This window comes from Muscardinus avellanarius (assembly GCF_963383645.1).
Source record: "Muscardinus avellanarius genome assembly, chromosome: 8".
NCBI lineage: Eukaryota > Metazoa > Chordata > Mammalia > Rodentia > Gliridae > Muscardinus > Muscardinus avellanarius.
Window position 1 is genome coordinate 99,753,365 of NC_137794.1, and position 72,089 is coordinate 99,825,453.

At 41.7% G+C, this 72,089-nt stretch overlaps 1 protein-coding gene across 1 annotated transcript; it reads left to right on the forward strand.

Moving 5' to 3' along the window:
* Positions 1 to 4,752: 4,752 nt before the first annotated feature.
* On the forward strand, positions 4,753 to 51,793 carry SAMD5 (sterile alpha motif domain containing 5; the record flags this gene model as incomplete). Its single annotated transcript, XM_080699775.1, has 2 exons — positions 4,753 to 5,211; positions 51,731 to 51,793. 2 exons carry the CDS (start codon positions 4,753 to 4,755, stop codon positions 51,791 to 51,793), a joined length of 522 nt encoding a protein of 173 aa, XP_080555901.1.
* Between the last annotated feature and the right edge of the window lie 20,296 nt (positions 51,794 to 72,089).

Below are 72,089 nucleotides of genomic sequence, written 5' to 3' on the forward strand. Positions count from 1 at the left end.
CAACGCAGCATGCACAGAGAAATATCGCAGAAAATATAAATCAGACGCTTCTCTTAATCAGCAATAACTAGGAGGAAAAGGGCAACAGGAAGAGGTTGAGCTATAGAAAGGGCCCTATAGTGAAGCAACTAATGTGACCAATCAGAGGGTATGTAATACTGGAGGACGGAGCCTCTTTAAAACGCAGGAGGTACATAAACAAATGTATCAAAGTAAATCACCAAAGAAGCGTGGGATGGAGGGAGGGGGAGGGAATGGGATGGGGGCTGGAGGAGGGCTAATTGGATGATGTGTGCTTGTATATCCTCTCAAGTCTTGTACTCCAATGTGATTGATATATGACTACAATGCACCAATTTAAAAAATAAATTAATAAAAAAAACAAAAAAACAACAACAACAAAAAATAAGTTTCTGCATGTCAGATGTAGTTTAACTTCAAATTTTGGCTAATGTTATGATATCCAGAATTTATATAATAACAAAGTTAGAAGATAGCACCTTTGTTTTTTGTTTGTTTGTTTGTTTTTTGGTGGTACTGGGGTTCCTGGAAGCCCTTCTTCCTCTGGGCTACACTCCCAGACCTATTTTATATTTTTGAAACAGGGTCTCTTACGCCAGCGCGGCTGGCTTCGAACCTGCGCGATCCTCCTGTCTCCGCCTCCCAAGCGCGGGGATTACAAGCGTGCGCCACCACGCCCGGCAAGATAGCACCTTTGTACGTTCATAATCTTCACAATTCATGAAGTAACACGGAGAAAGTATCAGTTTATTCTCTATATGCTGAAAATGCCCAAATCTCTCCAGTTGCAATGAATGAAGAAAAACTCTTCTCTTTTTGCTCTAGTTTGCACTTAATGGACCTTTGATGAGTGACTGATGATTCCCACACAACCAGGAGCTCACAGCCGAAGCAAGGCCAAGGCCTAGCTTGCAGAGATCAGTGTGTACGGCGGCACAGTTCACCATAGCCCCATAGCCAGCTCACGGAACCCGCCTAGGTGTCCAGGTGCAGATGAATGGATCACACAGTTGTGGGATATCCACACAACGGCATCCTACTCAGCAATGCAGAAGGACAAAATGATGTTATTTGCAGGGAATTGGATGAAGCTGGTGAACATTGTTAACTGTTCATTGAGATTAACCAGTCACAGAAAGCGAAGGGTCATTTGTATTCTTTAATATGTAGAAGCAAGGGAGTAATGGGGCTACCAGAGGAACTCCAGGTAATGGAGGAGAAACTTCAGCGGAGCCAGGGAGGTGGTCTAGGGGAAAGGGAGGAGGAGGGGGAGGACCAATGAAGGAATCACTACCCTTGACATTATACACATGTGTGAGAAATACCAATGCCAATGGGGAAGGGGGATGCGGGAGGGAGCCAGGGGAAAGCCCACCAAGTGCTGGGTGCATGCACGTCACTACCTGTATGAACCACATTATCGTTTGCGATTACAATGCATCAGTAAAAGCATAAAAATAAAAAGAGCAATGTAGGAAGAGACCTGAATCCTTGTCTCAGTTCTGTCACGTATTGGGTGTGTGATTCTGAGCAAAGAAGTTGACCTTCCTGGGCCTCTACTTCCTCCACGTAAATCTGGATGCTGGAGACCAGACGGAATGACCTTCTCCCTCTAAAAGGCTGCAGCTCTAAATCTTAAAATTAGTCCGTCACTGTTCTTGCCAGTCTTACCGTGGGCCTTAGCCACGTGTCTGCAGAGGCAGCAGAGGTTCCTTAGGCTGGATAACTTCTGCATTTGTGACTACACATGGTGGCCGTTAGAACAAAATCGTTAAAAGTTCCCATATGTGAAGGCAAGTGGGAGAAAGCTAGTAGCCTGGAGGGTTTACTCACAAAAGCCGGGAGCAAGTGTTGGACCAGCGAAGGAGAGAAGTTGAAAGAAAACCTTGGGAAAAATAAAGCATCTCTGTAGCTCAGATTTAGCAAAGTCTCCACATAGCAAGTTTCCCCAAGAGGTCAAAAGTGAGTAGGTTTTATTTATGACTGATTAGCAAATGATTAATTTATAAAAGTCATCCCTTCCAGAGCGAGCACCGGGGCACTTTACTTTGTAATTGGATTGTGCTCTGCACATAAATAAAGGAGAATCACCGGCGCCTGTCAGGGAGACACTTCAACAAGACAGGCTCGTTCCTGTCTCCCTTCTGATTTACTGTATGACCTTGGGCAAGTCGTTCGTCTTCCTCCAAGCCGGTTTTCCTAATTATAAAATGGAAATAAAAATACTCCCTGCCTCTGCTGAAGATTCATGAGACAAGATGAATGTCCTTAATCACCCGGAGGGGAAAAGGCGAAGAAACCTCCTAAGTAGTACTGTTGGGGTTTTTCACACAACTGGGGGGGGGCAGAACAGTAAATCCCTCAAGCTTTAAGTTCCCCAGTTTTTTAAAAAGCACCAACTTTTCCCACCTGTTAGGCAGCCACGCTAGAAACCCCGGAGGCTAGCCATTCGAAGGCTGGGGAGGAGTGGATTCCCTTGTTCCAATGTGAATAGTGATATTTTGCACAAATTAGCGTTTTAGGGCTCAATTTCTTCATCTACAAGATACTGGATAATATTACTACTAATCCTGTATCTACAGATAGACGCCTGGCTTATACTAGTTTCCCAGATGCGTATGCCTCGTAGCAGTATAATTCAAACAACGGCAAATGTTTTCCTTTTAAAAATCAAAAGTCTGTACAGATGCGGGAAGCGTTGAGATACAATGTTAAACGTGACGTAAACATTCATACTTTAAAAAGGCTATGGCGAACTCCTAGGAAACCTTACAACCCAGATGCTTCTGCTGAAGAAAATGTGTTTTGGGAGCCTGGGACAACGCCTTGAAATTCACCCGCGTAGACGCGAGGGGGCACTGTGCACCCGCTTTGGCGAGGAAGAGGCGCGATCAGCGCAGGGCAGGGAGGGCCGCGCACCCCGCATCCCAGCGCCCAGGCGCTGAGCACTCCACGCGGGCCCCAGACTTTATTCATCTCGGAATCAGGAAACAGCGGCCCAGGTGACCCAAGGCTGGGGCCACACGCAGACCCACAACTGTCGTCCATCTTCTGAATATGTGGTCCTTTCTGGCAGCTGTTTTTGTTTTTTAATGTGAGACTTGTGAATCCCTGAACTTGGGAGCCAGGAACCCCCTGCAACTAGAGAACACTTTGTGTGCGCCTGCATTGGGTATTTTCCTGAGCATAAAGGAGAAAGCTGTCATCGGATTCTTTAAAGGAGCTTAAGCTCTTTCGATTTAGGGAAAGATTGAGGGTCCCCTCCCCCAAACACCCCAGGGCTCAGCGTGCCTGGAACAGTGAAGGACCCTGAAATAACTACTTGCCCACTTCTCAATGTCAGGGCGAGAGGCTGGAACACCCCAGGAGGATAACACCCAAAAAAAGGGCCCGGGTCACGTCCTGAAATAGCTCCTGTGTGAAGTTGAATTCCACTTACGCGGAAAGAGAGACGGTGTGCCTCCATCCAACGCTCATCCTTTCTCCGTCCCAAGAAGGACAGACGCGGGGAGTGTGGAAGAGGCACTGGGTCTGTTCCACCCGCCGCCCGGGTCTCCATCCCCAAAGGGTCGCTCAGGCTTTGGCCTGATGGGGAAACCCAGTTGATTTTGTTACTCTTTCCTCTCTTGGGAGGGAGAGAAAGTGCTGCGGGTGGAGATGACCGAGCGCCCCCTCCACTGTCAGGTGCAGGGCCGTGTTTGATTTCCAGGGGATGGGGGGCAGGAGAAGGGAGGATCTGCTCTGATTCCCCGGCTCCAGGACCAAACGCCTCCTGCCCCTCCAGGAGAGCCACCCAGGGCTCCCGGACCGAACACCCGGGAGCACGGGGCGGGCGAGGTTGAGGGGATCCGGGAGAACGCAGGGTAGGGGGGCAGGAGGGATGCAATAGGCGAAAGTACAGCCCGCCCCAAACTTTCGCAGCTCCGGGGGCTGAGGGGGAGGGGGGCGAGCGGGAGCGGCGGCGCGCCCAGCTCTAGCGAGGAGGGGCGGATCGCAGCGCCGCCAGGACCACCGCCAGCCCTAGCGCCGCGGCCCTGGGGCGGGGGGCGCGAGGCGGACGGCCGCGGAGGCGGCGGGATCGCACCGGGATCCGCAGGGAAAGAGGAGCCCGCACCTCGCAGCTCGCCAGCCCGTGGGGCGGCGCGGACGTGCCCTTGGGCGCAGGCTGGGGTCAGACCCGGAGAGAAGCGGGCGCAGAGACTTGCACGGGAGAGAGAAGTCGGATTAAAAGAGAAATGTGGCAGGGCAGCCCCGGGGGCCAGACGGCTTAAGAGACACCGGCTCCCCACCGCGAGGACCGCGGGGCTGGCGCTCCGGGGGCGAGGCGCGCGGCTGGCCAGGGGCTGGGGTGCGGGCGCCCGCGGGATGCGGCGCGCGGCGGCGGGACGGTGCGGGCCCCGGCCCCCGCCCCGGGGGCGCTGAGCGGCGGGTCCAGGGCGCGCCCGCCCCGCCCGCCCGCCTCCCGCCCCGCCCGGCGCACCGGGGGCGGCTCCAGCCCGCGCCGCTCCGCCCGAGCCTGCGAGCCGCGCTGCGCGCCGCTCTGGGGATTCGCTCGCTCTCTCGGGCTGCTTCGGATGGCTTGGGATCTCCGGACCTCTCCTTTCCTTTAACAAGAAAACTTTCCCGAGATTTCTCGTCCCCCTCGGAGGAGGAGAGGATTAAAAGTTCCAGGAACGGGTGCGGCCCCGGGGCGCAGGGAAGGTGTTCGCCGGCGGGGTTCCCGGTCCCACCATGTGCACCAACATAGTGTACGAGTGGCTGCGAGCGCTGCAGCTCCCGCAGTACGCCGAGTCCTTCGTGGACAACGGCTACGATGACCTGGAGGTGTGCAAGCAGATCGGGGACCCGGACCTGGACGCCATCGGGGTGCTGGCGCCCGCGCACCGCCGCCGCATCCTGGAGGCCGTGCGCCGGCTGCGGGAGCAGGACGCCGCGGCCGCCGGGCTCTACTTCACCCTGGAGCCGCAGCCTGCCTCCCCCGGGCCGCCCGCCGACGCCGCGCCCCCGGGCCGCCGCGGGGACCCGAGCGGCAGCTCCGGCCCCGGCCCCCGCGGGGACCCCCGCGGCCTCCTGGCCGCCCCCCGCAGCAGGGAGCTGGTGAGCTACCCCAAGCTGAAACTGAAGATCATGATCAGGGATAAGCTCGTCCGCGACGGCATCCACCTGAGCAAGCCCCCGTACTCCCGCAAGGTAAGGGGGCGCCCGGGCAGGCCCGGCTGCAGCCAGGGTTTGACAGCCCCCGGCAGGGGGCCGTGGGGAAGCCGGGCGCGCGCTTCAGGTGTCTGGAACGCTTCTATTTTCTGTTATCTCTTTATTCCTTTCCTCTTTCCTGTTGACTCCAGTGCTTGATAAGAGTCTGTACCCCAGACGTTAACTCGAAACTGGGACCAAGTCTCCGTGTCGTCTCTGCGGAGACACTATAGTCACCTGCTAGGGTGCTGCTAGCTGCTCCAGGCAACAAGAGCTTCTAATATCTCTGTCGTGGTGTTTGGTTCTGTAGGATTACAGGGGAAAAAAATGGCTAATATCTACATTACTTTCGACATTGCTTTTCTTGTTTATTTTTGAGTTTTGAGGCACTGAAAGATGAAACACAGGACTTTCTACTTGAGCTACTTAAGTACCCCGGGGCCACGAGGCACTGACGCCATCAGAGATAACAGGGCCAGGAGCGTGGCTGTTACTGATGCAGATGAGCCGCACTAGGTGCAGGTGTGACTTCTAAAAAGTCTGAGTGGGCCTGCGTTTGGGAAAAGTAGGACCAAGTGCCAGGAAGGGGCCTTTCAGTCCTAGGGAGGATGCTCCCGGAGGGAGACTGGAACTCCTCACAGCTTCTCCAGGCTGAGATGTGGGGCGGGCCTTGAATAGTTAAGTAGCAGAGAGTTCTTCTACCCACCAGAGCTCTGCTTCTATTTCCAAGCTGGTTTCTTGGTAGGTTTCTGCAGAGTCTCTGGTTTCTACCCAGAGTCCTGGCTTGGCAGAGGGGGCCCTGAGGGTTCCCTGGGGCTGAATGGGGAAATGGGCACCTCAGCTTGAAAACCAAGACTGGGAGAAAGAAACCCAAGGTGAAATGAGGGTGCGGGTGCTCAGGCAGGGTCAGTAAACACCTGAGGGTCACGCAGGTGAGTAAGCACCACGCGGCCCTTGACTTGCTTTATAGCCTGAAGTGGCAGCCAGAATACTTGGATTTAAGGAAGTTCAAATGAGAGCTTTTGTAAAAAGGAGATGAAGTAGATGGAAACGGGGCTTAATCGTATTCATCTGTTATAGGTAAGGTGGGCAATCCAGATAACCTGCTTGAGAATATAAATTGGTCTTATAAAAAGGATAGATCAAGATAGTTTGTGTTAAATTAAACCTATGCTCGTTACCTGCGCTGACTGTAGCGGTGGGTGGTGTGTGCTGGAAACAGAAAGACAGTTTTCCCAGGTGGTTAGCAGTGGAGCCTATCTAGTGTGGACCAAGGGACCTGGGTTGGCATTATATAAATTTAATCCTGGACCAAAGGAGGGCCAAGCTGGTCTCATGTTTGTTATTAACACCCAGGAAATAAGGTGGACTTGGGCTGCAAGAATGTGAGTACCTGGCTGTCAGGGATGTGGAAAGCAAGGTGTGTCCCGAGGGCTTGCTTAGGCCTCAGGAAGGCTGCTAGGATGCCACTGAGGGGTGGGAGCAGCAGAGGGCTGGGGCTGAGAGTCCTGGGCCTGAACTAACACACTGTGGTTCACATTCTTACAAGGCACAAGAGGCAGGCCTAAATATCAAACTTGTAAGTGAAAAAGGATTTTAAGGACACGTGGTATCTGAATGTAGGCTTTAGAACTGGCAGTTCCTGCTCAGGTCCACGAATGACAGGGTAGGCACCGTTTTGTAAGTCATACTTAGAAAAGGAAACTTCACCTTGCTCTGTAGTACTGTTTACCTTCCAGGTAAAGAAGTAACTCAGTTAACTTGGCTTTCAAATAAATGCTGTGATAACGATGTCTGCCAATAAAGACATGCACTGTTCATTTTCTGCACATATGTGTTTCTTTCTCTGAAACTAATAGAGGGATAAAATGGAAGCAGAAATGTTCATTACCTCCTTCTTAAGTGTTCCAGCTGAGGGGGGGGGGAGAGAAACAGTCTTAATTGTAAGAAAGAATACCATTGACGTAGGGATTAAAATTTGGTGTACGTGAAACAGCATACAGTATGTGGTTATGGAACATGTTCATTTGGAGTCTGTTGCTGTGATGTGCCATGCCTCTTGAGTTTGGGGTTTAAAATCATTTGGAAGTTTGTTTTCTGATGCAGCTGTGTTCTAAGAGCAGTGCTGGCACTTTTTCTTTAAAATATGATCCACGTTACAGTTTTTTCCAGATTCCTGGGCTCTGTCACAATCACGTGTGATGTTAATTGGGTACACTTGGAATTCTGCTCGGTAGCTCCACTTCAGTCTCCTCTACAGTCATTTGCATTGGTAATCCCTGTGATTTTGGATGTGGGTGAGAATATTAGATGGCTCGAAAGTGGGTTATAGCAAGGATGATCAAGGCAGAAAGAGTCTTCCAGTGGAGTGTAAGCTGGGACATTGCACTATACATTACCTGGGATGGTTGTAGAAGTGCTTCTGAAACTATTAAGGTTTCCTGGCCTTGAGATCAATGAGTTAAAATATAAGGAAAAAGTAAGTTTCTCGTTTTCTAAAGGTAGTCTACAGCTTTGGAAAACCAGAAGCTTGGAAAGAACATCAGTTTTGAAATCAAAAGACACTGGATAAGTCCTTCATCTGTTCTACGTTTAGCTTCTTTGCTGTGATTTCTGCCTTTGTGAAATGGGGATTCTCTCTCTCTCTCTCTCTCTCTCTCTAGACCAAGATTGTCTATGTTCTGTCTTCTCCTGGGCTCCAGATCACTGCGGTTGTTTAGCAGGATGTAGAAGCTCTGCCCTTAGCGATCTTAAGGTCTAGCATGCGAGACATAAAATAGAATGTACAATGATGACAGTGTGACGGTGGCTTTGATGGAAAGTGCATGGTGCCGTGAATGGGTGCATCCGACTTAGTTTGCAGGGAGCTGGGACCATGGGACTGTCAATCAGAGTTAGGAGGAAGGCAAGAAGTGGTGTCCTGGAGGTCACAAGGAGCCAGGCAGGGGTGGACCAAGAGACTAGGCGGTGGTCAGGAAGGGTAAGAATGAAAATGTATCTTTGGAAAGTAGCAACCATACCTTCAAGGACCACTGGACTGTTGTGACAGGAAGTATAGGTATGGGACAGTGAGGAGTGGAGATGGTGTGTGTGTGTGTGTGTGTGTGTGGTGCTGGGGATTGACACCCAGGACATTCTAGTGCCAAGCTACCCCTCATTCCTATTTTATTTTCTTTATGTGAACACAGAATCTTGCTAAATTGATCTGAGTCTTGCTCACTGAGTTGCTGAGGCTGGCCGCAAACCTGCAATCCTGTCTCCACCTCCCAAGCACCAGAACTACAGGCATGCACCACTGTGCCAGGAGCAGGCACTCTTTTTAATGGTGTTTGAGGAGACAGCGCGAAGGCTGCAGTTAGAGGAAGAAGGGTGACTACAGGTCAAGGGAGGGGTTTGTGGGTTTGCCGATGAGAACAACTGAGTGAGAACATGTCTGAGTGTTGATGACCAGAGAGAAGAGATGGTGGAGATATGGGAGAGAGGGAGCAACCCAAGACACTAAGAGCCTGGAAGGGGCAAGGAGGGCAGCCCAGGGCCCTGGAAGGGAAGATGGAATGACACTGGTGAGGTTTCTTTCTTTCTTTCTTTCTTTCTTTCTTTCTTTCTTTCTTTCTTTCTTTCTTTCTCTTATCTTCAAGCTACAGACCCAGCCCTATTTTTTATTCTTTCTTTTGAAACAGAGTCTCACTGAATTGCAAAGGGCCTCGCTAAGTAGCTGAGGCTGTCTGTGAACCGCGATCCTCCTGTCTCAGCCTCCCGAATGCTGGGATCACAAGCATGAGTCAAGCACACCTGACTGGCAAGGTACTTTGAAGGGCCTCCTTTCCCTGTCTAACCAAATGATCCAAGTAAGGGGAGATGGAAGGATTAGAGGTTTCAGGAGACCCCTGTATTAATAAACAAATATTAGATTCTATGATCTGATGTGTATAATTATGCCTAAGTATAACCATAAAATTCACACCATTTTATGATATTTCACACCATAAAATGTAACGATTAAATATACCAGCACATGTCTGGAGGCTCCCTCAGCATTCATATAGTTGTGTTCCAGAGTTTAAGTTATGCTTGACTTTTGGTTGAGTACCGTGACGTGTGACAATCCTTGTGACAGGGGATGGGGTAGGTGCAAAGGGTATGACACTATAAAGATATTTTATTTTCTTGCAGGCTTGAGATGGCAGACTATAAGCCCGAGTGTATATGGTGGGTGGATAAGACTTCTAGACTTTTTTACTCAAAAGCACATCAGTGACACAGTTGGAGAGCTGAAGTACTTTTCCACATCTACCATGCAAACCTACTTGAGTTATTAGGACTCAGTTCTTTTTTTTCTGCAATACTGGGGATGAAACCCAGGGGCACTCTACCTCTGAGCTACACCCCCAGGCCTATTTTTTAATTCTTTATTTTGAAACAGGGTCTCACTGGGTTTCAGAGGACCTCACTAAGTAGCTGAGGCTGGCCACGAACTGCAATTTTCCCGTCTCAGCCTCCCCAATGCTGGGATTATAAGTGTGCTGTGCCATTATGCCTGGCTAGAGCTTCATTTAATAATACTGTAGGAATGTTACTCTTCACATCTTAGTGTGAACTGATATAAATAACAAAGTGCCATGGTAATAAGGCCTACTGTATATCTTCTGGAGAAATGGCCTGGAATGTAGGAACTTGGAGAGACAGAGATGGTGTAAAGGCTTCTGTGTGCAGAGAGAAGAGGGGAGTAGAGAGGACAGAGCGATGTTGGCAAAAATATGCTCATGTCCTTTGGAGGTTTGCTGGGTCTGGCAGGAGCTGAAATGACATTAAATATTACTCCTCTCCAGAATTCCTTCTGCCTCTGTGACATTACCAGCTCAGGTTGGAGGCTGGCAACTTCAATTTTTCCCCCCACTTTGATCAATATCCTCAAATGTTCTTGGCCTAGATCCTTTTAGGGATTTTTTATTTTTGGAGAATCTCTATTTGGAAAGAAGGGGTGGAGAAGAGACAAGCGTTTGGGTGGTGTTGGGCTTGTCTGCTCTGTACAGTTTACTGTCTATGGCGTTTCCATGTTAAGTGGACCTGTAGGCATCTGCCCATCTGCTCATCTGTCCTTCTACCCATTCATTATCCATCTTTCCTTTCTTCCTTCTATCCATCTACCCACCCATTCATTCCTCCTTCCACTTAGCAAACACCATGCGGATGCTGTGTGCTGTGTCCTGGGATCAAGGCTGCATGGAGCTAGGCAGATGTGGCCCTGGCTTGTATGCCGAGGTATTTCACACCATAACATGTATAGGTTAAATCCCAGCACCAGACATGCAGTGTCTGTACCATTTCAAAGCTAAATGCTATTTCTACAAACATCAGGAGTTGCATTTGTGTTTTGTTTTAAATGTTAACAAGAGGTGAACTCTGGTGAGAACTTGAGTGAAGATAATTAATGACAGATTTAAAAATCAAAATGTGTCCATTCCCCAAGTATTATTGAAAGGCTGGGAATTACACTGCAGGGCCAGGAGCTGAGCAAGGCACTCAGGTGATGCTCCTTCTGCAGGTGGTGTGGGAGAGCCAGCCACCTTGACCACATGAGCTCTTTGTCATGAAATATCAAGTATGAAGCTGGGCGTAGTGGTGCATGCTTGCAGTCCCAGCATTTGGGATGCTGAGGCAGGAGGATCATGGTTTGAGGACAGCATCAGTTACTTGGTGAGACCCTTTGCAACTCAATAAGACCCTGTTTCAAAATAAAGAATAAAAAATAGGGATGGGAGTGCAGCTCAGAGGTAGAATGCCACTGGGTTCCATCCCCAGTACCTCAAAAAAAATTAAGCATGAGTAGGTGTCATGGGCATCTCTCCAGTCACACACTGAGTAGTGACCTCCTCTTCCTACACTCAACACCTCTCCACGGTGCTGTGCCAAGAGCCAAGTCAGCTTTGATCTCCCACACTTGGGAAACCACGCCTTCTCTGAGTGATGGCAGCCTTGGGGTTGATCTGGGTGGATCCAGTACTGTCCCTTCACATTACTCTTTTCCTCCGACACTGTAGTGTAGTGGTAACGGGCAAAACTCAAGCCAGACTGCAGAGTTCCCGTCCAAGCCCTGATCGGTGCTGGGCCACTCTGGCTCCTCAGTGAAGAAGGGCCGTGCATTAGTGAGTGCCTCATGGGGTTTTTATGGAGGTTAGATGAGCTCACACCCATGAACTTATGTACCGGTTGCCTAGAGCTGCCCCAACAAGTACCAGAAACTGGGTGTTTAAAACAACAGAAACGTGTTCTCTCACAGTTCAGGAGGCTACAAGTCCAAGACCAAGGTGCTGCCAGGCCCTTGCTCTGAGAGCCACCGTGGGGGCTGTGGCAGTATGTCGCTCTCTGCCCCGATGGCTCAAGTGCCAGTGGGTCTGCTGGGTCCTGTGGCCACGTGGCTCAGCGGCCTGGACCTGCTCCTGTCGTTGCTTCCTGTTCTGGGCCTCATGCACAGCTGGCGGCTTCACACCCCAAAGCCTCCAAACTCCAAGACGCACATTGCGTATTGAGTCTCTCTGTTGGTTGTAGGTGGGGCCAGATTCAATGATTTTTCAAAATAAGAACATGACAAAATTAGGTTGTGATCTTTAAAAACAGTCACTTGGAAGATGGCAGTGTTGTTGTTAGTTTTTCCAGAACTCTCTACCTCCACACACTCTTTGGATTAGAAGGGCTTTGTCGGTGTGTCCACCCCGAGACCCCTAAGAGTTCACTGAGGTAGAAGGCCTGTGAGTGTCAGATTCATGCCCCATCTTCTTACATGAAAACATGGTACCAGTGAGTCCCGAGTTGTCTCTCCGTCTTGCTCACTAAGTCAGTGCAGCACAATGTCATCACTGTAATGGACCAGAATGAAGTTTGTAGAAGGAAAAGGGGACCAAGACCTTGGGACACACAGCTAGAGAGCTGATGTGCTCCCAGGGTTGGGCAGTGATGCTGTCTTACTGAATGCACACTGCTTCTCATGGGCTCCACTCACAGTTGTTTCGAGGAAAGAATTTTCCAGATGAATAGCCCGGTTCATGGTAAGCTCATCTGTGTTAGCTCTGGCTAGCCCATTAGTCTTGTACTGAGTTTTCTTTGGACACAACAGCTTCTGTGTGGTGTACAATGTATATGTATTATAGATAGGAGAGTTGTATAAAGAGGATCCCACAGGCCCATGACTCAGTCCTAATTATATGGATATTTGGTAATAGGTTTGTGGTAGTTTTTAGCTTAAGTGGTACCCACTTGTTTTTATGTGTTGGGGAATGTGATAACATAAATGATTTTTCAAAATAAGAACATGACAAAATTAGGTTGTGATCTTTAAAAGCAGTCACTTGGAAGATGGCAGTGTTGCTGTTATAGTTTTTCCAGAACTCTCTACCTCCAAACACTCTTTGGCTTATCTTTGGTGGCAGCAAGCCAGGGTTCTGGGTGCACCTGGTTGTGGGGTAAACACCAAACGTAATTTGGATTCAAATCAAGAAATTAAGAGGAATGACATTTAATAAAAGGTAAAATAGAAAATGGAACCTGATAAAATAATGTTTTTTTGGTCTTATAAACTGGTTTATGTATTTTATACTTAAAACTGTTTTCTACTTTAATATTTATTTATTGGTACATGAATTGAACCCAGGAGCATTCTACCCCCAAGTTACACGCCAGCCCTTATTTTCTATTTTAAAATAGGGTCTTGTTAAGTTGCTGAGGGCCTTACCAAGTTGCTGAGGCTAGCCTTGAATTTGTGATCCTCCTATCTCAGTCTCCCAAGTATTGGTATGATAGGTATATATCATCATGACTGACTTCCTTTTCCTGCTTCTAAATCCTAAAGAAATATACTTTTGAGCTGGGTGTGGTGGCGCACGCTTGTAATCCCAGCATTCGGGAGGCAGAGACTGGAGGATCTCAGTTCCCAGACAGCCTCAGCTACTTAGTGAGGCCCTTCACAACTCAGTGAGACCCTGTTTCAAAAACATAAAAAAGACCAAAAAAAAAAAATAGGGCTGGGGCTATAGGTCTGAGGTACAATGCCCCTGGGATCCATCCCCAGTACCAGACACAAAAAAGAAATACTTTTAGTGTGCATCCCTAACTTGCAAATATAAGAATCCTCCAAAGATGTTTTTAAAATATGAAAGTCAGCCCCCTAAGCATTTATGAAGAGCAGAGCACTCTATTGGCTTCTCGCAGTAGGTTATGGCTGTAGCATGTCCATCGTGCTACTGGAGAGGAAGTAGGTAAACTGTGTACAGGCGTGAGAAAACCGTGTGGTGGTCCATGGGTTACTCAGCATTTGGAAGGACAATGCTGTGTTTAAGGCTTTGCTTTTACTGCTGTTCCTCAAAAGCTCTCTCCCCACAATGCCTTGCCAAGTCTTAAAGGGGCCACGGTCACTCTTCTTCACCACTCCAGAGTGAAAAGGTCTTGCTAGAGGCCAGGGTTCAGAGTGAAGGCTGCCCTCTCCCAAGAGGGGAGCGAGGCCCGCCATGCTCAAGAGAGAAGAGGTGCATTTTGATAAAGATGCAGTTCTTTTCTGATTATGTAAGTGCTCAGATTCAGTTCGCCAGAAATATGTTCTGAGGTGCATTTTTCTGAAGGAAGAGGAGTTAGATGGTATGACTCCAGCAGGGCTAGTCTTTGAGATACACAAGGGCCACCTGGAGGTGCTGGAAGAGCACTGTCCATGGGGAAGTATACCAGGAACCGTGGTGGCTCATAGCTTTTTGAGGTCACAGTCTAGGTAGAATTAGACGCAGTGTTGAGTCCTTGGCTACAGGAAAGGCTTATTATTACCACTAGTAATAGTAGTACCGATACCAGTAATATTGAGCTAAAAGGTATTTTATCAGTCCTTTTCTCAGTTTTACGAAATAGCTACTTCGATCAACTGATGATTTGGACTTGGGGAAGCCTGGAAGGAGAAGGAAGGGAGTCCTCATCTTTAATCATTATAAAAACTATTCAGAGCCTGCCACAGTGGTGCGTGCCTTTAATCTCAGCAACTCCGGAGGCTGAGGTAGGAGAACCCTAAATTCAGGGCCAGCCTGGAAGATGGGGACTGAGAGGGTAGAGTGCCTTCCTAGCGTGCACGAGGCTCTGGGTTCATCCTTAGCACTGCAAAACAAACAAACCATTAAGGGTGAGTAACTATGGATCATGCCAAAAGGCATTAAGCAGGCAATCTGTCTTACATAAAGACTAAGTGACATCTCAGAGTTTAAAGAGATTTCATTATGCTTCTAATTGACATAAATGGTCTGAGGCTCTCTAAAAAGCTCACTGGTACATTTCCATAAAGTTATAAATACAAACAAAATAATACCTACTTTACTGGAACATGTTAGAAGGAGAAGAAAGATGGTTGGTAGGCATCTTTATTGAGCACATGTGAAAAATTAATATTTTTCCTCCAAGAACATAATAAGACCAAAGGGCTCCCTACTTTGACACTCAGAATATAGCATTACTTAACACCCCACCTCTATTTGACAAAATTAAGTCATTGTCATGTAAGAATATGCAATAGATTTTATTTCTTCTTTTGTTTTAAAGCAAGAAGCTATTAAGAGAGAGGATATTTAGTGTCCATTTCAATTCTAAATATTCAAATTTAGATAAAATTTTCATTTGGATAGATTTTCTCTTAAACTAAATTATTACACGTTGCAGTTCATATTCTGTTTTAAATTTTCAACATAAGTAAAAATTTTGAGCAGTTACTTAGAAATAGCAGAAGTGAAGTAGCCTGAGTGGTGTTCTTTGTTTCTATAATCATGATGATGCCAGTGTATATTTTAAATTCACTGCTTAACTCAGGAATATGTAGTGCCATGAAGGAGGCTTGGAGCTTTACAGACTTACTCTCCCAAAGGACTCTTGTAAACAACACTATGGGTTTGGAGATGATTGTTGAGGTGGGAGTCTCTGAACTAACTTTTAGGGAGACCATGATGTTTATTATAGGACAAGTAATAAAAGATCTAATGTGAAGTTTACATCAAAACTCATTAAGAAGGGCGGCAGAAGATTATTTTTCCTTTGAGATGTATCTTATCAGTGACATTGTTTAAGAATTATTGGTAGAGCACGTTCCAAATAGAAAGTTTTATTTAGTTTTTAAACACCTCCTTACTGCTTATAATTGGGGCAAACTTTCTCTTATGCTTACTTAGTATAAAATATAAAGAAATATGATCACTTTGAGATTTTTTTGGAGCCAGTATCTATCTCATAGAGTTGTAAAATGGATTAAGTGGTATAATATATATGAAGTTGTTTGTAAACTGAAAAACTTCCAGATTTAAGGAGTTATTATTGGTAGTGAATAAATCATTATGCTTGCAAAAATTTTAATTTGAAAAGCAACAGAAATATCTAGACTTAGAAAATTTGGAGAACAGTGGAGTGGATCAAGAGGACTTTTAAATGGCCTGTATTAAAATTTCTAAAGCCATACAATGTATCTTTAAATTTTATTGATGTGTAAGATTATACATTTTACAGATGCACAAAGTTGGCACCCCCCCTGAATGGGTAAGGATAAAACAACTCTTAGGTTAGTAGGTATCATTTGAAAAATGATTTCTCCCCAGTGTTAGTAAGATGTAATTGAAAAATAAAAATTGTATACATTATATTCAAGTGATGTTTTGATGTATATATTCATCATGAGATGATCAAATCGAGCTAATTAACTTATCCATCACCTCATGTATTTATCATGTTTTTGTGGTGGAAACATTCGAGACCTAATCTCATCAATTTTCAAATATACAATAGGTTTTATTAACCATAATCACAGTTCTGCACACGAGATCGCTAGAATTTATTCAGCCTGATTGAAACTTGACATCGTTTAACCAGCATTTTTTCCTTTGTCTTCTCTCAAAAAATGATTTTAATACGAAGACATACTATGTTTTAGGTTAACCATAATTAATTTAAGCATTATTTTATTGAGTTGGAAAAGATATTATCGAATATCATAATTTTCTTTATCTGAGGATGTCATGTTTGAAAAATGGCTTCTCATCATTCCGTAGATTGCATTTCTGAGACTACCAGTTTATGCAATTTTATATTTGTGAGGTTTGTTTTCATATGTGTGTGCTAAGAATTGAACCCAGGGGCATTCTACCTCTAAGCTACACCCCCAACTCTATTTTATTTTTTATTTGGAAACAGAGTCTTGCCATGTTGCTGAGAGCCTCACTAAGTTGCTGAGGCTTACTTTCAGCCTACGAACCTCATGTCTCAGCCTCCAAGTATTGGGATTATAGGGCCTTTGCACCACCATATCAGCTTGTGTTTTTAAAATTTTATGATTATTACTTATTTTATAATCTTGTAATACACATATTTATTTTCTAATTTTAATTTTATAATTATATAGTACTTATTTTCCTCTAGTGAACTTAGACCACTTCCAGTTGCTTTACAAGAGCTTTTCCTGTTATAAAGGGCACAAATCATATTTCATGGAAGTTGCAAAGATTTTTCCCAAACGAGAATTTGAGTTTAGAATTTATAGTTTTTGAGCCGGGTGTGGTGCTGCACGCTTGTAATCCCAGCATTCGGGAGGGTGAGACCAGAGGATAGAGGTTTGTGGACAGCCTCAGATACATAGGGAGGCTCTTTGCAACACAGTGAGACTCTGTTTCAAAAAATAAAAAGACTAAAAGATAGGGCTGGGGGTGTAACTTGGAGGTACAGTGCCCCTGGATTCCATCCCCAGTACTGCAAAAATAAATAATTTTTTAAATATATTGAACCATATAGGTGATCTTAAAATGAGAAAGTAACGACAGAATAACAAAGAAATACTTGCAGTATTTCCATTAAAGTTTGGAATAGGACGAGGATGCCTGTTTCTTTTATGCTAGAGAAGTATAGATAATATAGACTCAGACTGAGTTTGAATTTCCTTTACCATTTAGTTGTACGAGTTTTTAAATCTGTAAACCTGAATCACCTCATTTATAAACTGGGCAAAATATGACCTACTTTCTAAAGCTATTGTGATAAATCAATAAGTTCTTATATGGAAAGGACCCAACATCACACCAGATACATGATAACCACTGACACATCTGGCTAATATTTATAGTGTTACACATAACTTGATTGTAAAGTTACTGTCAATATGAAAACCTTATCCTAAATTATTTGCTCATCTCCTTGCCATCTTGTTGAGATATGCTCTTTTCATAATTAAAAAAAAGCTCTCTAAAAAGAACAAAGATTTTGCCTTTTTAACCATTGCGGATGTCCTGCCAAGCTTGTCACTTGCCTCTTAGAACCAATCTTCTTTTATTTCATAAATTTCTTTTCTAGTCAACTGTGCATCTGTACTTATGGCTTCTATTTTATAGTTTTATTATTTGACATTGAACTATTATTTAATCGGTCTGAAATTTACTATAGTACATGATATAAACAGGGGGTGGTGGTGCACACCTGTAATCCCAGGGCTTGGGAGGCTGCAACAGGTTTAAAGACAGCCCTGGCAATGTGGTAAGACCCTCAGCGAGACCCTGTTTTAAAACAAAAAATAAAATAGGGCTGCAGGTATAGCTCAGAGGTAGAATGTCCCTGTGTTCGATCCCCAGGTTCACCAAGAAAAAAGACAATAAAATAAAAATGAAAAGCTCTAATGATATATATATGTATTATATATTGTATATGATATATATACATTATATATGTATATGATATATGTACATTATATACACTAGCTGTATATTACGTATTATGTATATTATATATTATATTTGTTATATAATTATATACATACTAATTTTATCTTTTTTTATAGAAATTAGGACTCTCATTTATTCTGGTGTTACTGCGTTAACTAGAATTTGTAAAGCAGTGTTAATTTATAAACACGATTAGGCATCCTTTTCCTATTCCAAACTTTAATGGAAATACTCAAGTATTTTGTTACTATTCTGTTATTGCTTCTCAGTTCAAGATAGTGTTCATGATGTAAAGGAAACATCCCCCTTTTCCTAATTTTGTAAGAAGTTTGATTTGGAATGGATACCTAGTTCTGTGAGACGTCTTTTGAGCAACTTGAAAGAGGAGGTGGTTCTCTTTCCGGGCCTCACGTCAAGGTGCATGGCATGAACAGATTTCCTAATGCTCAGCCATCCTGCAGAGCTCTGGTGACGTACAACATGGAGTGCTGTCTCCTGAATGCAGCTGTGAGAGGAGGAATTTATATGACTCTTCCTCCAAGATCATTAGTACATTCCTTAGCATTGCATCTGTCCTTTCACAAATACTTATTTGACACTTAACCTCGGGCGTGTAACCACGCCATCAATTATTGTCATGATGCCCTTAACATTTGACTTCATGCCAGTAACTTTTTGGAAGTTGTGGTGTCTGTCTAGAGACTAATCACAGGTGGAGAGTAACGGCCTCCGTACCGAACAGCCAGCGGCTGCATACTTGTAGGTGATAATTTAGTATTCTTGGCTTGTACAGACATTTTGTGTTTGAACCAAGGAAAGAGACTCTGAACAGGACAAGGGGTTAACTTGCATCCCTGTTGTTGTTACTGTTTTAACAGTAAAAAGGGGCTTTTTATTTTTTTTTTCTCCTCTGCATAGTTGAGGAAATTCCTTGTGGATTCTGAAAACATGTTCTTCTCCTTTATCTTCCCCTCCTCCCCTTCCTCCTGGGCTCTCCCTGCCTCCAACCCACTCCTAGCCCTTTAGTGGAAGATATGGACCAGAGCTGCTCGCCAGATATGTCAGGTTGAAAAGGTTTATAAATGAAAGGGAAATGGCATTCATTTTCATTTGAATCTTTGGCTTGTAACAAAGATGAAATTGGAAAATTCTATAGGAAATATTAATTTTGAAAACCTTGATTTACATTTAAATATACATTGAAAGGTCAACCAGATGGATTTTTTTTTTTTTTTGGGAAAAAAGTCACTCAAGCAAGGATTAAAAAATGAGATATAGGAATAGCCTGTTTCTGGAGAAGATAGTAAATCAGATGCTGAACTCAGCTGAGTCTGCAGAAATTGATACACCCAACTCTTCCCAAGCTAGCCATCAATCAGGCAATAAAGATATAGCCACTTTAAAGTCACCATGTATCAATGTACAAGGCAACACTGCTGGGTTATGAAGACTCCTCTGGGAAGCTCTTGATTGACAAAAATAGTATGGCCTTAAGTAGTAGCAATATTTTCATGGCCAGAAAGTAGTAAAGCTATAGATGAGCTTTATGAAGGGAAAATATTTTACATTAAAAAAGTCACGACGCACTACTCAGGACTGGCTTCTCACAGGATCAGGTTAAAGTGCAGAATCACTCCGCTAATGTGAATGAAGAGACCGTAAGTTGTTAATTACATCCAAGCCACCGTCGTTTACAGACATCCGAAGGAAGAATGAGATTATTTTCCACCTGGAATGGCACAGACTCTGCATCTGTAGCGTGCCCAGGCTTGTACATTTGGGAGAGAATTCAGGATATGCGTATCGCGTGCTTTGTAGGTTAGAGTTGAGTCAGAGGGGATGCAAAGTAATTTACTCTTTGTGTCCTACTTCATTGCACAGAGGCGGTAGAGAGATGGCATTATTAGATCAGTGGCGCTTGCTTTGAGTTTTATTGCTGTGTTATTTTAAATCAGAGCTTTTAACTGCCACTTTTTTTTGCCATGGCGATTTGGGCCAGTGTGTTTATCTCTGTTAATATGATCCTTATATGGATACAGCTACCTTGAAAAGGGCGGTAAGCTGAATCTTCTACTCTTTGAATCACTTATTAAAACCTTGTGGCAGTGACACCCTTGAGCTGCTGGCCTGGGTTCGACCTGTTTTCTGACGGGAGCGGGAGCGTCTCCCTCACCCCCAAGGAGCTGTGTTGGGGTGTGCACGCTTGACTACAGTAAGAACGACTCGTGTGCAAAGGGGGAAGGTGGGCTTTTTGTTGTTGTTGTTTTGTTTTTGAAAGCTGGTAGATTGAAAAAGCAAGAGCTTAACAGTGAACCCCAAGCCTTAGTTTGAAAGTCTTTTCATTGTGCTTTGATTCATTAATCGTGATAATTAGGCTTATTCTTCACTGGCCTATGTTAATTAGTTATAGATGGCTTTGGCTTTCCTCCCGTCTGGAGAGGGCTCTCTGTGTGAACTGCCTTCCCCACTCTGCTCGTCCAGTTTAGAACCGTCAAATACCAGCCTTCACTCCCACCCAGATTCACTTGTGAAGTCAGACTTGTACAAGTGACACAACAGCCTTTTTTTTTTTTTTTGGGGTCCAATTTCCCAAATCATTTTTTTTCCCGCCAATTGGCCAAATCATAACAGCACTACATCATACTTACTGCTATTCAAGGCTGAGGCTCTTCTCGCCATTTCTGTGTGTAGACGAGGAAACTGAGCCTCAAAGAGTGAACGTGACAAGTGCCAAGTCACGCCATGAACACATTTCATTTGGAAATCAGGTATATAGCTCATAGAGCTCGTCACTGTGCAGTTTTGCATAAAAACATTGAATATGAGAATTGGCAACTGACTTCATGTTGGTAAAAAGGGATGTGGGGTAGGGGGTGGATATATGATAGATTTATCTATTTATTTTTGTTGCCATTGTTTTGTTTTATTTTTGTACTGGTGATTGAACCCAAAGACATTCTAACCTCTGAGCTCTACCCAGCCCCAGTGCTTTTTATTTATTTATTTTTAATTGTTGAGGCTGCCCTTGAAATTATGATCCTCCTGTCTCAGCCTCCCAAGTACTGAGATTACAGGTCTGTGCCACCGCACTGGCTGATTTATATTGGTCTTTGTTGATTAGCTTAAATCTCAAAGATATTAAGGTAGAGTGAACCTATATTTTACATTTGATTTAAGATACAGAGAATTCCTTCCTTCTTTCAATATGTATTGCAAATACATATTGAGGACAGGAGACTGAAGAAAAAGTTTTATATAAATTAAATCACATCAGTTTGGTAAGAGACTTTCCTGTTAAACTTGAATATCAGGTATCTTGTTCCATGTTCTTTATAGGATGAGGAACTTAACAGTAGTTATGAACTATATATGATTGCTACTGTGTTACAGGCTGTGCAAAACCATCTTGGTTCTCCTTGATTCAGGAATTTTTGCATATTAATGTCTTTGCCAAATCCATCCTTTGTTAGTGTAAGTTTATGACACATTCTTAAGATCCAAGACTTCCTTTGTCTACATGAAAAGTGAAGAGTGATATGGAGCCAGCAGCCATTTAATCAAGTGATTCTTTTCTCAGACTAACTCTAGAATTAATATGAATTGTTCTTATAACCTTCGATGCAGTTTTTGAATATCCAGAATATTTTGCATCTGGAGTAGAAATTAGAAACCTTTGAAAGTCATTTTGGTAGATATGATAGTGCCTAGTCCCATTTTAAGCACTGAATCCCAACACTATTAAAATAAAAAGTAAAAATATAATCACAAGTGTCAAGGCTAGTTTTGTTGGAAATGAAAATTTGCAAGGATGTTGATTCCAATTAATCATCCTAACCCCGTTTGTAACCACAGATGTCTTAGGCAAAGTCTAGTGAAAGTTCCTTTTAGAGAGACTCTTTTTTTGCATACATAAATCTTGCTTTACTTGCTTAAAAGCATGCTTAATAGTTTCTGATAAGTATTACCTTTTCATAGAGTCATGCATTTGAATGTTCTTATTTCGCTATTAAAGTTAAGAACAAGTATTTGAAATTAAGTTAGTGGTAATTATGAACTTGGGGAAACAAACTCCCCTTCTCAGGCCTTAATTGTGAAAGGGGTAATTAACCTGTACTGAAAAATTTAGTTAGCATATTATACAGTTCCAGGAAGACTGGGCCATGTTCCATCTGTGAAATCATGTGTGTTTAAATGGGGGATGAGCGAGGATACTTTTAGAACGTTTGAGTGTGAACAATAGAGTTACATGCTGAACAGCCACTTTATTGTGTTGGAGAGAATACAAGGGGAGTTTCAAAACAATGAGAAAACACTGGTTATGCTGTGATGACCTACAGGATTGGTAATCCGTCTGTGTGATACTAAACTCGAGTCTGCTTTCACTTGGGATGTAGAAAGCCCCCCGAAGACATTGTTCTTTCTAGAGCAGTGAGAAGATGATGAATAACCTACAATATCATGTATTTTTTCCATCCTACCAGATTCCTTAGCTCTAAAGGCAGCCAGATGATCTAAATTCCAGAGAGAAGGGACACATCATTGTTTTGACTCCAGCGGAGTCCAAGAGGGAGGGTTAGCAACCATCAAAGCAGACTTGAAGAAACAACTAAAATTTTTGTGAATTTCTAAGGGCCAATATAGGTTGGCATGATAATATGAAATTCCCGGGAACCACAGACAGAAAGAAGGTTTGCATTTACTTGTCAGCTCTTTGTCGCAGGCCTTTCTGGGTATTGATGGGAACAGTTGGGGAAAAGGAGGAAACTAGAGAGATCCCCTCAGTGGGACAAGTGTGCGGATGGCGATCTCTTAGCCCTAGGGACAGGCTCAAAATCTGCCAGTGTCTCACAGGACACAGATGCTGTTAGAGACTGGAGATAAGCAGGGAACTGGCCCAGACACCTAACCCAGGTAAATTAGCAGCTATCTGGATAGAGATAAAAAGATGGAGTCCATCTACCTACACCAGATAAATCTTATCTGTACCAGGAGAGAGTTTGGAAATCCTCTGGTGCCCAAGATCTGAAATGATATAAAGTTGTGGTCTAGCTGAGTGTGGTGGTGCATGCTACTGCTTGGGAGGCTGAGACAGGAGGATCTCAGGTATGTGGCCAGCCTCAGCCTCTTAGTAAGGCCCTATGCAACTGAGCAAGACCCTGTTTCAGAATAAACATAAACAAAAGAGGGCCAGAGTGTACCTTGGAGGTAAAATGCCTCTGGGTTTAATCCAAGTACCACAGAAAAATAATAAAATTAAAAAATAAAGTTATGGTCTGCCCAAGCTGAAAGGATCAGGCTGATGCTGAGACCCACCACAAACACAAGGAGAAGAGAGATTGGTAGTCATTCAACGGAAGGAAAGAGTAGGAATCATCCTGAGAAAGTGCTCCTCAGAGCTCCAGCGCACAGAGTTGTCGGACAGAACCTATGGCAGGACAGTGGAGAGACCTTTTCTTGGCTCCACTATGAGACCCGCATGGAGTAAGTGCAAGCCCAGGGGAAGAAGGCATCCAGAGAGCAGCACCTGCTTTTGCACAGGTGTGCAGGGCCTGCCAGAAGCTGAGGCTGGAACAAGAACACTAAGAAGCACTCTGCCACCCAGAGCCTCACATTAAACACTGTTGGCTGGATTCTACTGCCAGAGGAATCCCACTTCTCTGCTGTGCTAAAGGTTTCTATAGCAACAACAAGATCCAGCTCAAGAATTCTTCAGATTGACTCAGCTACTCATGATAATGGCCACAGAAGAAATGTACCCATTTCAGAAGTAAAGCCAGTTTGTCTCAGATTCAGCTGTTCTTTTATGTACAGTGCTTTGCATTTAATCAAAAATTACAAGACACACAAAAAGAAAAAAGAAAAAGATCAGTATATCAAGAAAAAAAAGGGATTAGCAAAACTAGATCCAAAATTGGCCAGGATGAGGCTGTCAGATACAGGCTTTAAAATGATATTATTATAAAAATCATATAATGCTAGTATAAAATAATAATGATGATAATAATGGAAACAGGGTACAGGAATAGATGGGAACTTTCTATATTCTCTTTGCAATTTTTCTATAAATCGAATCCAAAATATTCTAAAAAATAAAGTTTAATAAAATTATTTTGTTAAGAAATACATTTTAGATATATGGTTAAGGAAATAAAGGTCAAGCCAGAAACCAAAGCACATAATATAAGAACTGGTAACTAGAGTTGTATGAGTTTTTCTCATTAATAAGGACACAGTGGACCCAGCAAAAAAGCAAATACACATTTGAACCTTTACCAAAGAAGATAATATTGATGGTAGTTATGGACATTTTTAAAAAGGTACTAAACATTATTAGTCATTAGAGGAATGCAGATGGGAGCCACAGTGGAACATACCACAGTTAGCCTGGCCTGTCAGAACCAAGTGCCCTCAAGGGTGTAGAGGGAGCATTGGTGGAGGTGCAGCACAGTCCAGGCACTTCGGAACATAAATTAGCAATTTCTTAGTGATAAAATTCCCAAGCAACCGAACAGCCCACTCTTAGCTATTTATATAAGAGATGTTGAAACATGTATCTGTATAAAGACATGAATACTCCAGGCATGGTGGCGCACACTTGTCATCTCAGCATTCGGGAGGCTGAGACATCGCGGTTCAAGCACAGCCTCAGCTACTTAGGCCCTTTGCAACTCAGTGAGACCCTGTTTTAAAATAAAGAATCAAAAATAGGGCTAGGGGAGTAGCTCGGAGGTAGAATTCCCCTGGGTTCCATCCCTAGTCTCACACACACACACACGAATACACATAGCAGCTTTACTTAAAGTTGCCCTAAACTGAGTAACAACCCTTATAATTACCTTGTTAATAATGCATAAAAGGGTTGTCATACATGTAGGACTGTGGAATAAGCTGAGCAATAAAAAGGAACATGGTACTTATACTTTCAATAACCTTAAAAGTATTGTGTCAAAGGAAACACACCAGACACAAAAGATTGCTCAGCGTGTGTGATTCCATTTATATGATTTTCTAAAAAAGGCCAAGCTGTAGCGACAAAAAAAAAAAAAAAAAAATCTCTGATTATCAAGGGGTGGGATGAAGTTATACCACCGACTAGACCCTGCTTCAAAATAAAACATAAAATAGGGCTAGAGGGGTGGCTCAAAGGTAGAACGCCCCCGGGTTCAGTCTTCAGTCAAACAACAAACGAACAAACCAAAGAAAAAACAAACTAAAACAAAACAAAAAAGTGTTGGTAGCCAGAAGTTACAAAGGATGAGATTATTCTAACTTTTTTATTGGTGCATTATATTCATACATCATATTGGGGTAAAAAACTTGTGTGTACATACATGTACACCACCAACTTTTCCACATTTGTGAATTGGCATTGTTGATAGTCACAATAGAAAGATCAAACTTAAACCAAAACCATCAACTGCGTAATGCAGATTTTAATTAAGGTGTAGGTAAACCATGGTGGTTGGCTACTATGTGACCAAATTAAGGGGGGCTGGTGGCACAAAGTCTGTTAGAGGATGATAAGAGAGAAGGCTTTCCCAGCTTGCCTTGAATATCTATTCTTTTGAGAGGCCCCTGTAATTGTCCCAACTCAGACCCTGTCTGGTTTCAATCCTTCACTGACATCCTCACTGCTACGGTCCTTGGAGAATCCAGTTTCATTCCCTATTTTGAATCCCTGCTGTTTTGTACTTTGGTGGGCTTTCCTACTCTGGCCTCATCTTGCCGTCCACTTCATGTGCTGCTCACCAGTCTCCCTCTTGTTTACTCCTGGAATCGGCCTAGGCTGGTTCTTAGAATTTGGCCTGAGGACCAGTGGAAGTTTTATTTGGAGTCACCTGAGGCCCTTGCAGTGAACTGCCCCTGCCTTTCCATTGTTACTCCTGCACACTTTAGCCTTCCCTGTTCCTAGGTCCTCTGCCCTAGACTGCCTCGCCATTCCTAATGCCTCAAAGGAGTCTGTTCTCATATAAGGCATATATAAAGTGAAATTTAAAAAATGTTGGGAATCCCAATTATTATTCTGCACTATAATTATTATTCTGTCCAATTATTATTCTGTCTATAATTATTCTGCGCTGTCTAGTGGCATTGGTGGTTTAATTTTTATGTAGAGTAGGGGGCCGAGGTGTTAGATCTCCAGGAGCTGTTCATATGCTGAAGAAAGTCCTTAGAGAAATGGCAGGCGTCTACTTCAAATGTGATGTTAGTTCGTGCTACTGAGGGATTTCATTTTTGCATTCATTCAAGCATTGTTTTTTTCTTATTGAGCACTCTGTCTCTACCAGGCAGTGTTAAGTGGTAGAATCACCTTGGAGACTAGGACTTAGCTTGTGTCCTCAAGAACTTATTGTGAAGATAGACCGATTGATAGGGCCAGCCTCAGCAACTTAATAAGACCCTCAGCAATTCAGCAAGACCCTGCTTCAAAATAAAACATAAAATAGGGCTAGAGGGGTGGCTCAAAGGTAGAACGCCCCCGGGTTCAGTCTTCAGTCAAACAACAAACGAACAAACCAAAGAAAAAACAAACTAAAACAAAACAAAACAAAAAAGTGTTGGTAGCCAGAAGTTACAAAGGATGAGATTATCCTAACTTTTTTATTGGTGCATTATATTCATACATCATATTGGGGTAAAAAAACTTGTGTGTACATACATGTACACCACCAACTTTTCCTCATTTGTGAATTGGCATTGTTGATAGTCACAATAGAAAGATCAAACTTAAACCAAAACCATCAACTGCGTAATGCAGATTTTAATTAAGGTGTAGGTAAACCATGGTGGTTGGCTACTATGTGACCAAATTAAGGGGGGCTGGTGGCACAAAGTCTGTTAGAGGATGATAAGAGAGAAGGCTTTGCCAGCTTGCGTTGGAGAGGCACTGGTTACTGAATATGCTTGACAACCTCTGCTTGACCACGATTGGTCTCTTGATCACTTACAGGAGGATCAATGCGACCGGAAAGCTAGGTGGTTTTATGATGGTCATAAGATGTCTATATCTAAATCAGCCTTAAGTTCCAACAAGCAGGGACCGGTCCAGCTTACCCTTGGTAGACTGTAGAGATGGCGTGAATTGTGTGGTGGAGCAGAGATGCGTCACATTGCTGAGACACAAAAGAGAGGAAGGGACCTGGTCCCAGTATACCCTTCCAGGGCACACCCCCAAGGACCTACTTGCTCCAACAAGGCCTCTCCCCCTAAAGTTTTTACCACCTCCTAATAGTGCCATCAGCTGGGATCAAATCTAACACAGGAGACTTGGGCGGTGGGGGAGACTCCAGATCCAGAGTGTAGCAGGCTGGATTGTTCAGGGGCTTCTCCATTGTGCTAATGAGGTTGAAATTTATCCCACAGACCAGGGGTCTGCCATATATATTTGACCTGGAGAATTACATAACCCTATTCATTTGAGGAAGCAAATAAACTATTTTCTTGTGTGGCTGAGATACAGGGAAGTCTGTCAGCATTATTATTTCACTGTAGACCACCTTATAAGAAGCCGTCTGGAAGGTTTGCATAAAGAAAGTACAGCACTCATAGAAAATGCTGAATTAACTCATCAAAGTGACTTCTTTGGATCTGATTAAATTTTGTCCTACTTCCTCTCACCTCAAAGCAGTCAGCTTACCATTTATGCTTTTCAAAGCACTGTTAATGGTTTGAGCTTACTCATTTAACAACATTTTAAAATATACAAGTAAGTTGGGTACTTGAATATTTTGTATGCTAAGGCTTTAAAAATGTTATCATTTAATTATTTCAGGGTTTGTGCGGTTTATACAACATATATGGTCACTGAGGTACTAAAGATTTGTATTGTGTGTTTGAAAAAATAAAGTTTGGTAGAAAAGGTTTTCTAGTTTTAGGAATATGGTTTGGGAAGACATTTATATATAAAATTGAGATTTTTTTCAGCACATTTCCTCATGTGATCTTAATTTTTTCTCCATAGTGGACTAATCTTTATCATACATGGAAAGGATTTTTTTGATATTTAGATTATTATTTTAAAAACTATACAGAACTATCAAACCAGCATGTTAAGAAGTTTTGCTAGCCGGGCGTGGTGGCACACGCTTGTAATCCCAGCATTCGGGAGGCTGAGACCAGAGGATTGCAGTTCGTGGCTAGCCTCAGCTACTTAGTGAGGCCCTCCGCAACTTTGTGAAACCCTGTTTCAAAATAATAAAAAAAAATTGGAGGTTGAATGCCCCTGGGTTCCATCCCCAGATCCACAAAAAAAAAAAAAAAAAAAAAAGTTTTGCTACAGGACTTTTTGTGTTTGAGATTTCTGTTCAATACTAATTAACTTAAAATTTTATATAGAGGTGGCATTCATATCAGAGAAGAAATGAATGATTTTTGCTAATACAGTAACTCTGCCATGCATTGTGTGTGCACAGGTGTATTCATGGATGCCTAGGCACCCTTTACTTGCTGGGATTTACCCTGGAGGAGCAGGATCTGTGTGCAGCATGTGGGAGGCAGGTGCAGAAGGTCCTTTGGCTCAGTGATAGGGCATGTCAGCTCTTATTTCCTCTCTGCTGAGGACTATGAAGTAAAGCAGCCATGCCGCGGTGCCTTCTGGGGCCAGCTTCTTCCTTCCGTTGGCATCTTGGAGATGTGCCATCTGGCCCCAGCCCTTAACTCCCCAGCCACAATCGCCTGTGGTTTTGCTTTTTGTCTTGTGGTCTCCATTGAGGTTGGTGCAATTTAATTTAAGAAGCAGAATAACCAGCAAGAGGCAAACTTTGCAGACTGGGAAGTTCCTGTAAATGCTAAAAGTCACCAAGTGAAAGGATGGGAGCCTGTGCAGAGTGGCTTGGGGTGGAGTTGAGGAATTAGTGAGATGCTGGCCAGGTCTGTGGTTCCCAAAGGCAGAGTGGAGAATCTCCTCCTGGGTTCTGAGCCCTGGGCATTTTGCATAATTGGCTTTCTAAGCAATTTCTATTTGATGTCTTAATCTGTTATTCTGAGAACTACAAAGTCATGAAATACAGATCCAAGTTAAGCCAAGTTAACCTCTAAACTTGACCTACTTTCATATAGAATTAGCTTTGTTTAAACATCATACACCACTGTCTTGACTATAGCATGTTCAATAGTATTCTGTTTATAGAACATATGCATTCCTCCCCCTGTAGATTCTTTCGGGCTTGAGAAACTGATATAGTAAAACCAGAATGTCTATTTCCCTTAAACTAGGACATTTGAACTTCTGAGGATTTAAAAAATAATGTTTTTTTAAAAATTTTAGAGGTAAAAGTTTCTCTAATATTGAGAATGCTTAATTAATTTTTGTTCTAATGTTTCAGAAAAATGCTTTAACCTTGTTTATGTGGATAAAGTCCAGTCCACATATGAAATTACACTAAAGTCATAATGATCAGTTATGGTTATGCAAATTATAGAACTGAATCTGGCTAAGCATTTAAAATACTCTGTCTGAAATTGCAGTATTTAATTGTAATCTTAGATTATTATCAGGATAATTGCTGTTTTAAGTCTTCTTATTTCCATAAGATGTGAAGGCAGGCTCCTGTCTTAGCTCCTCTGCTGAGCCCCCCCACAAGGCCCGCTGAGCGCCCAGTGAGCACTGCACTGAATAGAATGCTCTCTAGAAGGACCCTTCCCCCACTTTCATTTCCTGCATCAATGTGAGAAGCATATCCATCAACAGTCAGGTCAGATCGGTACTCATTATTGCAGTTTTAGCTTGGCTTCCCATGCAAGAGTTTGGCCACAGTCAACAGAAACATTCTGCGAGAATCAATTGGATATATGGAGTTTATAATAAGGGGTACCATAGAATTGAATATTATCATTTTGTTTTGGTAAATTGTGTGCTACATATCCTTTGTGTCAATACGTTTGTAACATATTTATAATAAAATTATGAATGTGTATATGTACATATCTCCTGGAGAGCCAGTTATGAAACACTTAGCTCCATACCATGAAGGAAGCATTTTTATGGTAGTTACCACTAGGAGTTTTGGTGGTAAAGGCTAAGCTTCTTCTGAGCTGATATTTGAAAAACAGCCATATTTGGCATCATGCACTGACTCTGTTCAGTAGAATGAAGGCCCAGGAGCCAGTCCAGGCCTTGGACAGTCAAAGGTGTGGCAGTACACCAGGGGCTATTACCTGTAGACCTCAGATCTAATGTCAGGGCCCAGGAAAGATCCAGGACTCTTAGTGTGTGACACAAAATTCAGGGAGTCAACCCAAAACTGGGCAACACAGCCAAGCCAGACTGACATATAAACTTAGCCACCGTGGCCTAGGCCACGAGGAGGGTTTGGAAGGGCAGGTCATCTCCTGGCAGGGGGTATAGTGCTAGCGGGTGGCACTGAGAACAGAGAAGGCCAGCAAGAGAAATGTGGGGCTCCCATCCCTGCTCTTCTCAGGCTGTCTGGCTTTGGGGTCTGAGGGCAGGGAGCCCTTTTATCTTTCCAGCCTGTGTTTTTCTACTGTATAAAACGAGGCATTTGTAGGGAGCTATCCCATGTCCAAAGGGAAAAGACTGGCATTTTCATTTTTTTCCTTATAGAATTCTGAAGAAAAATATCATTGAGAAATCTGAATCCCCCAAATAAAGTTAATAGTTGTTTATCTAAAAGAATAGTTGAGGCAAGGAACAGGAGCCAGATCCCCTGAGCAGGCCATTCATTTCTGAGGAACATGTTTGAAAACCAGTGATTGGTGGCATTCTTACACTACTCCCCCATTGCCTGTCTGTCATCCACCCACCCGTTTGTTCATCCATCCATCCATCCATCCATCCCTGAACTAGTGTCCATTCCTAGATCATGGAATAAAAAAAAAATCAAGATTTGAATTCATGTTCCTTCCAGGTGCAGAATTCTCTCCTGAAAGGCCTTTAGTCTTGTTCTTGCTTATATTGGTTTGCTTAAGCACCCCCAACACCTTTGACTTCTAGGAATATTTCTGTAGTTTACAAATGAGTGATGTGTGTATGTATGCCTCTACCATCTTGTACCCTATTAAGATGTATGACTATAATACACCAATAAAAAATTCGAGTACATTACTGAGAAAGTTCTAAAGACAGCGAGGTCAGAACTATAGAACTTAGTTACACATTATGTGGGAAGTGAGAACATTTTAACTTTGAATAAATTTACTCTCAGAGTTTTCTTATTGGTGTTTGTGGGTTTGAGTTAGTTGGGACCAAATTGGATATAATTACCAGAATTTATAATATTTGGGCATAAGTACAGTTTTAAATCTAAAATTATATACGTGTTGGTTATTTTGAATTATGGATAGTTTTCTTGCACACTGAGATCAAGTTTCTATTGATGAGATAATTTTTGATAAAGAAAAATAGACATTTATGAAATATTAAATACATAAGTTAAGGGACACCTTAATGCAGCAAATAGGAGAAATCATATGAGTTTTTAATCACGCTGAGAGTTGAGGTTTGGGAGAATAAAGGCCTCAGGATGGGGTAGCCTGGGAATTCAGAACATAAAAGGTGGGCTGAGAGCCAGTCAGAGCTGAGAGGGAAGGAGGTGTGGGGTATTACAGGAGAAGGTAGGATGTCGGCCGACCCAGATCGTGGGAAAGCAGTGCTCCAGGGAGAAAGATGTTCTCCTGTCAAGAAAATTGGAAACGTATGTTTAAAATTAAGATACTCAAAGGCGAGTAAGGCCCTTAAGGTGCTAAGACACTGTGAATAGAAAAGTGCAACCTATACAGTATATAAGAGGCTCCCCGTGGCGGCAGCCCAACAGCATCCCAAGAAAACTGTTAGCTCTGCAGGGCTCTTACCTCCATTGTGGACAACAGCCAAGTTAGTAAGTCAGTAGATAGAAAATTTGTTTTTAATAAGATGCGTTGTATTGCGTGATTAGCAACATGATGTGTGTCGCACACTTACACAATTCAAGTGATTTCCAGCGTTTTTGGAATATTTACATTCTAAAGGATATACGGGCTGAGAATCTCTAACCACAAAATTTGAAATTCAGAATGCTTCAAAATCTGAAACTTTTTGAGCAGTGGCATGACACCACAAGTGGGAAATTTGACCCCAGGAAGCATTGCTTCATTATACATATGATTATTCAAAATATTATATAAAATTATATTCAGGCTATGTATAGAAGGTATATATGACACATAAATGAATTCTGTGCTTAGTTTGGACTTGGGTTCTGCTTCCAAGATACTCATTATGTGCAAATATTCTAAAATTCAAAGAAACCTAAAATCTGAAACACTCTGGTCCAAAGGATTTCAGTTGAGAGATATTTAACTTAAAATATCAGATTTTTTTTCTGCATACCCAGTACTTTTACTCAGAGTAATTGTTTTTGTAAATTCCTATGTATAGCAAAACAATTTGAGCCATGGTTATAAAAATGTTTATCAGAGGACTGTTAAGGATTTTTAGAAACAGTTACTAAATTATTAGCCGTTAAACCTTCAAAGTTATGTTCCAAGTATGTCAATTCACCACAGTGGCTTGGGGGGCACATTCAATGTTCATTTCTTACGAGTATATAAGTACAAGTATTGCCATATGTTCTTGTTATCATTTTGCAAGTTTAGTGACAAATTTTTTCATTTTTGTTTAAAAAAATAATACTAACATCTTAGGATTTGTGATCTGGGAGAGTGTCCTTGGCAGTGACGTGGGAAAGAGTGTTTTCCTCATATATTCTTTGGAAGATATTGTATTCTATTGGATTTTTCCATCTTTTTGCATCTACTGTCTGCTTTAGAAATGCAAAACCCTAAGTGAACTATGAACAAACCACATGAATTTATTCCAGAATTGACTCCCCAAATTTTGCAGTGTAAAATGTTCCTAATTATTTTCTAGAGAGAGCAAATGCCTTCAAAGTTAATTCTGCATAGCTGAAATTCTTTGACAACAGAATAATTCTGAATACTAGTAGCAAATCTATGGATTTCAGTGAGAGTTTGCAGTGTATCATAATTCCAGTTTTATATTCCACGCAGTTCAGTGTTTTGGATTTTTAATGGGGCCAGTGTAGTAATAATAAAAGTGATTCAAAATGCACCCAGTAATTACAGAGATTTGCTGTTGCCTTTGCATTAAAAATGATGATGATTTATGCTCAGTGAAATTGCGGTCCGTGGCTCTATTTAGGGTATTCTTGCTATTAAGCTGCTTATTAGTTATGGTCAGTGATTTAAAGCTTAAGAGCTACATTAGAAGGCTGTAAAATTATTTATTCCTTAATAGATAATAGTAAATTTGAAACAGACATTAGGTTAATTATAATCTTGTACATTAAAGAATACGTGTTAACCCTTTGTCTCATCTGAGGTCTTTTGAAATCCATTTTAGGTAAATGGAAAAATAGGTGATAGGACTGGATTCCTGGCATCCTCACATCTGCCTCCTGGTTTATGAATAGTTAACACCTCTGAATGTTCAGGAGAACGTAGCTTCTCACTCCGAGTCCCTCCCTGGGCTGAGCATACCTTAGTCTTCACTCTGACTTGCCTTTGTTCCAGGTTGATGTTGCTTGAATTAGGTTGAAAAGATCAGAGAGGCAGGCCTTGCTCTTGAGTTGGGTGGGGGCTGCGCTCGATGGAATTGTTAAGGATAAGCACACTTTAATTTGGTATTGCTGGAGGGGGCGTGTCATTGTTCTTATCAGTAATTATGTATACCTTTACCAACACACATATATTATACGTACACATACACATATTATATAGTATATAGTATATGTGTGCATATGTAATTTATATAAAATGCATGCAAATTAGGACTTATTTGCCTCTTAACTATAGCTTTATTTAAGAAATAATCTAGTATGACTGTCAGGATGTGTCTGAATAGGAATTTCTGTAATATACTTGATATTCAAATTTCTATATAATGTTTAGGTGCTCTACTAAGTTGAGAAAGAAATCTGTGAGAAAAAGACTATAATACTATCAACTCAAGTGAGAAAATATGTGTATCTTATTCAGGGTAACTTGGGCAGTGCTTTAATAAGAAAATATATGTTCCTTTTCTATAACATTCTTTTGCATGGGTGAGATTCCTGTGTGTGTGTGGAGGCTTTCTTCCACTTAGTGACTTGAGGATCCATGCTCCCTTCAACTGAAGCCTATCATCTCAACACTGGCCTCGTGAAGGACCTTGGCTTAGGACACTTTCAAAGAGTAAGCCATGGAAGTGACTTTTCCTATTACTGCTTACAACCCATTGACCAGAACTCCATCAAAGGTCCTCAACTGTTGGGTATGGTGGTACATGCCTGTTATCCTTGTACTTGAGAGGCTGAGACAGAAGGATTGCAGGTTCAAGGCCAGCTCCAACAATTTAACAAGCCCCTCCACTAAGCAAGACCCACTTTCAAAATAAGAAATTTACAGAATAGGCTGGGGGTGTCTCCCCTACATAGAATGGGCTTGGGTTCAATCCCCAGTACAAAAAGGAAAAAACAAAGAGGGGGCTCAACCAGTGAGTTAAAGACCCTTCCTTCTTGCGAAGGAAAAGGGAAAGAAGATGGTATTTGATTAATACAACACCATGTTTTGTCAGCTATAGTATGTGAATGCTTCTGAACTCTGCATATAAGCTTTGGAATTTATAATTGGGAAAATATCATTAATACATGACGTCTTTTAAGTAATTTCATGATCTCCCTGCTACCCTCTGCCCCATATACTAATAAATGGAAAGAACATCAGTGGCACCCAGATTCCTATCACCTGAGGCTTGGTATGTGGTCATTTATCCTAGTGTCTGTGCTCTTTTCTTCCTTTAGAGTCAGTGGTTGGCTTCCTGCATAAACCCTGCCCATTGGGCACTCTGTTTCCCATTAGTCTGTCCCACGTTGGGCCCAGCCTTTCCATCACTGACCTCCTCCTTCTGTCCCTAGGGAATTCCCTTCCTTTCATGAGAATTAATGGTGCACATCTAAAAGATGGGAAAGAATCATTACTTAGCTGTTTAACAGAACACTGCAGTTGATAAATCCAGTCACATGTTGTATTAGTTTTCTATTGCTGCATAATAAATTACTACAAACTTAAGTGGCTAAAAATAACACTCATTTATTAGCTCATAGTTCTGCAAGTGGAACTTCTGAGAAAGCAACAAGCTTGGCTTGGTTCTCTTGCAAGACCTTGTTCCAGGTATTAGCCAGCCTGGGATCTTATCTGGAGGTTCTGAGGGAAGACTCACTTCCAAGCTCAATTCGATTTTAAGAAGTATTTAGTTCCTTGCGGCCATACATGCGAGGTTCCTGTTTCTTCTGCAGGCTGTGAGCCATGGACCACTCTGTGCCTAATGGTCTAGAGGCTGTTTCTTTCCTGCATGTGGCCCCCTGAGCACTGCTGGTCTTTGTCAAGGTTTGCATCTCTACTTGCTTATCTCCAGTCAAAGATACACTAAACTTTAAAAAGCTTGAGCTATTAGATTAGGTGAACCCAAATGCTGTCCCTTTGGTTATACACTGTAAACTTCTTTGGGGAGTGACATCTTATCCTACATTTACAGGTTCCAGCCATACTCAGAAAGGAAGGACTCTGTAATATGGGCAAGAATCACTGGGTTGTTCTCAGAATTGTGTCTACTACACATGTTTCTTGAGCAGGATGGATTAGAAAAGAAATTTTAGTTGAGTAGAGATAGATTAGAAAATAAATTTTAGTTCAGTACAGCCTGCATTTTTGCCCACCTATAGATTTGAAAGGTAACAAAACTTCTAAATCAAGAATTAGATGTGAGTGGGTTGTGGCTGGAATTGATGGGGAAAAGCATGCATTTTCTTGCAAAGGCTTCTTGAAAATACTCAAAAGGCAACTTTACTTAGATAATAGGCACATCAACTAGTTGACTCGCTTGATTTTTAAACTAACATCTTAGAAGTTAATAAATACAGTAAGAAAAAATATATACTAATAGCTAGTTAAAAGAGATTAAATACAGTGGGGAATGGGAAGAAAAAGCAGAGATAGTCATTTTTGAGATCTTGATGGAGTCACAATATACCTTAGTAGATAAAATTGCTAATATTGTGAAAAACCATGTTGTAAGCCAGTTATGATGGCACATGCCTGTAGTTCGCAATACTTGGGAGGCTGAGGTAGGAGGATCGCTTGAGCCTGGGAGTTGGAGACCAGCCTGGGCAACACAGCGGGACCTCATTTCAGACAAAACAAAATAACACACTCCTCTTGTGATTTTACATAAGCGCTTAAGCTGTTTTCTCACATGACACCTCTTCAGAGAGATCATCATTTGCAAACTGGTGCCCCCATCTCTCCCTCTAACAATACTCCCTTGCTATTTTTATAGAACTTAAAGGTATCTTCGGTATTTACATGTCTAATTGTGTATTCCCTGCACCCTAACTTGAATATAAAATAACGACCATAATATTTCCTATGACCTTTTTCTTGGAGCAGGAATAGAGAGAACCAAGTCCTAATCCAAGTTCTGCCATCACCTCATTTAGATGTTACTTCATTTGTAATTTCTGAGAACTGATATCATCTCGACATCCACCAAATATGAGAAGTTACAGAAGAGGAATTACATGACTTCTAGTGGTTCCCACCAAGTTCCCCCATGCCTTGTTTTGTTTCCTCTTTGGAAAAAGATCTACTAGTGATAATAATAGATCTAATATTGATACTAGTACAGTGTGCTTTTTGTCCTACACTTTCTGCCCTGTCTTTCCCTGTAGGAGTATTGCGGGTCCCAGCCCTTTGAATTGTGTGGTGTTTTGGTCAACGAAAGGAAAGCCAAACTGAGGTGGATTTCTTCCAAGCAGAAGTGTTACAAACCTCTGCACGATTATTCACAGATTACATCTTTTACCTTAGTTACAATGACTGGCAGTGTTCCTATAGAGAATCTTTAGTTAACATTGGACCTAGAGTGAAGAAAATGGCACACAGCTCCAAGATGACTCATGGTAGATGTGTAACAGGAGCAAGAAGTAAACCTTTACTGTCAGCTATTGAAGTTCTAGGTCATTTGTTACTCTAGCATAATTGGCCCATTCTGACTAATACACATGGCCTGATGCTCGTGTGCACTACTTCAGATCGTCCCAGGCTTAAGTCTTCCTCCAGCCACTGCCGAGCAAGCCGTTCTGCACAGGCTTCAGCCAGCATCACCTCGGCGCATCCTGACAGTGCCTCGGTCCAGGCATGTGCTTCCTACTCTAAGCCCAAATGCTTCTCTGAATTTGTCAGGCATTTCTGTAGAAGCTGACGAAGCTCTCACGTGTGTAAACAGGAAGTTTAACACCTGTGAGGTAAAGCTGATGGACAAATGTCTCCCTCCCCTGGGAAAGTTGTACATAATCCAGCAACACATCACATCACAAGGCCAAACCCATCATGCATCCTGTGTTGGCTTTTGCTCCTTTTTATTTTCCACTCTTTCCCATCCTTCTTTTATTTCCAAATAAACCGTCTGCTCACAAACCTTTGTCTCAGGTTCTGTCTGCTGGAGGGACATGACTCATGACCACTTACGCCCTCCTTTAATTGAAGCAAACAAAACATTATCTACCACCAGCATGAATTATTTAAATAATTCCACAGCATAAAGGGTAATACTGTATATTTATAGTAGCCCTCAAAGTGTAAACACATTGCTGCTCACACTGAAAGTTATTGTTAGGTTTGCTGGTCCAAAAATAAGTCATCCCTCCCACTCCTTTGTAAGACAAATTTCTCATTATTAGATCATCAGTTCTCAGTCCATCCAGATGGTGTAACACACAGATCTTAGTTGGGAGGAATCCATGCATTATGGTTAAGATCTAGAGAGTCCCCCCAAAAGCACCTCCAATGCAGAAGGTTCAGAGGTGGGATATGGCTAGAGAGTGGCTCACTGGGGGTGTGGCCTCGGGGACTGTATCTATCCCTGGTCTTCTCTGTTTTCTCTCCCTCCCCCCGCCCGTCACCATAATGTTTCTGCCTTGGAGTTGGCCAACTATGGACGGAACCTTAAAACAATGAGCCAAAATACACTTTTCTCTAAGTTGTCCCTGTCAAGTATTTGGTTATAAGTCAGAAAAGCTAACTAGTAAATCATGATTTATTCAGTTTCAGTAATTTGTTGAATAGTACATTGGTAGCCAGATATTTAAATATTAAAGCATGGTTGAGGTTTTGATAACTGTCATCCTAGAATACCGTTGCCTACCAATTCCAAATTGCCCATCTACGACTTTGTCCTGTATGATGGTTTTTTGGGGCCATAGGGAATGTTGCCTCGTTTAGGGGTTGAGCTAACCAAATTCCCATAGTGTCTTGGTTCTGCCACCTCTCAGCCTCCTCGTCAGTCTGTTTTCCTATAAATGTTAAAATCACAGCACAATAGACTTAGAGGGTACTTTAAAAACCACCTGGCCAACATAGATCAGCAAACAAGTAAGTCAACAGAGGTTAAGGAAAATGATCTACTTAATGGTGGAGGGGAGAGGAATTGAGGGGGGATGTAATTTTGACTGTTGCAAAGATACTGTTCTTTTTTGACATAATTAAATTCTTGATTGTGATGCTCTTAAATGAACCGTGAAATCTAAGTACATTACAATGCAAGTGTGATTTTTAACTAAGGCTCTTTTCAACCCTACCTGAATGTTAAGGTGGCAGATGCATAACTAATCTTAGCTGAGTCTATATTAAGAAATCAGCAGGGCATCTTTATTCAACTTGCATGATCTGCAAATATAGTGTAGTGTTAAATAGCATGATTTTGCACATTATGTCCTAAAATAAAAGCAATTTCCCCTTTAATGTGAAATGTTATTTAGGATTCAATCTCAAGGGAGAGAAAAACACTCAAAAAGTATCAAAGAACTTGTTTCTAAATATGATTTGAGTGTGTGTGTGTGTGTGTGTGTGTGTGTGTGTGTGTGTGTCCATCTGTCCAATACACACAAGCCAGTGCTTGGGGCTGTGTCCTATGTCATACCCAGGTTGCTCTTATCATCAGGAGGGGGTTATAAAATCCTTTGTGTCCTAGCTTAAATATTTTGAAAATATCCAACCTATTGAGCTACAATGTTTTTTCTCAGGTAGGATTTTTGGGTCTGTATTCATTCCAGAATAGTGTGAGTCCTTTCTATTTTATCTCTGGAATCATGATTTCTATAGATGATACATGGCATTCTCTGTGTTCTTTGTTTAATGTCTTTGCTGCAGTGGATCAGATTCCTAAAGGAGTGAACAATGACATATTTTAAGGCCTAACTGGGGAAGAGGAAATACAGTTATTCTGAGTTAAGACATAAAAATGTTGGCCTTTAGCTTCTTGAAATATGGCTTTAAAAATGTCTTGCCTGTTACATGCTAACCAATGCAAACATGTAGAGACCATTCATACTATTTTTGAAGTTGGGAATTGACTTTTACTCAGGTAACCATTTTTTAAAATTTTAATGCGTTTGAACTTCTTTAAGAATCCAATCTTAGCCTGTGATGATTTCATCCCCCCTGGGAAAATACTCCAATCTAAGGAACACAGACCCTGGAGAAATTAATATGAAAGTCCTGGAACCTATCTAGGTACCAACTGTTGCCAGTGGATCTTTCCACAAATAATCTGTTTTATATAAAGATGTGTGAAGTCCTTCTAAAATTTTTGATCACATTTAAAGCAATACTTTTCTCAACTGAGGTAAGGAAAAATAAATTAGTAAGGGCAATAGAAAAGTAAGAAAAATAGAAGAGGTGATGTGCTTGTCCACAAGCACACAGACACATGCGGTGGGGAAAGTCTATGTTTTTAAAACAATTAAAGAGGTCTTTATGTTGCAGCAAGCTGAGAACTGCTACTACAGTAGTTATGTTATGTAGGCCATGCTTCACAAAGCTAAATGAAAATTTTAAAAGTTAATGGCTAAAAAGTGCTTTAAGCATACACATTATTCATGATTTATTTTAATAATATTTGTGGATGACTAACTTAATAATGCTACTGAACATCCATTATGTTTTTGTTCTGAAAGATGTGTGTAAGTGTCTATACCACCTTAGGGGTAGATTTATACCACTCAGTGATTGAACTAAGATGTATAGTTTTCTGTCTTTTTATAGGATGGGTGCTAGAAAAAAATACCCAGACAGTTTGATAGGCTTACAAGGTGCCAGAGACCATTCTCAATAGCCTTATAGCCAGGCATGGTGTCACTCTCTCGTAATCCAGTACTTGGGAGGCTGAGACAGGAGGATCACAGGATTGTGGCCAGCCTCAGCTACTTAGGTACTCTGCAACCTAGTGAGACACTGTTTCAAAGTAGAGAATAAAAAATTGGGCTGGGGGTGTAGCTTGGAGGTAGAATGCCTCTGGATTCAATACCCAGTTCTGCAAAAAAAAAAAAAAAGAATACATTAATAAAAATGAATAAACGGCCTTACAGACATTAGCTCATTTAATCTTCGTAACAGTCCTCTGAGCTGTTGGTATTATGGCTGTTATTATTTTATAGAGGGAAAATGGAAGCAGAAAGTAGTTATATTGAATGGGTCCAAGGCCACCCCTTCAGGAAGACACGGAGCTGGGGTTTGAATCAGAATCAGAGCAGATTCCCTAGCCCTGGGCTATCTCCCCAATGGATTTCACATCTGCCCTGGCAGGATTGGATGAGATGAAATGACTGCTGGGGGCTGGCTGGGTTGGTCATGTGGCCAATGTATACTCCTTTCTCTATTCTAACCCTCACATTCCTCTCCTCCCCTTCCCTCCCTCCCTTCCCCTCCCCTCCCCTTCTCTCCTCTCCTCTCTTCTCTTCTTCTCCTCTCCTCCCTCTCCTTCTCCCCCTCTCCTCCTTCTCTCCTTCTTCTCCTCCTCCTACTGCTGCTGCTGCTTCTCCTCCTCCTCCTCCTCCTTCTTCCTCTCTCTTAGACACACACACACACACACACACACACACACACACACACCATGTGCCTCTCTGAATACAATGACATTAGGCTTATCTTGGATAAACTAAGAGCCCCTTTGTTCTCTCCCTTGTTGCTGACCCACCTCCTTGCTGGCCACCTTCCAGCAGCAGGGGTACACGGTGGAAAGGTCTCCAGTGTGCAGTGGAACTCAGCCCTAGGTACATGTTTTGCTGCTTCAGGTAACCGGCTTGCACTTCCTCAAAGTTCACCAGCCTTTTGAGGGTTGTTCAGATGACTTTGCCCTTAAAGCCCTTAACCAATGGCCCATCAGAGTGTGCTGGTTTTTTTCAGGGATCTGAAAGTGTCCCTCTTTACACCTGCTAAAATCAAAGACAAGGCAACGCAAAAAAATAAAAGCACTAGTCCCTTGCATAGGCCTTCACTGTGGCTGCTGCTGAACATGTAAATATGCCTTTGTTCAGAATTGCTAAAGAGGATTATGACAGTTGTCTTGCTTCCCTGCCCATTCCAATTTGGCAGGTGAGGTCAAGGCCCAGTGGAGGCTGCGCTTCAGTGCGTGGGGGCTGAGACCAGATGCCAGGAGGTGGCAGGTTGTTTGATGTGGCAGGCTGGCAGTCCTCAGCACTGCCTGGCTCTTCCAACGCTCTTGCAGTCGACAAGGCTGCCAAGCAGCATCCCTCACACGAGCATGTTTTTATGAGCTGACCAGCCATCTTTGCAAATCCTCTCTCACTGGACAAGAGATAAAGGACCTTTCACCTTCATAGCAGGAAATCTCCAGTTCCTTGAGACTGAGCCAAATGGGAGGACAGGAGGGTAAATGTGGAATGATTGCTAGAAAAGAGCTATCATGTGAGAAAGGGCAAAATTATATTCCACACTGATGAGTTGGTTTAAGACTTGCTGATACTGAGACATCTGCCTTGCCTCTGTGGCTAGAAATGAAATAGAGCAATGGTTCTCAAGGTGTTTTCCAAAACCCCCTGAAGGTCCCATCATCCTTAAAGAGGGTTTGTGAAGCATTATCTGACAAGAGTGCTGGGCTACCCATTGCCCCTTCACTGTGTAAATGTTTGCACTACTAAGAGAAAAGCAGCAGACGGTACAAATAGTGGCACAATGGCTCTAGTCTGTTAGTAGTTATTGTAATCCTTAAGCTGCACAATAAAACCAACAAACCATTGATAAAGCAATAGAAATGAATACATTTATTACATTTGCCTTTGTGCATATTTAAAACATTCTGTGGGTCAAAATGGAAGCTACTCGGGAAGCATTTCTGTAGTGAAGGCGAGTGTGAAGCTTGTCTCCAGCCAACCACTGACACACCATTTGAGTTGCCAGCCAAACTAGCTGTTTTATCAAGCAACACCATGTCACTTGAGAGATCAGCCACGGGGAAAAGCATAGTTATATACACCACTTCGGTATTTGGCAGATTTCTTAACAAAGTGAGCCTAACATTTCAAGAAAACTAATAGTGACAGCATTTGTTGTTAGGGACAGAATTTGAATGTTCAAAGGAAAATTGTAAATTTGAAAACTGCCATAGTTATCTTGACAATTTTCTAGTACTTGGAAGATTTTTTTCCCCCATAAGATGGGTAGTAATATTAACATGATTTTTTAAAATATAGCATAATGATCTGTGTCAACGTTTAGAAGATCTGTGTACTTCCAAAGAAGAATCTGATATTTTATAAATGAGTAATGCATTATGTTATAAAAATTAATGAAGGAGAAAAGCCCATTAAAAAGTACAAGATAGGCCAGGCATGGTGGTGCATACTTTTAATTCCAGTTCTTGGGAGACAGAGACAGGAGAATCACAGGTTTGCAGCCAGCCTCAGCAACTGAGTAAGGCCTTCTATAACCTAGTGGGACCCTATTTCCAAATAAAAATGAAATAAGTCTGGATGTGTAGGTTAGGGGTAGAATGCCCCCAAGTTCAAGCCTCAATACCACAAAAAATACAAGATAGACTAACAATTTTCATGGAGTAGACAGTATAAAAAGTTCACTGATAAGTTTCAGATTACACATTGAAAGCGATCTTGTAGAAGCTGCTTGTTGTCATTTTGGCAGGGTATCAAATAGAATATCTGTAATTGTCTAGAAAGGCTATTCAAATACTCTTTCCTTTTCCAAAGACATATCTGTGTGAGGCTAGGTTGTCTTTACATACTTCAATTAAAAAAATTGTCACAGATTGAATATAGGAGATAACCATGCAGGAGTCTATCGGGCCAGACATAAAGAGATATGCTAAAAGTGCAGAATAACACGTCTTCTAATTTTGGTTAAAAAAATACATTTCTTTTCATAAAAATGTTATTTATGCTAAAATGTAATGCCACTGCTAATATTAAATAAATCACTCATATATCATAATTCCACATATAATAAAAATTATAGCCCATACAAACAAAAGTACTTTTGAATCTTTAGTATTTTTTTAAGAATGCAAATAGCTGCCAAAATTAGTTTTGAAAAATTGCTGAAAAATACTACCATGCTGAAAAAATAGCATGTTAGTATTTTTTTTTTTTTTTTTTTTGGTAGTGGGGATTGGAACCCTTCTACCTCTGGGCTACACTCCCCGACCTATTTTATATATTTTTTTAATTTGGAAACAGGGTCTCTTAAGCCTGCAAGGCTGGCTTCAAATCTGCGCAATCCTCCTGTCTCTGCCTCCCAAGTGCAGGGATTACAAATGTGCGCCACCACGCTCGGCTGGTATAGTAGTATTTTAACACCAGAGATTTCTGATGTGTCCGAGCATTCAAAAAAGTCTTCAACTTAGGAATCATCACTGTTTCATTACGAGTCATTAACCAAGCAATACAATTATATAATTATTTAAATATCCTCCTTAAAGTGTAAACCTCACAAAGTTCAAATACGTTTACATTACACACTGAACTCTTCTCACTCTTTGAAAAATGATATCAAGACAAAATATACTGGCAATCATAATATATTTTATTTTATTAGAAATACATGATATCTATAGCTATATTGTGTTCTTTGTAGATAAGTAGCCACCAAACCTTCTCTCTTTTCTTGCAGTTTAAAGCAAATCAGACATACTCAAGTAAAAAAATAAGTAAATCAGTGAACATTTTTAGCAACAGAAAAAATAGTTCTATATGTTGATTATTTGTTGTTTTGATACTATAGTTTAAAATCTCAGTCTTCATTTTAATATACTAGATTTTCTCTCTACATATGAATAGAATACATTTTAGTTATTTTTCTAAATCATATTTTTCTTACATAATTAAGTAGTTTGTATTATTAAATAAGAAGTAAAAAATTTCCATATACATTATGAATGAGATTAACTATAATATCTAAATAAGAATTTTATACATTTCATATTCTGAATAAAAACAGCATACCTTTTGCCTAAAATCACATTTGTACATACTTACAATAACAAGGAAGTGATTAAAAATATTCCTAAGAGCATTTGAGAAATCATGTGTTTTGGTGAAAGAACTCAGTACTGCTTTCTTAGGACCACTGTAAAAAAATATGACAACAGGAATTTCTGTTTCCACTGAGGATGCTAGAAGCCTGTTAACAGTTTGGGTTCAGAACGTGTCAAAGGCGTGGTCCCCATGGAGGAAGGTTCAGAGGTGGGGCAGGGCAGGGGAGGCAGGTCATGGAGAGTGGCCTTTGTGACTACGTACATCTCTCCCTTTCTGGTTCCGGCCACCAAGAGTCAAGAGTGGCTTTCCTCCCTCAGGACTCTGATGCATTTTTCCTTGGAGCCAGCTCTCCTTGGACTGATCCTCAGGAACTGTGGGCTCACTTAACTTTTCCTCCTGTGAGTTGTTCTTGGCAGTGTGGTCACAGCAATCAGAAATACCAGTTAAAGTCTAGAACCAAGATGGCAGCAGGGCCATTCTCCCCCCAAGGGCTCTCAGGGAGGCTCCTTCTTTGCTTCTTCTAGCGTCTGGCAGTCCTTGGCTCCAATCTCTGCTTCTGCTGTCATATGGCCTTCTTTTCTGTGTTTGTCCTCACCTCTTTTTATGAGGCCACCCGCTATTGAATATAGGGCCACCTTAGGTACAGAATGATTTCTCCTTGAGATTCTTAAGCAATTTTGTTTTCAAGAACTCAATTAACTAACAAGTCACATTCTGAGGTTTTAGGTGGGTGTGAATTTAGGGGTACACTGTTCAACTACTACAGATTCCTAATAAAAACGTTTACACTATATGGAACTGATTTGGTAAGGTTAGGCTTTGCTGCTAGAAAAAAAATGCTGTGCCCTGATTAGCATCTTGGTCCTGGCAGGTCATTGAAACTTTAAGGCCTCAGTGTCTTTATTCATAAAAATGGTCCCAGGGTCATCACTAGGTTGCCATGGGGTGAGCTCATTGCCTGTTAGAAAGGGAATTTATCAGGTAAATTCTAATAGTCATATTTTACTGTCACTGGGGCAGAAGGTAATAATGATCAGAGTATGGACTATAAACTCACTGTCGATGGCAATTGCATTGGAGATAATTGGAATAACCGCAGATGAATGCTAATGCTGATTTCAAAGACTGTTGGTACATAATAATGGATGATTTTCCTGTGACCGGGTGGATGGGAATGAGAGACAACAAGAGGGCAGTGAGGATCCTAAGAGTAGCCCAGGAGGTGGACATTGGTAGAAGTGTTTCATTTGAAAAGTCATCAACTATGTCTCTAAAGAGCTCTAATAGAGGACCTAACCCTCACAGTTAGCACTTTTGAGAATTATGTTTTCCTGCATTCTGGGCATCGATAACCCTGTGTTTTGATTGCATCTTAGATGGTAATTGGAGATCTTGCCGCATGATGCAGAGATCAACTCTCAAAGCTCTTGCCACCGTCATTCTACATGGTCCTCTCTGAAGCTGCTTTCCTGCAGCAGTTGAGCTGATTTCCTGCCCCAGGTCTCTGGGTGGTCGTTGTGGACCTCCCGTACCTATGAAGCCCTGTTCTTCCCCTCCCTGCCCATTCTGTGGACAGCCTTGGCTCCTGGTGACAGGGATAGTGGGTGGGGGAGGCGCACAGCTCATTAGCTCCCTCCCTCACTGTGTCCATCATCTCCAAACGTGTTGGGGTTGCCCATCTGGTCATCTTTCCCTCTTGTTTTTGATGAGGAATAACCTCTCTCCCCTCCAAGAAACATCCCTCCATAATTATTACTATAAGCTCCAGTAATAATTATAGTCCCTAATTATGCCTTTCTTTTTTTGTACTTAGACTCTTTCTCTCTTCTCTCTTCTCTCTTTCTCTCTCTCTCTCTCTCTCTTTTGCAGTACTGGGGATTGAACCCAGGGGCATTCTACCTCTGAACTATACTCCCAGCACTATATTTTATTCTTTACTTTGAAACAGAGTCTCACTGCATTTCAAAGGGTCTCACTAATAACTGAGACTGGCCTTGAACCCTGATCCTCTTAGCCTCCCAAATACTGGGACTACAAGAGTGCACCACCACGCCAAGCTATGTGCTTAGTCTCTCTTAACAGAATTCTTTTACCAATCTATACATATGCCCAAGCTTTCTTTGCTTTTAAAGTTCCTGTCTCCTTCACCTACCATTTTACCTCTTAGTGCTTCTAGACAGAGTGACCTAGACTTGGCTTCTTGTGACCGGCTGTTAATTATAAAATTCTTGCAAGTACAATTCACAACTCCTAGCAGTCAAGCTCCTGGTCACTTCTTGATGGAGGAAATAAGCCATGGGCCTGGCTCCAGGTCACAAGGCATCCTGAGGACAGAAGGACAGTGTCCTGGATGGGAGGGACCATTTCGGGCGCACCTTGTGCCACGGGAGACCACAGGCCCGCGGGTTGTTCTCTGTGGGAAGTGAGCATATTCAGGATACTCACTGAGGAGTGCAGAGAAGTGCTTTTTAAGAAGTCGGGAATTTACATAGCTATTCAGTTGGAAAAATTATAAAGTCAGTTAATGCCCCGAGGATAGCATAAACAAAGATGTTTTTGTTTTTTAACCTTTGAGTAAGTTCCAGTGAGTTTTCTGAATAATAAGTGGGTAGGAATATTTCCAGGCAGTCTTTCCAGTATTCAGTGCTTTGCTGGAGAGCTGCAGATAAGTCTTGAGTGAAGATTAGAACCCTGTGGGTCCAGAAGAAGCAGCGAGGGGCAGCATCTTATAATCCACTTGATTTGTTCCAGGAACCAGAATACTAAATCAGCACCTACCAAGAATACAGCATGTATGAAGACATGTCAGATAGCTAACCAGAGAAGTTTATTATTATTATTATTTTTTTTTTTTTGGCAGAAGCATACCTTCAAGATATGCTCTCAGTACTATTTTTTTTTTTTTTTTATTTTGAAACAGGGTCTCACTGGATGGCTCACAGACGCACTAAGTTGCCCAGGCTGGCTGAAAACCTGTGGTCCTTTGGTTTCAGTCTCCCAGGTTCTGAGATTATAGGTGTTTGCCAACATGCCTGGCTTCAGAGCAGATTATAACTGGGCAACATTTGGTATTTATTTCCCAAGTTAGACAGAGAGACGGGAGACAGAGAGAGAGAGAAAATGAATGAGAATGAATGAATGAATATGAGAATATGAAAGAAAAGAAAATCTATATAGATCATTCTGGAGTTGGCCAGACATTTTTTCTAGTCTATAGAATCCTAGGAAATCTATAAGACTCTGGTAGGAAAAAGATGCACCAGAACACATTTATATGTCAGGTATTGGTATAATATCACACTGAATCCTCCATCCTATTGGGGTCCGGGGCCAGCCTGGGCCTTCCTCAGGACAGATGCCAGAGAAGAAAAATTCAGAGATCTCTAAAGGAACTAAAAGACACACATGGGCTTAATGAATGTGAATTGATCATGTTTTCTCTTTCGTAGAGGCAAAGGAAAATGTCCCCTGATCTGACTTTCTGCAGTAGAAGTTCCCAATAGGAGCTAAGTTTGGTGAGATGCTATATAGAAAAAAATATAGTATGGATGATTTAAGCCATCAGCAATAATTCTGGGCAATCTTAAATATAGTGGAACAAAGTGTAAAATGCCGTTTTCACCCGTGGCGAGGTTTACAGTGAGGCTATGTTAAAGTTCCCTCTAAGCAAATTCATTCCTTTCCTTGGTCCCATAATGACAAGCAGTGGGAAACAGCTGGATGTGGGAAACCCAGCTTGGAGTACGTCCCGAGGTCAAAGACAACCTGTGCCATGTCTCCGGGTTCCCAAGTGTCAGTGCGCTCCTGTGTCAGCTGGGAAGAGAGACAGCAACGTTTGTACCATCATCCTCATTGAAGAGTTGCCCCATGGAAGAGTTGCTCCCCAAACTGTACGAAAAATTGTACAGACTGTTGATTAATTTTATAGTCCACTTGTAATATTTTTTTATTTGAGCAACCACAAAAGGAGAATTTATGTCTGTTGGTTTTATTTCTGCCGTTAGACTACATCTTACACAGTAATACCACAGAAGAGAGAGAAATAACTTCTCAGTGGCTTAGCCTGCATGCAACTCTGATTGCCTCTAATTAGAGGAAAAATCACAAACTCAGTGACTAAGAGATTTAAAGTCAGTTAAAAATCAAGAGTAATCAACTAAAAAAAGCCTCTTAAATCTTGATTTTTTTTAAATCACCGAGTTAATAGTTTCTTTCTGTATTAAATAACTTTTTGTTTCTCAGATTAGAATTCTGACATCAGTAAGAGAATTGGCATAGGGGAACTGCCGAACCTCTCCCCCAGCCTGTGAAAGTCTACAACAAATGAAACTGAGAAAGCCACAGTTGAGCCTGAGAATTAGGGTTGGCTTCTCCTGATGTCAGCACTCTGATTGAGAGCGTCCTCCAAGGCAGGTGGAAGGAGGAAGAGACCCATCAGCTTTTAGCAGCAGTGTTTTCCTAGAAATGTGGGTATGATAATTTGGCACACTGCTGGCATTCTTTTTTTTTTTTAAAAAAAAAAAACAACCTTATCTTTAGAAATAGAAAAACTGAGCATGGTGGTGCATGCTGCTTTTGGGAAGTGGAGGCAGGAGGATTGCTTGAGTCTAGAAATTCCAGCCTGGCCTGGACAAAGTGAGTAAGATCTAGGGGCATTCTACCTTCAAGCTTTACCAATCCTATTTTATTTTGAAAGAGGCTCCTGCTCAGTTGCTGAGGCTGGCCTCGAACCTGTGATGGTCCTGTCTCAGCCTCCCACCATGCCCAGGTAACTTTGGGAAACTTGATGATCACTTTCATGATTTATGAGGCAGTCTCATACTGTAACCAAGGAAGAGAACATATATGCTTATGCACAGGTTATATTTTTTTCCTTGGTGGAGTGAAGAGGACCCCGTTTTTCTTTGCAGGGGTGTGGCAGGTCATTTAGGGTAACCTGGGAGGTGCACGTTCAGGGAGCAGCTCTGGGGAAGGCATGTTAGCCTGTGAGTGTCCCCTGTAAGCCTGTCAGAGTTTTTAGCAATCTGCTCATTTCTATTCCACGGGAGGAGTGGGATCTATCAGGACCAGGCTTCAGGATGTCACAATGTGTACTAATCATCAGAGCACGAATAGCTTTGGGAATGGGGAAACTGCTAATGTTTCATAAGATCACGGAGCAACACGTGCTCGGCTAATTACTGTTGTCTGCGTCTGCTCTCACATCTTGAAATTCTCCATGACCCTGTTGCGGAAATCTTGTTCATTGCCTCCTCCCACCCTCTTCCCCTAAAGGATGTGCAGGCTTGTAGCGAGAGTGTGATTTATGTTTGTGGAACCGAAGGCCAGAGAGGCCTTAGATTTGCGAAATGACCGTATGGTCGGTGTCTCCAGATGAGGTGAACGAACAGGGAGGCGTGTGTGCTGCTGCTACATGACAGCTGTCCCTTCCCTGTCTCTGCTCCTGGAGCAGGTGAAGGAGGGGGAGCCTCTTTCTAACTTCACGCAGAACTCTGCTTCACAAGGACCAGATGTTCTTGGGCCTTTTCCTTTCCTAGCCCAAGTCCTCCCCAACCTCAGTGACCCGCAGTGTATAACCGGAGGCTCTTTCTGGTTTTTGGTGTTATTTTTTCCCCCCGATACTATTAGTTGGATCATCGTATGCTCTACAGTAAGCATAATCTCCATTGCTAATGTCTTCTTATTCATTCACTTCCCAGAGAATTAAAACCCAAATACTTTCTTTGGTAATTGAAGTGACTTCCTGTTTCTGCAGAACTTCCCCTCACTCTCCCTCTCCCCACTCCAGACACCCCAGAAACTTGGTTTGTCAAGCTAGATAGAACATTACTTTTTCATGGATCATAATAGGAAGTGTGACTATAATAGAGAAATTGGTGTGAATGTAGGTTTTTTAGGCTATTTGAAGATATTAATTACTAGTGAGATATTTTCTAGTGTAGCAGCCAAACAATCCCCCCCCCATAAAAAAACCCAAACAAAAGAGAAGGCCTTGAAATAGCTTGATTCTCTGGAGAAAGAGACTTCCTGAGTTTGGATAACAATACTTTCTATCCATTTAAATGATTGTCTGGTAGTAACACCCAAGCTAACAAATAATGATATATTAGTTAACATATTGCTATCAGCAGGTGGCTGTTGGAGCAGGGTGGGGGGACACAGCCTGTGCTAAAACAAAGTCTGTGCTAAAAGTCTTCATGATGTCTGAAATATGATTTGGGGGGGGTACTTTATTAAGCTTCAAGGTATAAAACTAGCTGTAAGGTTGGAGAGACAAAAAACTAGAAAAACTAAAGCAAGACACTCATTCTCTTTTTTTCTAATTAAGAAAAAAAATTGAATACTCTTCAGCACCAAAAAATCCTGGGCAAGACACAGGTATCCTTCTCCCCGTGGAGTCTTCCTCTCCTGTCTCTCTGTCCCTCATGGATCTGTCAAACGCCTCTCAGCACACGGTACAGCCGTGGCGGGTGGGAAGTACACTGTAATCCCTTGCTGCATTTCAGCTTCAGGGGGATCATTGCAATAGGGAAAGGGCTAAAACTGTCCACACCTATGAGAGCTGGAAGATAATTAATGTAATATCAATCTGAGACCCTTAGCACCGGTGACCACGCAATACAAAGGGAATAAATTCCACTAGGTTCCTGCTTTGTGAGAAATCCCGATTCCTCTCTTTCCAGCTCACTGGCAGATACGCTTTTTAAATGACTATGTGAGAAAGTTATTGTTTATGCATACAAATGACAATGATTAAAGATGATTGTGAATCTTATTTTGGAAGTTTCCTTTTGAATTAGCACTTGCAGATACAAGTTGAATAGATGAGTAGCCTTTGAGCACGAGATGGGAGCCTTTAGAGAGTTACAGGGTGCCGACGGCCGCTCTGTTATTAGGGAGGCTAACATGTCTTGAGCACTGTGATTTAGGAATGCAAAGTAATAAAAAGTATACTTTATTTTTACATTCCTTTTCTTACAAGAAACATAAAAGGTAAAAGAAGCAGAGCGTTTTGAAATAAAACACATGCTTGCAAAGAACAAAATGCATTCTTCATTTATTAGCTTGAGATAGAAAATTGATACATAAAAGGCAGAGACCTGGAAGGCCCTTTGGTCAGAAGTCTACATGGGCCGGGCGTGGTGGAGCACGCTTGTAATCCCCGCGCTTGGGAGGAAGAGACAGGAGGATCACGCAGGTTCGAAGCCAGCCGCGCGCGCTGGCTTAGGAGACCCTGTTTCCAAATTTAAAAAAAATGTAAAAATAGGTCTGGGAGTGTAGCCTGGAGATAGAAGGGCTTCCAGGAACCCCAGTACCACCAAAAAAAAAAAAAAAAAAAAAAGAAGTCTACATGGTAAGCAGAGAGGGACAAGACTGGCTTAAAGATAGGAGCAGGGACCCTTGATGAACGAGGGGAAGACCGGGTGAAGAAGAACTTCAATAACCCAGATATGTTCAAATCCACAGGTCCCAATGGCCGGCATCCTAGAGTACTTAATGAATTGGCCGAAGTCATCACAGAACCGCTAGATATCATTTTTGAGACCTCGTGGAGGACTGATGAGGTGCCTGAAGACTGGAAAAGGGCAAATTTAGAATCTTCTTTCACAAAGGGAAATGGATGGTGATCCTGGAAATACTCAGCCGCTTAACTTTTTTCTTGGAAAAATTCTGGAGTAAATCAACTTAGTACACTGGGTAACTGACTTATAATAGCCAGAAATAAGGCAGTGAAACATCTCACACAAGTACTGAGTTCACATCTCAAAAGGACACACCACTGTGAGATGCATTCTTATTCTTGTCTTGGGATTCTCCCCTTCTTCTACGAACTCTTGGTGAAAACAGCTGAGGTTGGCTAAGGCATTTGGGTTAACTAATTTTAAGTCTAACAAAAATAGTAAGTTTCTGACAGTAGCTAGTAATTATAACACTTCCAAATTAGCTTTTATCTCAAAAATAGTATCCTTAATTTTCTATGTTAACATACATATTTGTTATTTTACTTTATATAGATCTCTGTCCTTGTTAACTTGTAATCTTTTAAATAATTCTATAGAAAGTAGTTTGGTGAAAGAATTATTATTTAAGGTGCTTTATATAGTTATTTCATATCTAGATATGGGCATAGAGCTGGGCATAGATATGGGCATAGATATGGGCATAGACAAATTAAGGAACATCACCAAAGATATGTTTTTTAAATGTGATCTGGCTGAGGCTTAGTGTTAAGACTCCTAGGAGAAAAAAAAAAAAAAAAAAAAGACTCCTAAGAGTGTCATGTTCTGATGCGTCTTGAGCAAGCCCATTTCTTGGCTTCATGGCCTCTCCTGAGTGACATTCTTTCCTGCCTCCCTCAGTTGGCTCTGGCCTGTGGCCTGGGTGGAGAGGTGGGCACTGGGCATAAGGAGCCCTGCCCAGAGACAGCCAAGAAGGATTGGATTGAGGAGGGGGCAGGAAATTAAGGCAAATCTGGAACATTTCTAATATTTATTACTTTTTTTTCTTTTGGGTATGGATGGTCTAATTTTCTGCTTAGAAAATGCAAGCATAGCTGGGGGTGGAGGTGCAGGCCTGTAATCCCAGTACTTGGGAAGGCTGATACAGGAAGATCACAGGTTTGATAACAGCCTGTGCAACTGAGTGAGGCCTTTTTCAACTTAATGAGAGCCTATTTCAAAAAAGAAAAGAAAAATAAAATAGGACTGAGGTGTAGCTCAGAGATAGAATGCCCCTGGGTTCAATCTTTCAATCTTCGGTAAAACACACTCACTGACACACACACACACACACACACACACACACACACACACACGTAGAAGAAAAAAATGCAAGCATATCGATATGACTAAAACTTAGTGGAAAGGAGACCATGGAAGAAGATATAACTGATACAACGCGCTCTGGGGTGATAACTTTTGAGAGCTTCTAAGTAGTACTGTGTTTTAGAATCTTCCCTCCATTGATTAGAAGTATGGAGACGTAAGTCCACATCATCACAAAACAAGAATATCAAACTCTCAAAGGAAAAGAGATTTATGTTTATCTTGTCCTAGGGCATAGTGGTCCCTATAAATAGAGAGGCAGTTAAGAAAGGATTAGGTCTGCAAGGGTAGTCTTAACACACTATCATATTAAAAATCTAAGGTTTAAATGTTTTAGCTACATTCACAGATTAATTGAGGCACTGAGTCCAATCTGTCTTTGTTAAGTACAAATGTAAGAAAATTAAGTTCTAAAAACATGGATAAGTTGTCCTTTATATATTATATGTGTTTTTGTTTTGATTTTTTTTGGTAAAGATTATTACCTGTCCATCATATTTTGAACTGAAGTCTTTAAAATTTTTATGCTAGGCTTTATTAAGGAGTGTGGTCATTGGTATCGATTATGGATATAACTTATTGTGAAAATAAATGGCTTCTTGTTTGAGAATTCATTTCCAGGTGCCACATCTGTGGCAGATTTATTTCACAGATGCAGATTTGCATGCAGTTGTTGAACTGTGGCTAGAAAGGACCTGATTTCTGAAACTGTTGTTTTCATGATGGGCATCATGACATAATCCATTACAACCAGAAAAGGAGGGGTCTTTGTGACTGTTGGTCATTGCGAGTTTTATTTTCAAATTGAGTAAGGCCTAGATTTAGTTATTTTTGCCAAAGTAAAACCTTCTCCCTATATCTGCCATTGCGATTTGAAAATAGCAATATTTCCCCTAAATTAGGAGTCACAGTTTAGAATAGTGAAGTAGCTAAGAGACTTTACAGACAGTTTAAGCTAGAGGAAGAAAAATTTAAGCAGAGAAGTATTGGAAGAAGCCTGTTAATTCCTTTGCATTAAATCATGATGAGATAAGAGATAAACTGTAAGAAAAGGGAATTATTCTTGCTATGACTTGTATCTGCAGATAATTACTCTTAGGAAAAGTAGGTGGTTTTTTTCCTTTTATGTAATGATATTCTTAATTTTTTAATGGAAAGGAAGTAGCAGTTGACTACAGGGCTAATATCAAGACTATAGGTTATAAGATTTGTATTTCCTAAAACACCAAGAGAGATTAATTACAGACTTCTATTCATAATATTAAGGAATTTGAAGGATTGTAATAAAATATTTTTCAGTTCATCTTAAGACAGAATTTTGGAGGATAAAAAAAGGTTTTATTCTCCTAAAAGATTTTATGGCCTAGGGAAGGCATACTTTTGAGGGCTCTTTCTTTAACCAGAGTGAGAGCTGAGCCAAAAATCTTGGGAAAACTGGATTTATAGCAATCTAAGGTATTTGTTTCTCAATCTAGTGAACTCAAACAGTTTCTGAGTCCAGAGAAATTTATAGCATGCTGGTGTGATGAAGTAACAGCCATGAGGACTGACTTTTAGCTTTAGAGTTCTTCGGATCTCAGTTCAGATTCTAAAATTTTTCTAGCAGTGTTTTCCTGTGCTCAAAACTATTAAAGGGCGTTAGCTATAATGTAAGTTGGGGAATGATCTTGAATGATTATGATGCTATTGAAGCTTCCTTTCCTTTGTTCATAAAATGAGGGGAATAAACACGGTACCTCCTGCAGTTCATTAGACACTGAAGACCTCTGTAGCCAACACCGCTGGACAAAGCCGTTGACCCAGGCCTGGCAGGCAGCAGGTGCTGACCGCCTCTATCTCTTTTCCATTCTTGATTCTCAGTTGTCTTCTTTATTTCTTTTGTGGAAGAGATTACCTTAAATCCAACTAAGAAACTCAAGTGTTAGTCAACATGCTGCCTTAAGCCTACTGTATAAGGCGCCCTTGCTTTCTTTTAGGAAAGATAAAAACAGGCCACTGTGCCTGCTCATGGCAGGGGTTCAGTAAATGCTTAGTGACTGAAAAGAATGCGATTTCAAAATCCAGTGATCAGATTCGTAAAAGCTAGCACTCTGATTTCTGATAAAACAGTCACATAGACACATGTTGAGGGTATCGTGTTATCTGTGATCTTCTTGTAACATCTTCAGATTTGTAAGTTTGAAGTGCAAAAGTGAGTGAGCGGCCAGATGTGCATTGGCCTCTGATTTGATCACTGTGGCTTACAGGAGAAGTGCAAACGGGCATTCTCCACATAGCTGCTTCTGATGATTCCAGCCAGGACGCCAAGCAGACGATGGTGGATTGGAAACCCTTTTCTGGGTGAAGAGAAACCAGCGGTGCCAGGCTCTGGAAGCTCCTGCTTGAGAATTGAGATCAGCACGTCTACGGTTTTCTCTGTCAAGAGCTGGAGTGTTATAAACAGATCCCCGGCATAGGGAGTTGAAACTGAACAAAAAGAGATTAAAGGAGAGAAAATTTCTGAATAGAATGTTTGACTTACATAAATTCTTACAAGTAACATTTAATTAGGTATCAAAATATCATATTTGGTTAGATGGAAGAAGAGTTTTTAAATTACACAGTGATAAAGAACAGTATATAAAGAGACATAACAGAATTGAATGAGCACCTCAGCCAAGTCTCACTTCCAACCAAGAGCCAAGTACCAGAAAGTTCTTAGAAGAGGCCAGCTGATAACTTAGAATAAAACCATATAGGTACATAGATAGGTGCTTTATTAAGTAAAATAAGTGTGCAGAGAAAAGCAGATCAGATTTTTCAGAATTTTCTAATTTTACTCTATTTCTCAGTAGTCATCAGTAACCCCACATTCCAACAGCATATATTTCATACTTTTAGATTCTTTGATTTAAAATTTTTTGATGCTTCTACTATTTTAATCTCTAATAAATACAATATAATAACTTCTTTGTACACAATTATTACTATTTTAGATATTTACATAAAAGGGAAAAGGGGGAAGAAATGATAGGTAAGTTAGGAAAATAACTCTCTTTTTCTTTTACTTATTGAAATAGATATTTTCTCTTAAGTTACTCAAATCCTGGAAACAAAATTTCATTTTTTATTGTTGCTGTTACTGTTTTAGAAAAAAACCAAGAGATCAAATTCCACATTAAGAGCAGGGTTGAGGAGTTCTGTGTTTGTTTTTACAGTTTTACCCCACAATTTCTTCCATTGGACCAAAAGGAAATAAGCCAATGTCTCAGCATTACTTAAGATGAGCAATGTCTTATACAGATACATTATGAATCATGCTTTATATTAGATGGATTCCAACAACAAAGTACTGTGCTGACTGTCTCAAAAACAAAGTGGGGTATTGAGTGGGACACATGTTAGAAGTCCTGCTGTCCATCACAGTCGTCGTCCTGTTCCCCAAGCCTGAGACTGTTCTGACATGCTGCATGGGCCACTTAAAGGCATTATTCACTGAAAAGTTCTGTCCATACAGGAGGTTCTGCAGGGGTCTGAAAAATTCATATGTGTATATCTGAGTAGCCAAGCACGGACTTGTTCCAGTTGAAGGGTACTGTTTGGTTTTGTAAGCCTAATAGCGGATTGACACTTTGTTTTCATTCGGTTATTTTGTAAAAGAGGACTATACATGAAGACGCTGAGAAGCCTAACTGGAGCATCATCATGAACCATGTAATATATGCATGTGCAGCCCTGTGATTTGCAAACATATGTCCACTCTTTAATAAACGTTACGGCTTTCACAGCGGTTCCGCCTTGCTCTCATTTGTCGCCTTTCCCATCTTGATGAATAGATTGCTCTTGTCCTGTTTAGCTTGACAGTGTTTGTGTTTACGATAGTAGATAGTATAGCATTATGGTCAGCATGGGAAATCAGAATTTAAAGGTGGAAAGGAAAGAAAAAGCAAATCTTCCCATGTTGCATGCACAGTTCCAGTGTGTCCACCATGTGTATTTGGAAGCTTTGTGTGGTGGTTGTGAGTGAACGGCTGCGGCCTTTTCTCCTGCGACTCTGCAGTGACCGTGACTCCTGCGTGGAGGTGGAGTGGTGGGGCAGAGCCACCAGTCAGAGGGGTCGTGTGTGGAATTTGTCCATGTGATTCTGCAATGGCTTCCACAGCACTGAATCCACATCCCTTGAGGGTGCTATGATTCAAGTGTGGATCTGCTGGCGTATCTCATACAGATGTGTGATGTATGTGATGTGTGCATCTATGATGTGTATGGTCTGTATCATGTGTGTGATCTGTGTATATGTATGTGATCTGGTGATCAGTATGATGTGTGTGATCTGAGTGATCTGTGTACATCTGCATCTCAGTGGTGGTCTTGGGTACCAATTCCAACCTACTGCTTTCTGGCTTCAGGACCTTGAGCCAATGAAATCATTATTGTACTTGCTTACTAGCACAGTAAGCAGCCCCGAAACATTAATTTGAAAAGGTTTTATAATAGTGCTTTGGGTTACATATAAATGTCACAAAGTACTGGGTTTTAATGATGATCAATGACTATTTTGTATTCCCACTGAAAACGAGAAGAAAGTACATTTAAAGTGAGAAAGGTAGAAGGTAGATGTTAAAAAATATGTAATAATTTGAATATTGCAGAGGGGAAGAGGCCTTAAGGATGACCTATTCAGATTCAAAATTGTGCAGGTAAGGCAATAAGGAGCTGGACATTTGTGACATCCTATGGTATCGCATGATGTGGTGGTGGCAGATAGTTGGTGTTTTCTCTCAGATCTTTGTACACCTGGCTTTTTTTTTTTTTTTGTAGTACTGGGGGTGGAACCCAGGGGGTTTTTACCTCTGGGCTATCCTCCCAGACCTGTTTTATACTTTATTTGGAAACAGGGTCTCACCAAGTTGCTGAAAGCCTCACTAAGTAGCTGAGGCTGGCTTTGAACCTGTGTGATCCCCCTGTCTCAGCCTCCCAAGCGCTGGGATTACAAGCGTGCACCACCATGCCCAGCTACACCTGGCTTTTATGCAATGTAGATCTTAAGTGTATCTAAAAGATTTTATGACATCTTCAAAACAATGACCCATCTTTGCAAATTGGACTTACTTTGAACTTAGATCCATGGTTTTGGGACATAGCCCTGACATTTATGTTCACAGACCAAAGCTCCTCAAAGCCCCAAGACTGTGCAGGTGCCAGCACTGGGGTGTGAAGACCTGATATTTCAGCTTTAACATGTTATGCTTCAAGTCTTCCTTGATCTCATATCTATATTAAGAAATGCTTATGATATTGCTGAGCAGCACAAAAATGTATCTTATAAAAATAAGGAAATGCATGCATGTAGTAAAGCTCACTAGTGAGTGTTAAAAGACGATGGTTTATGTCATTAATAAAATCACTTCACATAAGGCAACTTTAAAAATGTCTTTCATCTGAATCTGGATAATGAATTCCGCTAGTCTCATTCCAGCCCATCTGCTGCCCCACCAAGGACTTTTTAATTTAAGAAAGAAATCTTTAACAATTTAAAATGAAAAACTGACTCCCCCCCCCCAAGAGTTACTCTGAGGACAGAGTGCATTCATATGATTATGGATGCTTTCTTGGCTAACCTCTGCTTTAAAGCACATCCGCGTACCAATAACAGGATGTCTGCGGAGCCTCATCTGTTTCTTGGTTGAATAATGAGCAGCGACTGTGAACTGTACACACTCGGCGTGCATTCTTGTACGCCCCTTTTCTCTCGATCAATGCAACTTCAACTTCATTTTGGAAGTTAATCAATCTGCATAACAGCATTCACAAAAATAGCCACTGGAGTGAAGAATAGGCATTTAATTTCATTTTGAATCTTCGCCTATAAATCAGCAGCCCTGTACCTGGTCATGGTTTCCTGGTGAGTAGACTGGTCTCAGCCACTTCCTTTTACACCTTCGAGCTCCCATCTGGAAAAGTGTTCAGGAAACGGCATTGCCAAACAAAAGTACCCTGCGAAAGGCTCGAGCAGCAGATGAGATCCCAACAACGGCGTGTTCTTCAGAAGCGGGTCATTTTTCAGCGGCCCTCACCAGGCTATGAGCACATCTGGCTGTCTCCACTGACAACAGACCCCTTGGTGTTTCCTTCATTTCTTGGATACTGTCTGGCAACCTGGAGGTGCTTAATGATATTGATATTAATGAATTAATTGATATTAATTGATATTAATGAATGAATGGATGAATGAAAGAATTAATGTTCTCACACAGTGCTTCTGAGGTGCTGTTGGGTTCTCTTTTCCAGGGAGCTCCTTCTCATGGCAGAAGGCAGAGGGTGAGAGATGGATCGCTGTGTGAAGCCTTCTTTCTAAGGGCTTTAGTGTCTACACCCTTGTGACCTGGTCACCTGTCAAAGGCTCATCTTTTAATGTTGCCACATTGGCAACTTGTGAGTTTTGGAGGGAGCACATTTAAACTATAGCATTCTGGCGCTGGCTCCCCAAACCCATGCCTTCCTTACATGCAAAATACCTTCATTCCATGCCATGAGTCCCCAGAGTCATAGCTTGTTCTAGGATTGACTCCCAAGTTTAGGTGCACATCTCATCTACCCTCTGAGTCCTCTTGGGTGAGACTCAAAGGTACAGTACATTTCCTTCTGAGGCCGAATGCTCTTGAGCTTAGAACCTATGGAATGAAAAAAAAAAAAAAGTTATATGCTTCCAAAAAGCAATGTTGGGGCAAATACAGAATAGGTCGTCTTATTCCAAAAGGGAGCATTAGGAAAGAAGGAAGGGATCACAGATTCCAAGTTAGGGAGAACTCAACAGTGCAAGCATTGAATCTTATGGCTCCAAAATAATCTTTCTTGATTCCATGTCCACCATCTGGACACACTGGGGCAGGCATGGGGCCCTCAAGTGCCAGGCCACCTCACCTTCTGGCCTTGCACCACAGCTCTGGTGGGTTGGGGTCGGTGCAGGATGCTCCCCGAGCTTTGCCTATTGTGTCTGTACCAGCGGAGGTGTCTGGGCCGCCACCTCTCCTGCAGAGCTGGCACCATGTGGACACCAGAAAACTTCACTGCATTCGTATCTCCACAGGACTCCTGCCCTCGTCTTCCACAGCTGGGAGGGGGGGCAAGGATGCTTCACTGGAATGTGGGGAGCAGGGATGTGAGATGGTACCAGCAGGGAGCTCTGAGGTCCCCCATTCTTCTCTCTAGGTCCTGGTGTTCTGAGCCTGGGATGGGCCTGGCCACCTTGAAGCCTCTGAAATACCTTCAGGTCCTTCCCACATTCTCTGGATGAACACAGCTTGGCTTCCTTCTGTCTGTATTCATGTCCTTGTTGAAAGCCCTTGGCCACACCCTTGGTGGCCTCTCCCCAGCATGCTTTCTTATTCTTTATATGGCCAGCTTGTGAATTTTCTAGATCGTTCTGCTCTGCTTTCCTTTTGATTATAAATTCTGCTTTTAGATCATTTCTTTTTGCTTTTTGCTACATGCCGTGAAAAACCATGTAGCTTCTGTGGCATTTTGCTGCTCTGAGATTTCTTCCACCATGGGTCCTCTTCCATCACCCTAAGTTCTGCTTCCTTGAAAGTCCTAGAACATGATTCTGCCCAAACTGTCACCACTTTACAACAGGGCTGTGAGTTGGGGGATGTAGCTCAGAGGCAGAGCACATCTTAGCATGTGCAAGGTTCTGGGTTCCATGTCTAGCATATGAAGGAAGAAAGGAAAGAAAGAAGGAAGGCAGGCCTTTCCTCCAGTCTCCAGTGTGAGACCCTATTTGTTTTAAGTATAAAGGCAGTTTTGTCTTTACTGTCCACATTTCTACAAGGTTGTGGTCACTTAGGTAATCTCTAATAGGACTAAGCTCTCTCTGTAGCTCTTGTCTCCTTTGGAACCCTCACCAGGATCAGCTCAAGGGCTCCACTGATGGTCACAGGGGCTTTTCTCAACATTCATTTCAAAACTGTTCCAAAGCTGGACGTGGTGGTGCATGCTTGTAATCCTAGCATTTGGGAAGCTGAGACAGGAGGATTGTGATTCAAGGACAGCCTCAGCTTCTTAGTGAGGCCCTTTGCAACTCAGTGAGACTCTGTTCCAGCCTCTCTATCTGTCACTCAGCTCCTCATCTTCAGGTATTACAGCAACATCCCACTCTGGCTATCAGTTTTTGCCTTAATCTGTATGGTGCTGCTATAATAGATTAACTGAGACTGGGAAAGAGGAAGAGAAATGTGTTTGTCATGATTCTGGAGCCCAAGAGTCTAAGATCAAGGTATTGGCCAGCCCTGTTGTCTAGCAAGGACTGTGCTCTCCAGAGGACATCCTCTGTGCCCTTGTGTGGCAGAAGAGACCAAACGCTACATCAGGCCTCTTTTATAAAGACCTTCGTCCCACTCACAAGGGAGAAGCCCTCATGGCTAGTCACCCTCTTAAATACCAAAGGACCCACCACTTGATACTGTCAAATTGACAAGACCTGAATTTCAGAGAGAGAGTGCACATTTGAACTGTAGAATTCAGTGTCAACTCTATTGCATTTGCTCAAGTTTAAGATCCTGTACAGGCAAAGTTCACCATTAAGTACCACTAGCAAGGAAGAATGCTGCCAGTTCCACTATATTAAAAGTTCACAATACCCTTTTTCAGTAATGTTTTTATTTTCAACTTATACACAGAGCTATCTTAGACATATTGATACATCAAAGTGTATGCTTCAGTCAGGGGTTGTGGTGCATGCCTGTAATTTTAGCATGTGGGAGATGGAGAGAGAAGGATCACAGATTTGAGGATAGCCTCAGCAATTTAGTCAGGCTCTTAGCGATTTAGCAAGATCCTATTTCCAAGAGTAAAGTAGGGCTGGAAGTGTAGCTCAGAGGTAGAAGAGTAAAGTAGGCCTAGAAGTGTAGCTCAGAGGTAGATGGGTTTGATCCTAGTAACATACACGCACAAATTATGTTTCACCCAAACATACATAAAAATAAAGTTAGGTAAATGTACAGTGATTTTACAACCTCTTCTCTTCTCTTCTCTTCTCTTCTCTTCTCTTCTCTTCTCCTTTTCACTGGAGATTGAATGCAGGGGCATCTACCTCTGAACTGTATCCCCAGCCCTTATTTTTTTTTATTTTATTTCTGCTAAATTACTAAGACTGAATTAAAACCTGCAGTCTTCCTGCCTCAGCCTTCAGAGTACTGGGATCACAGTCATGCACCACCACACCTGGCTACGGTGGTCTTGTAACCGATCTCTTCTGTATCACTTTGTCCTGATGTCCCTCTGTTGCCCTGAGGTCCTCACAGGTCCTCTGACCTCCAGGAGTGGCAGTGAAGCAGCACTTCTGAGAGATCGCATCTATAGACACTCTTGTAGAATTGAGATGTTGGAATCTTCTTGATCTCATCCACAGTTGTCTGCAGAAGGTCTTCAGACAGCAACTTATTTGTTCCTCCAAAGGCCATTTATTAGATGACCCAGGCATGGTAGAGCATGCCTCAAATCCCAGTACTTGGGAGGCTGAGACAGGGAGATCACAGGTTTGAAGACAGGCTGAGGAACCTAGCAAGACTCTCATCAAACTAGAGAGACTGTTTCAGAAAAAAAATGGCTGGGGGTATAAGAAAGGCCTGGGGTAGGATGACCCTAAGTTCAATTCCTAGTAACACACACACACACCATTAGATGATTGATTGGCCCTGCAGTTGTACCATCAGACATGGCAGCCACGCTTCCCCATGTGCACATGGTGGCAGCTAATGATATAGTCAATTGTAGTCTCTATTTCTCTCCATCCTCGTTTCATATATGCTTAGATGTAAAAATATACGCAGTCAAATCAGTGAATATGTCAGGTTGCCAGAATACTTTGACTACCCGTTTCATGTTACCCGCTGTCCCTTCCCTTTGTCGATAATGATGTGTTAGTCATTTTGCCTTCAACTGCCTTGGACTCAAAATAAAAATTTAGAATTTGTTTTGATTCTTTTTTTTTTTTAGTTGAGTCTGTGCTGCTATTATTCTCCAGTGGGTCTCTGACATGATTTACCCCATAGACATATGATACACATTGGTTACTTTTGGCTTACTGCCATTATTCTGGGTTTTATGGAGCTCCCTAGCTCATAGAAAGTCTTTAAACAATGATTTAAATGTGACTTTATAGAATTTAGCACCTTCCCCTATGGAATGATGATATCTTTTTTTACCTGGATATTTTTATTTTTAATAATGACACCTAATTATAGGGGACCCCTCACACTACAATATACCTGCTCACTGTGTGGAGCCGAACTTGTTTTCACTACTGGTTCAGGGTGAGAAATACTATATATTTTTACTAAAATTCCAAGTGGCTGCTCAAAATTTACTGCTTGACTTTTAATTATTAGAACTCTGAGCCAGGCATGGGATGCATGCCTGTAATTCCAGTACTTGGGATCAGGCTGAGATAGGAGGATCACAGGTTCGCAGCCAGTCTCAGCAACTTAATGAGACCCTCTGCAACATAGTGAGAACTTTTTTCAAAATAAAAATAAAATAAAATAGGGCTAACATTGTAGCTCAGAGGTAGAAAACCCTTGAGTTTAACCCTCAGCATCAAAAAATAAAATAAAATAAAAGTAGACCTCCATTGAAGTGTTTTGGAGTTTTATAATGTCTTTGGGAGCATTCAGGTTTCCATTCCCTGTGCTCAGAGAAGATGTGGTATAGTGGAAAGAGAGTGGGGTTTGGGGACCCCAATTCTTCACTGTTATGTGGCCTTGATAGAAAAATTTCCAAGCCCTCTTGCTAGTCAGAGCAAACTGTGTACAGAGTCCTCTTAATTCTTCTAGCAACTCAACAAAGTAATTGCCAGGACTGATTGACTTGACGTCAAAGGCAAGGAGACCAAGACACAAAGAGCTTAGGTTCCTTAGGGAACTCTTTCCACCTCTGTTATCCTTGATGTCCTTATGTTTAGAGAAGGCAGACATACTGGATCAGCCAGAACCTGTACAAAGCACACTGCATGTGTTTGGTGATTAAAATGGCAACTAATTTTATTACACTGGTGTTTAATTGATTTTCTCTCCCCGCATTCCCCGAGGAGTGTTAAATTGGCATTTGAAATGGCCTTGTGGATTCTGAGAGGAAAATGTACTTTTTAGAACCTCTCGTAAAATAATTTCTTATAATACAACTTGTTTTTCCCTATTTTGTTAGAGGTGATTAATTGCTTTGCATTTAAAAAAATTAGAAAAACCAGTGTGCAGCATCATAGCAATCCCCAGGGTTTCCTGCTGTATGTGAATATTCTCCATGGGGCCTGAATCGAAGGAGTTACTGGCTATTTATAGTAAAAATTCTTGTTCTTCGTGGACCTTTGAAGAAGGCATCCTACTATCCTCTGTACCTCTGTGATTCAGTAACCATTCCACTGGTCACGTTAACAAACTGAGACTTCTAATAGTCCCTATCTTTATACAGTCTGAATGTCTGCATTAGAAATGTTCTCTTTAGAAAACGTTTTCATTACCCTTGCCAAATAAAAGAAGAAATATTTATACTCATGTTCAAAAAGAAGTTAGTTTATTAGCTTAAAATGAAGCCATAGTTTTGAGAAACGTTGAGATTGTTGCCTCGATTTTTAGAGCCTGCCCGCCTGCCCTCCCTACGTGCCTCTTTTCTTTCTTGTCCTCTCTCTCTCTTTTTTTCTTCTTGGAATTGACAACTAAATGAATTGAATATATCTCCTTAGCCCACAAATCCTATTCATCTGCCTTTATTTTTCTATGCTCTAATCTCCTTCCAAGTACATTTGAAGAATAAGTAAGCATACTTTCTAAAAATCTTGGCACATTTCCTGGTTTGGAAGGTGTAAGGAGAGGGTTGGCAAAAATGAGTTTTGAATAAAAAATTAAGTCTATTCTATAAAATCCCCAGAGACATCATTGATGTAAACCAAAGTAGCCATTTTCAGTAAGGAAAATAGCCAAGTTGTATGTGTTTTTGATGACTAGGTTATAAAAAAAAACCTAGGCATCAACTGAATATAAATGTAAACCCAGTGTAGAATGTATTCATTACACAAACCATACTGTAGTTCCAACCAATAATTGGAAAGGAATAAGCTGGTTAGAGCTATATTCTAACATCAAGTATGCTATTACAAAGGTCCAATCCATCAAAATAATCTGTTAATTGCAATTTTAGGAAAAGGTAGAGCTTATTGCTGTGCCACACAATAGAAAATGAAAAACATTTACAAAGCCCACTTTCTGGAGTTACCTTTCAAAGGGAGAATAAAGAAGAAGGATCCCTGCATTCAGTGTACTAAACCTCAGAGGAGAAGTTTCTCATACCTTTATGTGTTGTGAATTTTTTATTTTTTAATTTTTTTTTGATGGTATTAGGGGTAGAACCCAGAGGCTTTCTACCTCCGGGCTATACTCCCAGACCTTTTTTAAAAAATATTTTATTTGGAAACAGGGTCTCGCTAAGTTGCCAAAAGCCTCACTAAGTAGCCGAGGCTGGCTTCGAACCCATGCGATCCTCCTGTCTCAGCCTCCCAAGCGCGGGGATTACAAGCGTGCGCCACCACACCCAGCCAAAGTTGTGAATTTTTTAACTCTTAAGGTTTATTTTGATACCATGCCTGCTTAGTTATGTTGTTAGTGGAAAGTTTTGGGTGTATATTTTGTGCACACACATACATACACATATGCACAATTTATCTGTGTAATTTACCTAGTCTCCCAAACATTAACAATGTTGAGCAACTAATACACACCAATTTCCATTTCTACTTCCCTGAAGAGTGTTCTTAACCTATGAATGTTAACCTGCTCTGGGCAAGAGCCCTCCCTGTTCATATTTGTAGACAGGGAGCTTTCAAATCACATCAGTTATATAAAATTCCAAAATAATATGCTTTTATGGTAAAGGAAAATTTTCATTTTTGTAAAATGGATCAGCACTTAAATATCTAGAGGATTTTTTGAAGATGAGTTTATTCTTTGATAAAAAAAGTTCTGAGACATCATCTATTTTTAGAAAAAAATTAGTTTACTTTTACCTTTAATGGTTGAGTTGGTTATAGTGGATGAGAGAAATGATAACATGATAACTATAAATAGGCTCTGGCCCATTTTAGGTACTAAAGTTCTTCTAAAACAATTGGGAGTTGATAATCATAGGACAGTAGATAGCAGAAGTTGAACATTATTTGTAGATAGTTTCATATTTTATACATAGAATCAAAAGTTATATATGCAAAGAAGGAAACATCAATTCACATGTATTACAGATGACAAAACACAGTATGTCAATGGAAAAAGGGTTCAGACATGATTTCCTTTCTGACACATGGATCTGTGTGGCCTTGGACTAGTTACCTATCTCAGGACCATATGAACTACATTGCTACTTAGTTCTATGTGGATAAGTATCCAATAAGTGTTTGCTGTCACCCTAATTCATTTTCATATTTGGCAAATACACCATTAAGATTGTTTGATGAACCAAGCCCCAAAGTAGTCCTACCTAAACAACCAACTTGAGAACAGTTTACTGAGTAATGTGTCCTGTAGGGACAGCAGTGGGCTCTAAAGGACACAAAAAAGACTGACCAAGTAGTTACCACGTATAGGAGGAGAGAGATATGCAGAGGAGGCAATCCTTGTCAAAACACAATGACACTGTGATGGATGTCACAACGGATGTGCTGGGGAAATAGAGATGTATATAATTGAGATGAGCAGTCCAGCAGAGTTTGAGTTATTGAGTGTAGGAGTAGAATGAAGGAAGGAGAGGCTCCTGGATAGGGAAGCCCCATGAGCAAAGGCTTAAAGGGAGGGAGGAACTTGGGCAGCAGCCGGAGCCAGGATGAGGGCGTGATGGGGAGGCAGGGGGTGTCTGGCGCAGCTTGAAGCCAGCTTCAGATTCTTGCGTGGTATAATAAGAAAGCAATATGGATTGGGTATTTTCAAACTTTCTTGAGCTTTATGCCTGCTGGCATTCACGGGCCCAACATATTCTCCTCAGACAAGTATGTATGGAATCCTTATTTTGTGCCAGGCACTATGGTGGTCCATGCTAGGGAAAACTGGATGAGAATCTGCCATCACAGAGCCATTTCTAGAGAAATATAGGTGTGGGCAACTTAGTGCCAGCTACTGCTTGCTTTTGCTTTCACTCAAGAAAGAATGTCAGAATATAATTTATTATAGGGTGATAAGAAGGGCATAATGCATAAAACTTTATCATCTATCTATCTATCTATCTATCATCTTTTTTTGTGTGTGTGGTACTGGGGTTCCTGGAAACCCTTCTACCTCTGGGCTACACTCCCAGACCTATTTTATATTTTATTTGGAAACAGGGTCTCTTAAGCCAGTGCGGCTGCCTTGGAACCTGTGCAATCCTCCTGTCTCCACCTCCCAAGCTCATGGTGGCACATGCTACCATTCCTGGCCTATTTATCTATTTTAATGAGAATTGTACCCAGGAAATTCTACCTCTGAGCTATACCCCCCAGCCCTATTTATTTATTTATTGCAGTACTGGGGATGGAACTCAGGGTCATTCTACCTCTGAGCTATATCCCCAGCCCTATTTTTTATTCTTTATTTTGAAACAGGGTCTCACTGAGTGGCAAAGGGCCTCACTATATAGTAGCTGAGGCTGGCCGCAAACCCCGATCCTCCTGTTTCAGCCTTCTGAATGCTGGGATTACAAGCGTGCGCCACCATGCGTGGCTTATTATTTATTTTGAAAGAGTCTCACTGAGTTGTGGAGGGCCTCAATAAGCTGCTGAAGCTGTCATTGAACCTGTGATTCTCCTTGTCTGAGTCTCCCAAATACTGGAATTATAAGTGTGTGCCACCATGCCCGGAATAAAATATAAATTATTATAATTACCACACCAACTCTACCATATTAAATATACTGGTCTGTAGATAACTGAATATGCACTAAAGACTATATGTTAACTCTTTTGTATATGGACATGAGTACTGACAAATACTGCTCAGGTCTTTGAGGAGGAGGATGGGGTCATTAGAGGAGGCACCAGAGGTTGCTATCACCAAGACCCATCCCAGTCAACTTCCTCTGAATACAGTGTGGTCTTGCCAGCTCAGGATACTCTTTCCCTCAGCATCTCTTAAGACCCTCTATTTATGTTTCACTATCTCTTCTTATCCCATAAAGGCCCAAGATGCCACTCTATGTCAGTAAATCCGCCATTGGCCTTTTTATTCTCTCATTATACATCTTCTCTTTCCTTTATTTTCTATTCTTCTAATTTCTGTAATTATATTTGTCTAGACCTGCACCACCAAGCGGAGTTTTCTGTGATGGTAGAATGTTCTTTTCTTCACGGTTCACTATGGTAGCCACTAGTCATGTGTGGCTTCTGAGCACTTAAAATGTAGCCAGTGTGACTGAGGAATGTGATTTTTAACTTAATTTAATTACTTAGTCATGTGTACCTATTACATGTTAGCACAGGTCCCAAAGTTCATTAAAAAAAGTCTAATTCAGTCCATATTCAATTTCCTTGACAATCATATATCTGATGAATTCTTACACTCAATTTTTTAAAAGCACCTGGATTTCCTTTTTGTGCTAAGCTATGATTTTTTAAAAATATTCTCTCCTAGGTCTCAGAGTAGAAAGTGGCAGTGTGGCTTACTCTTTATCTACACTTGACCTGAGAATCATAGCAGGGGCAGGAAAATGCTGTGCTGGGGCCAAATCTCTGCTGTGGCTTCTTATTTTAGCTGCCTCTAGTCATTCTCTAGCCAAGGAGAAGGAAAGTTCTTTCTAATTTAGCCCCCTCTCTTCCAAACAGGCTTTCTAGGGGAAGAACTGCAAGAGGAAAATGGCAGCTCTATTTAGAAAACAGAGTTCCTTGAAGAGTGGTGTGATTTCCCCTCCCTGTCCCTGGTTGCTGGTGGATGTGGAGGTGAAGGAGAGGGGGAGAGATGTGTGATCTGACAGACAACTCCCCCGGCTGTGCCGCTCCTTGGTAATTGTTGCATAAGAGAAGTTATATGTTGGTGGGACACCATGGTAGTGAGCTTCATAGCAGATACCCTGAGTTTGAGTTCTTCTTAGTGAGATGTTCAGTCCGAAGCGACACAGATGTGTCTTCCTCTAGAGATACTCTAGATATGTTTGCCTCTAGAGGTTCTGGAGATAAACGTGTGGGCATCCTTGGCCAGCTAGTTAAAGCCATGGGAATGCATGTAGTTGGGGTCCAGGGACAGTGGATGCAGCAGGGGAAGGGCTGAGTGATAGAGCCTCAGCAATAACACTTATGTGATGGGTGGGGGTATCAGACCTTTGATTGAGGTGGGAGGACAGAACCAAGAGCTGGCAGTCACCAAGGACAAGAGAAAGACAGTTCTAAGAGAAAGGACATTCAGCAGTGTCACAGGCTGTGGAAAGATCAAGGTAAGGTAAGGACAGAAAAGTATCCATTAGACTGAGCCCCATGTCTTAGAAACCAGACCTCACTGAGAATCATTTCAGTGAGAAGAGGTGAGCAGGCTTTCAGATGGAAGAGAGGAAATGAAGACAGCTAACACTGACAGTTTCTTAGAACAAGCTTGACTGTGCAGGGAAGGGAGCAGGGATAGTGAGAGGTGGGTGGAGAATTTGTTTTGAAGTTAGATTGAAGTTGAGTGTGTTTACGGTGCAGACAGTGATGGAAGCTGTGGGTCAGGGAGGGTAGATCATTAAGGAAGCAGTCCTTGAGAAGGGACAAGGGTTGGGGTCCAGAAAGCAGATGGGCTGGAGAGACATCAATCTGGGCAGAGAGGGGGATGGCTTTCAGTTTAAGGTGGAGAGGACCAGTGTGGCTACAGTTGAGCAAAAAGGCTTGGTAGATGGCTATTGGTGTGAGGTTCTGTTATGTGCTGGTCTTTCCAAAAATGATGTTATATCTAAGATCTCTCAAGTTTTTTTTTTAACATTTAAATGGAGCTAATATACATATCCTTGTAAAGAGTTCCCCTCGACATCAGTTGTGCATCTGGAGTTGGTACAGGGCTTTAGGAAGCTAACCTGCCCATTGTCCTCTACAGATTGACTTCTCAGCATAGTGTGGAAACTGGAAACATGAGAAGGAGGGAAGAGGGAGAAAATGGGGAGGGATTGGGGAAGGGCTAAATGAGTGATGTGTGCATGTATGCCTCTACCATCTTGTACCCCACTAAGATGTATGACTTCATAGCCAGGTGTGGTGGCGCACGCTTGTAATCCCAGCATTTGGGAGGTTGAGACCGGAGGACTGTGGTTTACAGACAGCCTCGGCTATTTAGCAAAGCCCTTTGCAACTCAATGAGACCCTGTTTCAAAATAAAGAATCAAAAATAGGGCTGGGGGTATATCTTGGAGGTAGAATGACCCTGGGTTCCACCCCCAGTACTAAAAAAAAAAAAAAAAAAGGAGCAAAAGAGCTTCTGGTGTCCCTCTTGGCTAAATTCAAAGCAGAAAACAAGCAAAAGGATTGCTTTGGCTTTTCCTCTTTGTATTGCAAGTCCATGGTTCTAATTTTTAAAACTCTGCGAAAACATGTCCTTGAATGTCTTGGGGCAAAGCCCTAAGCAGCAGGCGAGGCTTCTGATTGGTCCAGTGCTGTGATCAGAGGCCCCACATTTTGCAGTGAGCAGTGCATGCTGCCACAGTGTGCAGCTGAGACGTGACCTTTGCAGGTGCTAGGAAACATTTGCTTCAGGCACGAGGCACGTGTTGGGATCTGGGTGGCATCAACATCTGAGAAAATCTTGGTATGCAAACTGAAAATATAAGCAAGCATTAAAACACTTAATGATTTCTTAAAGTAACATGGCCTTCCATTAAGCGAAACCAGGATGTATAAAATCCATATCTTGTTTTAAACATAGACATTTTATTGCACAAATATTTCTCCAATATGAAGCTGAGCAGCTGTTTCTCCAGATGCCACATCAGGACTCTGAAGGGAATTGTTGCTAAATCCAATACCATAGTTAGCTAGATATTGAAAGAAATACTACAAGATGTATCTGATCTAATCAGCAAGCCTCAGTAAACTAAAATTTAAACACACAGCATGGAATTAATGTGGGAATTTGGATTACATTCTAAACAAGGGGAATGTAATTGCTGGGCTTCTGAGTTTGCCACATTCTTATTTTTTATTATTTAAAACCTATTAGGAATCCATCACAAGAAACCCTCTTTGTTTTTCCTATAATCAGTTGTCATTGTGGCAGCCAATTGTTTGGAAGGACAAAGTACATTATTATTTATGAGAAACCGCTGACACACACAATCCATATGCTTAGTGGACTTTAATATGGCTAGGCCAGTATCTTAAAATTTATGGATAACAATTTTAAAGAGAGACCCAGAAAGTTCCAGTAATCCTATGCAGGAACTGTCTATCATGAATTGGAAAACTCACCTTTTGTTGACATTCTGCACCAGGGTGGTGAAATTAAGAGCAGGACACAATGATGGAAAGACTCTGTTGGGCTAGAATAAGTTATTTTATAATAATGTAAAAGAGTGAAACCCCATAGCACCAATAATAATAAAAAACTCCAGAAAAGATTGGCTATTTACTTTAAAGAAATTTATTAGGGAAAAAACCAAGTTGATTCTTTTTTGACAAATAAAAGATAAATCTTTTGAGAATTCTTCCGTTTCTAAAATATTCTAAAAATACCAATTTATATCACATGTTTAAAAATAACTTAAAATACCCTAAAATCCTTCAAATTATCGATTTTAGTACAAGTATTTATAGTTAATACAGAAGGAAAGGCACCGGGAGTTAAATGGCAGTATGCTAGTAAAGTAATTCTGATTGGTATGCCAGTCATTTTTATTATTTTTCCTTTATTATTAAGTGTCAGCACTTGCCATGTATTAATTTTATGATTATTAAAGTAAACGTCACTAAACAGATAATACCTAAGCACTTTGCACATGTTTATGGGATGTTCATAAACCTCCTTCCCATGTTCTTAACCAAGAATTTGTTTCTTTCT